Raw genomic sequence first — 72089 nt, 5'->3', positions numbered from 1 at the left:
AATCATGATGTTGCTGGTGAAAGTGGGGTCCTTGTGGTGTTGTGAAGAAAGAATTCCAGAAGACCCACAAAGGAAGAGATCTGGTGACAAGATTTATTTGTGGCACCAGATGCAAAATCAAAGAAATTCCACTTAGTTTTTAGTGTCACATCTCTGTCTCTCACCATGAAAAAGTCCAATCTCACCTTCCACAGGCCCAGAAATAAGGCCAGTGTCCAGAAATTTTGTGCCATGCCAAGGCTAATCCAGTCCATCCTTTTGCACCATCCAGCTAGCTTATCTTGTTTTACAGGCTGCATCTCAGCTGGGGCCCACATTCAGAGCTCTCAGGCCTCCAGGACCACAGGTGGTCACTAGTCCCACATGGTTGCTATGGAGAGAGAATGCAGAAATGAACAGGGTAAGTACCCCTTACCTGGTGAGAGAACAAAGGCTTTGTCTTTGTTAAGCTGATTGTATTATCTCAGACTTGGAAAGGACCAGGTGCACTTTTCAAACTAACCAATCAACTTCCCAAGCTTTTGCGGGCTTCTGCTAGGTCCACCCCCTAAACAATTCATTCTGTAGATCTTCTAAGGTTGTGTCTCTTATCCAATTTTATCTCTTCTCCAGGCTAGACTGACTGGCCTCTATGGTTGTCATTTTGGCTCCTACTGTACTTCTCCATACCTCCGCCTTTGTTGTTCTATCCCTTCCCTCAGTGATCTGGGGAACTGACGAGTGGTTTTCTGAGGGGTATGTGGAGCTGTAACTTCCTAGGGAAGCAACCAGGTTTATGCTCCCTAGTTGATTATGCTTAATACTATCTGATTTCCTTTGCTCTCTTCCTTTATTAATATCTAGCTATCTATGCTAACAATGTTATCCTCACAGTCAGCATGCATCACTCTCTCTGGTTTCATATAAACCATGGTTTCTCCTCTTAATACAAGTGAAATGAAGCAAAGATATTTAAACAAGACTTTGTAAAAGATTAACAAAAAAAATTTACAAAGTAGCTTAAAACTCTCCAATCTGAAATTTAAAGTATTACTTCTTCTCAGTCTTCAAGGCCTTGTTTCCACAGGAAGGGGCTCACTGTGGCTAGTCCTAAGAGAAAAAGATGAAGTGTGGAGACAGAAATTCCTCCTCCAACCGAAGACCAGCCTTCCTAGTCCCATTTTCCTGCCTAACCCTTTGTCTCTTCTTCAGGGATTGACACTAAGATCATTCACCCTCTTCAAAGGAGACTCCACCCTCTGAGCAGGGTGTGTGACATTAAGTACACTGTGTCTTCAGTAGGGTGTCCAGGTCAGAACAGAAGCAGGCTCAGGTAGGGTCAAATTCTGGGTTGAAATCTGCACTCTACCAAATACCAGCTAAGTGGTTTTGGAGAGGTTACTAAATTTCTCTGTGCTTCCATGCCCTACTTTATGGTATAGGGATACTAGGACTAACCTCATGGGTTCAATGTAGGGATGAAGTGAGATAACAGATGTCAAACACTGGCAACAACATATGGAACATAGCAAGGGCTCATAATGTAAACCAGCAGTAATGCATAGTTTGCCTACCACCCATACAAAGGACACACAGGTAATCAAGAGCAATGTGTTCTTGCAAGTATACTGACTATGGAAGACCTAAACAGAATACATTCAAGCCAAAGAGGAAAATGAAACCAGAGCATGGCAGAACTTTGACCACTGGATGAAACAGTCCCCTCACGGGCCTGCAAATGCTCCTTTAGGAACGATGATTTCCAGTTGCCTCATACCAAGTATCCTTACCTCATCCCCATTAAGAAGTCAAAGCCATTGACCTTCTCTCCTTTACCAGAATCCTTTGAAGTACAAATTTTACTGCAATCTTTACTGGAACTTCAGGGACTCAGTAATTCATCTGCTCCTTTCCTATGCCACAGTGTTTCTGATCAAACAGAATTTGAGAAGATAGAATTCTTCCTGTCAAATAGTAAACAAAGAACCTCTCATAATAGCCCAGTGTCTCACATGGCCTGGAGGCTTAGGTGTCCAGGAATGCCCTAGATCTGCAGAAAGGCACTCAACTGTCTTAAATACAGAAAAGGGACAATACAGTGAAAGGACAAGTTTGGCTGTTAAATATACCTTTGCCTTAAAAAGTCATGATTATACCGATTGTTAATTTTTTTAATGCCTAGTAGTATAGCCTGGTAGAGGGGTCAGCAAATTATTTGTCAAAGGCTAGAAATAAATATTTTAGGCTTTTTGGGCCATACCATCTCTGCTTCAACTACTCAACTCTGCCAGTGCAAGAGAAGGCAGACATAGGCAATAATAAACCATAAGATGTGGCTATGTTCCAAAAATATCTTATTTAGAAAAGCAGGTGGTAAGCTGGATTTAGTCCAAGGTCCATAATTTGCCAAAAACTGATTTAATATAATGTTTCTCAAACTTGAGTCATGTCCACACCACCTTTGTAGTTTTGTCTAAATCTATGCATGTCCATAATCAGGTTGATTACAAACTATTTTATTACAGTTTATTCATTTTGTAAAATTTTGTTTCCTTTTACATTTTAATTGAAATTATTGAGGTAACATTGGTAAATAAAATTATATAGGTTTCAGGCATACACTTCTGTAATAAAACATCCGTATGTAGTAATGTGTTCACTGCCCCAAGTCAAGTCTCCTTTCATCACCATTTACCCCTCCTCTACCCTCTTCTACCTACCCCCCCACTGCCCCTTTCCTCTTTAATCACCATACTGTTGTCTGTATCTATGGGTTTTTTCTTTGCTGAAATTCTTCACCTTTTGTACCCAAATCCAAACCCTATTCCTCTCTGACAGCTATGACTCTGTTCTCTGTACCCATGAACCTGTTTCTATTTTGTTAGTTTTTTTGTTCATTAGCTTCCACATATACGTGAAATTATATAGTACTTGTCTTTATCTGGCCTATTTCACTTAGCATAATACTTTCTAGGTCCATCTATGCTGTCGGAAAGAGTAAGATTTCCTTCTTTTTTACAGCTGAGTAGTATTCCACTGTATAAATGTACCACATCCTTTTTATCCACTGATATACTGATGGGAACTGTATTGCTTCCAAATCTTGGCTATTGTAAGTAATATTGTAATGAACATAGGGGGTGCACACATTCTTTCAAATTAGTGTTTTGGGTTTCTTTGGATATATTCCCAAAAGTGTATTTGCTGGAACCTGAGGCAGTTTCATTTTTAATAACTTGAGGTAACTTCATTCTGCTTTCTTCAGTGGCTGCACCAATCTGCATTCCCATCAACAATGCACAAGTGTTAACTTTTCTCCACATCCTCACCAACACTTGTTAATTTATTGGTGATAGCCATTCTGACAGGTGTGAGGTGATATCTCATGGTGGTTTTAATTTGTCTTTCTCTGATGATTAGTGACACTGACACCTTTTCATATGTCTATTGGCCATCTGTATGTCCTCTTTGAAGAAGTATCTATTCAGGTCCTTTGCCCTTGTTTAATTGGGTTGTTTGGTTTTTATGGTGTTGAGTTTTATAAGTTCCTTATAAATTTTGGATATTAGGCCATTCCCTTGTGTATCAGCAAATATGTTCTCCCACCCAGTGGGTTGTCTTTTCATTTTGTTGATGGTTTCCTTTCCTTTTTATTATGGTGAGGTATGTTCTCCATATTCTCACATTGCTGAGAGTTTTTTTCATAAATGGGTGCTGGATTTTGTCAAATGATTTTTCTGCATGTATTAATATGATCATGTGGTTTTTATCCTTCATCTTCTTTATGTGGTATATAAAATTATTGATTTGTGGACATTGTACTATCTTTGCATCCCTGAAATAAATTCCACTTGATCATAATGTATGATCTTTTAATGTATTGCTGGATCCAATTTGTTAATATTTGTTGAGGATTTTAGTATCTATTTTCATCAGGAATATTGGCCTATAATTTTCTTTCTTTGTAGTTTCTTTATCTGGTTTTGGTGTTAGGATAATTCTGGGCTTGTAAAATGAGCTCAGGAGACTTCCCTCCTATTGAACATTATGGAATAGTTTGAGAAGAAAAGGTGTTAGTTCTTTTTTGAATGTTTAGTTAAATTCACTTTTGAAACCATCTTTTCCAGAACATTTGTTTGTTGGGAGATTTTTTTTATGACTGCTTCAGTTTTCCTAGTTGTAATATGAATATTCAGATTCTCTGATTCTTCCTGATTCAGTTTGGAAGATTGTATGTTTCTAAGAATTTATCCATTTCTTCCAAATTGCCCAATTTGCTGGCATATTGTTGTTCATAACATATTCTTACAATTCTTTTTATTTCTGTGGTGTCAGTGGTTCTTCTGTTTTATTTCTGATTTTATTTATTTGGGTCCTCTCTCTTCTTATTGAGTCTGGTTAAAGGTTCATCAACACTGCGTATCTTTTCAAAGAACCAGCTCTTGTTTACATTGATCTTTTGTATTGTGTTTTTAGACTATTTCATTTATTTCTGCACTGATCTTTATTATTTTCTTCCCTCTACTCACTTCGGCTTTGTTTCTTGTTCTTTTTCCAGTTCCTGATAAAAACAGTTAATACACTTGATCTTAGCCAAAAGACCAAGAAGCAATCTTCTTCCAGTTCCTTTAAGTGTAAACTTAGAATTTTGTTTGAGATTTTTTCTCACCTCTTGAAATAGGCCTATAGTGCTATAAATTTCCTTCTTAGCACAGCTTTCACTGAGGGCTGATCCCCCACACAAACTGGCAAATAGCAATCAATAGTCAATTATAACAGGAGAACCCACATAACCCAGAAAGGACATTCCTGGAACACCCATATCAGAGATCAAGGAGATACATCACTGGGTCCCACAGGACATCTACTATATAATGCCACCCCACAAAGACTGAGAGTCACTGCAAATTTATCTAATACATAGAAACAAACACAAAGAGGAAGCCAAAATGGGGAGACAAAAAATAGTTCTCAAATGAAAGAACAGGAGAACCCTTCAGAAAAAGAGCTAATGAAATGGAGGCAAGTTATTTAACAGATACAGAGTTCAAAGTAATTGTTATAAAAATGTGCAAGGAACTTAATGAGAACCACAACAGCATAAAAAAAGACACAGATACCATAAAAAAAGAACCACACAGAAATAAAGAATACACCTGACCTCAAGAATACACTGAATAGAATAAACAGTAGGTTGGATGAGGCAGAGGATTGAATCAATGATTTGAAAGAGAATGCAGGAAAATAAACCACTTAATCAGAGCACAAAAAGAAAAAAAAAATAAGAAGGATGAGCATATACTATGCCTGGGTGGTTCACTCAGTTGAGAGTGTTGTCACTTATACCAAATGGCTGTGGGTTTGATCCCCAAACAGGGCACATACTTTGGTAGGTAGTGGTTTCAGTCTTTGGTTGGGGAGCATACAGAAGGCAACTGATCAATGTTTCTCATTCATGTCACTATTTCTCTCTCTCTCTCTCTCTCCCTCCCTCTGTTCCTCCCTTCCTCTCTCTATAAAACCAATTAAATGAAAAAATCCTTGTGTGAGAATTTAAAAAAAGAATGAGGATAGTTTAAGGGACATTTGGACAACATAGAGCATAATGATATTTGCATTATAGAGGTTCCAGAAGGAGAAGAGAGAGAGCAAGGTATGAAAGAAAATGTTTGAAGAATGAATGACCTAAATCTTTCCTAACCTGGTGAAGGAAAAAGACACACAAGTCCAAGAAGTAGAAAAGTCCCAAAAAGATGAATTCAAAGAGGCCAACGCCAAGACAAATCATAATTAAATGGAAAAGCTTAAAGACAAAGAGAAAATCTTAGAGCCACAAGAGAAAAACAATTAGTTACCTACAAGGGAGCTCCCATAAGACTATCAGCTAATTTTTCAACATAAACATTTTAGGCCAGAAGGGAATGGCATGAAATATTCAAAGTGATGTGAAGCATGGACCTACCACCAAGATTACTTTAACAAGCAAGGCTATCATTTAAAACTGAAGGAAAAAAGAAAGCTTCTCAGACCAGAAAAATATAAAAGAATTTGTTACCATCAAACCAGTTTTAAAAGAAATGTCAAAGGGACAAGAAGAAGGAGGAAGAGGAGGAGGATGGGGGGAGGAAGAGGAAGCAATGGGAGAGGAGAAAGAGAAAGGAAACAGAAGAACATAGTTAAAAGAAAAAATAGCATAAATATTTATCTATCAATAATCACTTTAACTGTGAATGGCTTAAATACTCCAATCAAAAGATATGGTGTATCTGAATAGATAAGAAAATAAGACCCATATATATGCTGTCTACAAGAGACCCAGAGAGAGATACACACACACTAAAAATAAAGGGATGAAAAAAAGATATTTCATCAAGTGGAAATTTAAAAAAAGCTATGGTAGCAATACTTATATCTGACAAAATAGACTGTAAAACAAAGGCTATAGTAGGAGACAAAGAAAGACACTGAATGAAAATAAAGGGAGCAATCCAATAAGAGACTATAGCCCTTATAAACTTTTATGCACCCAACATAAGAGTACCCAAATATGTAAAGCAAATCTTGGTGGATGTGAAGGGAGACTGACAGAAATACAGTTGGAGTAAAGGATTTTAAGATCCCGCTGACATCAATAGATAGGATCTTCCATACAGAAAATCAACTGGGAAATGGCAGCCCTACATAACACACTAAATCAGATGTATTTAATTGACATCTTCAAAGCATTTTATCCCAAAGCAACAGAATATACACATGCACATGAAACATTTTCTAGGATAGACCACATGTTAGGACACAAAACAAGTCTCAGCAAATTTAAACAGACTGAAATCATATCAAGTATCTTCTCAGATGATAATGGTATGAAATTAGAAATCAATCACAAGAGGACTTCCAGTCAAGATGAAGGTATAGGTAAACACACTGTGCCTCCTCACACAACCAAAAGGACAACAACAATTTAAAAACAAAAAACAACCAGAATTGACAGGAAATCGAACTGTATGGAAATCCAACAACCAAGGAGTTAAAGAAGAAACATTCATCCAGACCAGTAGAAGGGGCAGAGACGGGCAGCTGGGTGGAGAGGACTCACAGCAAAGCCGTAGTTGAGGACCGGGGTGGGCAAGGCAGCAGCTGGCAGACCCATCAAAGTGGTGGATTATGGATCTGGGCAAGCAAGGCTGCAGCTGGCCAGCAAGGCAGCAGCTGGTGGACCAGCAAGGTGGTGGTGGGTAGAGCGGGTGGTCCCACATTCACATGTGGATAAACTGGGAGGAATACCTGTGGAGCAAAACAGACCTCACAACCCTGGGTTGCAGCACAGGGAAATAAAGCTTCAAACCACCCATTGAAAACACCTGTGGAAAAAGAGGTGGCAGTGGGAGAAACTCCCAGCCTCACAGAACAGTTTGTTGGAAAGACCCACAGGGTCCTAGAATATACACAAGCCCACCCACCTGGGAATCAGCATCAGAAGGGCCCACTTTGCTTGTAGGTAGTGGGGGAAGTGAGTGAAATCCAGCAGAGAGCAGAGCAAGCGCCATTGTTCCCTCTTGGACCCCACCCCCACATACGGCATTACAATGCAGAAATGTTGGTTGCCCCGCCCTGGTGAACACCTAAGGCTCTGCCCCTAATACATACAGGCACACCAAGACAAAAAAATGGCCCAAATGAAAGAACAGATCAAAGCTCCAGAAAAAATACAACTGAGCGACAAAGAGATAACCAACCTATCAGATGCACAGTTCAAAACACTGGTAATCAGGATGCTCACAAGATTGGCTGAATTTGGTCGCAAATTAGATGAAAAAATGGAGGCTATGCTAAGTGAAATAAAGGAAAATATTCAGGCAACCAACAGTGATGGGAAGGAAAGTGGGACTCTAATCAATGGTGTGGACCAGAAGGAAGAAAGAAATATTCAACCAGAACAGAATGAAGAAACAAGAATTCAAAATAATGATGAAAGGCTTTGGAACCTCCAGATATCTTTAAACATTCCAACATCCGAATTATAGGGGTGCCAGAAGGAAAAGAGAAAGTGCAACAAATTAAAAAACTTATTTAAACAAATAATGGAGGAGAACTTCCCCAGACTGGCTAAGGAAATAGACTTCCAGGAAGTCCAGGAAGCTCAGAGAGTCCCAAAGAAGTTTGACCCAAGGAGGAACACACCAAGGCACCTGGCAATTACATTACCCAAGATTAAAGATAAGGAGAGAATCTTAGAAGCAGCAAGAGAAAAGAAGATTGTTACCTACAAAGAAGTTCCCATCAGACTTGTCAGCTGATTTTTCAAAAGAGACCTTACAGGCAAGAAGGGGCTGGAAAGAAGTACAGTCGTCCCTCACTATATTGCATTTCACTTATTGTGGCTTCACTGTATCTCAGGTTTCTTTTTTTAAATATGTGTAATTCTGTATCATGGAGTTTTCACTATATTGTGGGATTTTGTGGTATATAGGTATTTATATAATATTTATTATTTTAATTATTTTTGCCTAAAGAATTTAAAACAATATAAAAATATAAAAATGTTAATTCAAGCATATTAAAATAATATTAAATTAAAATAAAATACAGTATGTATTTCATCAGTGGATGAACACCTTACTGTACACAATGGAAATGCAGTATGCCACTACCGTTTGCTCAAGTTTGCCAACATGAGATTGTACATGGCACATTATTGGCTGATGGAATGGAAGGCGACCAACCACAGCACTGTGTTCAGTAACCTGGGTGCTGATTGGCTCAGTGACCATAGCATCAGTCTCCTTACTCTCCCATACTGTGCCCATTAGGCTCAGTATCTCTCCTTGGCCACTTCACATTAATGTCTGATCACTGCGTGTACTATTGATCTGCAGTGTGGTATTTTTGTGAAATGTTTGTAAAAGTTTGAATTTATTTCAAGCCCTATGATGCCACCCAAACGTTCTGTACCTTCTAAGGCTTCTGGCAGTGAACCCAAGTGCCAGAGGAATTTGCTTACCATCAAAGAAAAGGTGGAACTTCTCAACATGTTAAAGGAAGGCAAAAGCTACGCGGCTGTAGGCCGCCATTACAGGATCAACAAATCTACTATTCGTTACATAAAGAGAGACGAGAAGAATATTAGGTCTACGGCAACAATGACTTTTAACAAGACTGCAAAGAGGGTGGTCACTCCCCGCAATAAGGCCATTGTGAGGATGGAGTCTGCATTGGCCCTGTAGATAAATGACTGCAGGAAGAAGAATATTTCACTGGGTACCAGCACCATCCAGATGAAGGCCAAGAAACTTTATAATAGTTTTGCAGAAAGCACAGACGTTCACAATAGTGATGAGAATGAAGACAAGGATGACGACGCAGAAGCAGGACTGTTGAGTGCTTCTCCCACCAGACCAACCCCATTTAGTGACAGCAAGGGCTGGTCTGACAAATTTCAGAGATGCTTTGGACTCAAGAGCATTTCTCTGCATGGAGAGGCTGGCTCTGTGGATAAAAAGCAGCACCAGCAATTCCCCATAACTATGTTCATCAGTCGGATGAAGAGATCACTTACACGTTTGCCTTTAGCAGAAATAGACATTACGGCCCAGGGCAAAGATTCTGCACCACCTAATGAAGCACTTGATGAAGTGGTACCTTCAGAAGAGCTGTAATGCTCTCCTTGGCTGTGCAGTACATTCATCTCATCATCATCACCTTCATTGCCATCAGTACTGCACAGCTACATAATTCATGATCTTCTTCATTCAAGTTGTAGTATACTTCACTGGTGAGTACCCATATAGAACTTTGTATGTTGTTAAAATTATGTAGGTTTAAGAGAGTAGAAAGTACTTAAGAGCATATGAACTGTTTATAAGAGAATGGGAAAGGTTTATAGGAGTGTGAGAAGGGTTTATAAAGCCTTTAAATATATATAAATAATAAAATAAATATAACACCGCTACTTCGCAGATTCTCAACTGTGGCAGGGGTCTCTGGAATGTAACTCCTGGGATAGGTGAGGGATCACTGTATTCCAACTCATGAAAGGCAAGGACCTACATCCAAAATTGCTCTATCCAGCAAAGCTTTCATTTAAAATGGAAGGGCAGATAAAGTGCTTCTTAGATAAGGTCAAATTAAAGTTCATCATCACCAAACCCTTATGATAAGAAATGTTAAAAGGATTTATCCAAGAAAAAGCAGATAAAAATTATGAACAGTAAAGTGACAGCAAACACAGTTACTAACAACCACACCTAAAACAAAAACAAAAGCAAACTAAGCAAACAACTAGAACAGGAACAGAACCACAGAAATGGAGATCACATGGAGGGTTATCAGTGGGGGAGTAGGAAGGGGAGAGAGAGGGAAAAGGTACAGAGAATAAGTAGCATAGATGGTAGGTAGAAAATAGACAGGGGGACGTTAAGAATAGTATAGGAAAAGTAGAAGTCAAAGAACTTACATGTATGAGCCCTGGACATGAACTAAAGAGGGGGAATGTGGGAGGGAGGGGGTGTGCAGGACAGAGGGGAATAATGAGGGAGAATGGGACAACTGTAATACCATAGCCAATAAAATATATTTGAAAAAAAATCAATCACAAAAAAAAACTGAAACACACAAAGACACATTAACCAGCATATTACAGAACAATATATGGGTCAAAAATGAGATCACAGAAGAAATCAAAAGATACTTTGAAATGAATGAAAATAAGAACACAGCAACTCACAGTTCATTCATTTTTTAAATAAATTAATTGTAAAATAAAAATATTACTACTGTAATAGGAAAACTAGTATTACTTATACTAAATTGGTAACCTTAAAAAATAAATACAATTATAATATTGCAGTAAAAATGTTAATTGAAATATGGAGAAATAAAATTTACTGCTAAATGCAAATCTTCTTAATAATACTGGTCTGTGTTAGAGCTTGCTGGCTCCCACTGCTCTCTCCACCTTAGCCACAGTGCCCTTCTTTCAGTCCCTGTGCCTTGGTTGTCCCTGTTACCGAAGCACGTGTACACATCCTAGTCTGCTTGTCCCTTTCTCTTTACTGGTTAATGCCACCCATCATGGAAGACTTTCCACTGAATAAGTCAACCGTCCTGTTTTATTATAGCTGTTCGAAGACCAGCAGGCCATTCCTTGGTATGTATAAGTCACAAACGTCATTTTTGTTGTTAAAGATTTTATTTATTTGTTTTTGAGAGGGGACAAGGGAAGGAGAAAGACAGAGAATGAAACATCAATGTGTGGTTGCCTCTCGCGCCCTCGTACTGGGGACTTGGCCCACAACCCAGGCATGTGCCCCAGCTGGGAATCGAACCAGTGACCCTTTGATTCACAGGCCTGTGCTCAATCCACTGAGCTATATCAGCCAGGGCTACAAATGTCATTTTATATTGGCTGGGAAACTAATGGATTAGTTTCTCTGACTTGCCTGCTATCCCATCTTCTTGAAGTCAAGGGATCAAGATCTAACATGGTGCCTTAGCACAGCAACTTGCAATAGATAGTTACTGCACTAAATGAATAAATAAAAAACTAAGGTTTTAAAAAATATAGTTTAGTCAATATTTTTCCACAGTTTAAATCTGCATTTTATCCCTGAGACCTCATAAATTCATATTCTGATAACTAGTTCTGATAAATATTTCTTAAGGGAAATATTTAGCTTTTTCCAGAAAAGTCAGGGGTTGGGATTACTTTCTCAAGATGGGACATGAGTGAGTCTGGGTCCTTTTGTGGTTTAGCTTTCTCTGCATCTTTTCAGATACAACCATTCCAAATGTCAAGATCATCTTCTTTTGATCAGTGCTCTCACATCTCACAAGACCTAGTGAGAATATAAATTTAATGATTCAAAGCAAATATACAACTTTTAAAATAAAAAAATTGTTTATGCCTTTATCATCCAAAATGATCTTGCATTTTATAACTTTGCTATACATACTTGAGAACCATAGGAAGTTAAACAGTAAAATTTTTCATTGAAACCCACATGGATTTGAATCTTAGGTCTGGCAGGTACCAACGTTTGTAATCTGTGTTTCCTCATCTGTGACACAGTGATGTTACCAAACTGGTTCAGGTGCCCCATCCTTTGAGAAGCCAAAACTCAAAAACTCAGAGTTTGGAGTAAGGAAATGTTCACTGAAGGAGAAGGCAACAAACGAGAAAAAGAGAGACCAAGCAGTGCCTCGAGTCCATCTAGTTCTCTGGACCAGCTTGGGGTTTTTAGGGGGTTAGTGGGAACACAGTGCAGAAATGCTGATAGGGCACGTTTTAATAGGAGGACCTCGGACCTTGATCATTTATGATAAGGAGCGTCAGCACCCCATCTTCCTGGGCAGGTGACCCTTCGCTTCTGAAAGAGTGCTGGTGTTCCAATTCAGGTTATGTCTGTAGGGGAGGATTGGGGGAGGTGGGAAGGATTTGTTCCCAGGTGCAGCTGAAGGTCATGGTTCTCTTCTCTGAACATGCTTCCACTGTGTGACTTGAGGTTTTGGTCTTTTATCTCTGAAAAGCAACTCAGTATCCTGTTAAACAGGATGGGACCATTTTGAGCTGGTTCTGTGGTTGCAATAACAGGAACTCCCTCACAGGATTTTTTCTAAGGATTTTGTTAAGATAATAACATAAATACTAAGCCCAAGATCTGACTAATTTATGATAAGCACTGGATAACTATTCATTATTGCCATTAGTATTATTTGTAATATGTACTACCTTCTCTTATGAAGATGAAAAAAGTGCTATGCATATCAGGAAAATTTTCTCTAATCAAGATGAAAAAGGTTATCCAATATACCTTTCTTGATTTAAAACAGAGCATCGTTTCTTCAACATTTGCTTTTTACTTTCATTTAGTACAAAAATGAAAAAATTCAGAAAACAGTTATGTAGTAGTAAACTCAATTTAAGATTTAAGCATAACAAATGCAGCTAAAAACAGGAATGTAAAAACTGCAAACTCATTTTTCTATGGTTAATAACAGAAAAGGTTGGGTGCAGAGACATTTGTGATACTCTATTTTTTAAAAGTGTTGCTTTAATGAAAAGCATGTTATGGTTTTTGTTATTGTTAAATGAAAACTGCTTCACCAGTTTTAATCTTTACTCAAACATCACACCTCCGTGAGGCCTGCCCCACACCTCCTCCAGGGAAGTCCTGACATCCCTCCCTTATCCTACTTTATTTTTCCTATTTTCATAACACTTACTGCCTTCTAGCATTCTACTTCATTTATCTATTTAATATAGTTTGGTGTTTATCTCTCCATTAGAATCTCTACAAGTTTTGTCTCTTCGCAGATGCACTCCCACTGTCTAAAACAGCACCTGGCCCATATTGGAACTCAAAACTCAAAAAGTACACTGTGAATAAAAGAATTAACAATGACTTTGACTACCAAATGCCTTTTTATAGAAGAGTTATGTTCTACAAACACTTAATAAAATCCTGAGCAAAAGCAGAGGGAAATTACAGTGGATAAAAAATTATCTTAATATCATATACGAGCTCGTACTTGAGGCAATGAAAAAAGCTAAATGATGACACTAAGAAGTGAGCTGGGCTCAGGCAGCATAGGAATAACCCTGCAAAGGAATAAATCAGAATCTAATTCCAGTTCTCATCATGATTTGCATGTGTGGAGGACACATTGTTCCACTGTGTGACAGCTGTCCCTCGAGCTATACCCAAACCAGAAAAGAGATTGCTTTCCAAAAACCCCCTTAGAGACTATCTGACCATAATTAATGTTCATCTTGACTTATCAGCACCTGTCCCTTGCCTACCAATAGGTGCTGGTTCCTGGAACAGGCCATTGTCCTCACTGGTAAAACATGTGAACTAATCACGTACCCTGTAGCATTCATGTACTAATATCCATGACTACCCCTACCTCCTTCTACCCTATGTGATTCTTTGGCACCTGCAAACCATACACAGCATATCCACTTCATCTTGCAGCCACACAAGACAAGCCTTGGATATAAATTTTCCTTAATGAACTCTATTAATTGCCAGACTGGAGTGACCAGACTATTTCTTTGGTCTTTCTCTGCTCTCTATTTATGAAGGTAGATTTTCAGCCTCACAACTTTTCTGTTGGTCTGTGTGTTCTGAAAGTATGGAATTAGCAAGATACTTTTCCATTTATAATTTAAAAGTATCATCCAACAAGAGATGTTTAAGTAGAAATCACTCTGTTGTCTTCACAGTACACATGTTCAGAATTAAGCTTAAGCTGTATTTTTAACAGTTATTCAGTGTTATCAACCAACTTAATTAAACCAATGTAAAAATTAACAAGAAATGGAAATCTAATATGTAAGTAAAATTTTATATGATCTCCAGATGTATCTAGACACAGAAAACTATAATACATATAAGTTTTCACCTAGTGTACTTATGTAAAATCTTTTTAAGGAAGGGGTCACAGGTTCTCTTCCATATGTGAATACTTACTTCTTTTTAGAAATTTAACATAAACAGTTTGTCTTTATTTTATAAAATGAATTGTTTCAGGCGTGACATGTTTAAATTGATTTTTAGTCATTCCTATCACATTTTAAATGTTCAAGAAACTCATTATTCAAAGAAACCCTGGAGTGAAAAAAGAATTGACTTAAACAGCCAATTTTCTATTAATTTCAAACCTATTGGGAATATGATATCTATTTTTGTTCTCAGAGCAATAGAAATACCCTTTCATGATAGGATTCAAGCAGACAGTGGAAAGACAGCAAAGATCGTTGATGTGAATGAAAAAATGGGGAATGCCTTCAATTGACAACATTCACTTTTTTGTTTACACATAAGAAACTTTCCTTAACTACATACATATATATGTTTCCTCTTTCATTATGTGGTCTTTATAATTGTATTCCAAGTCAGTGCCTCTTTATTCTTATTCAGAAAGCCAAGCTATCTTTGTTGCTTATACCAAGGAACTAAGATACCAACTGGAGATACCTGGGAGCAAGGCTCAGGGATTGAAGAGCTGGTCTTCTGAGACCCTCCTTCTGTAAAGAGTTCTACAATCTGTGGTGGCTGCAAGAAAACTAGTGATTCCAAAAAGGCTATAAAATGCCTAGCTTTGTTAACTATAGTGAACTGTTCCACATGGTGTGGGGAATGTAGCCCAGCCCCTGCTCCAGAAAACTGACGGAGAGCGAGGTCAGCACACAGGACTCATGCCCACAGATAGGATCTCCCATGGAGAATCAGGCCTGTGTTGTACCTAGGTTGCTTTGAGTCTTGCTTTTGCTAAGCTCCCTCACCCTGAATTGAGGCAGCAAATGTTTACTGCATACCTTTAAAGTAACTTCCTAAAATCTATCCTAAACCTCCCAAGGACAAGCGTAACCAGTTCAAACACTTTTCCCTTTGCATTTGCAAATATCCTTCTTCATTGATGTAATAGCAACATCCTCTCCTTCATTTTCTGTAAAAGGTAACCACCTAAAGCAAACCTGTGCATAGTAAATGAAGACCATCCTTCATGTAATGTGCCCAGAAAAGCATTAAAAGTCCAGGCAAAGGTCGGGGAGCTCTTTCTCTCACTGAGAGAGTGGCCATGCCATCCCTTTTTCTCCACAGGACTTCTGTAGTCTGTGTGAATTTGTCACAGCCGTAACACATGGACCCTGCAGGCTGGGGTCCTTACCAGTTAACTGTATTCCTTTTAAGAATTCTGTTAAAACTATTATGTGTATGTGTACAGTATAAAAAAGAGCTCAATGAACCACTCACTTTCTTAGCAAATGTTGCAAGTTTCCACATTCATCAGGTTGATAAATTGCCCGGTTACAATTGGCTATTAATCATTTGTTGAAATAATACTAATTTACTGTGTTTAATTTGGTCATCAAAAATTCCAGTTATTATTTTTTAGAATAGAAAGGACGCTGATGTCAGACATTAAAAAAAAAAAAAAACACTAGGTTTTCCCCTCCAGCTCAACTACACATTTGATGTGCAATCTTGGACAGGTCATTTGCTCCCTTTTCATCTCAGTTTCTTCATCTATAAAATGAAGAAATTGTACTAGATTATCCTTTAGGGACTTTCTCACTATATAAATCTTCCAGATACTAGTTATTGATATCCTTTTTTTAATTCTGAAGAATTTTTATAAACAATTATTCTAGAAAGACTGTGGGTAACGTTAAAACAACATGCTGATTTGTGATATATAGGTACAGATTTATGTCTGAGCTGTGCAGATAGAAGTTTACTGATGGGGAGATAACTGGACAGGAGCCATGGATATCCAAGAGAAAAACTCCCAGGCTTAGGTTCAACAGTTCCTAAAGTGAACAGTCCGTCCCTATAGCTTTAAATGATATGAGCAGATCAAGAAACTATATGGAGTTTCTTAAAAATTTATGTTCCCAAGAGACTATTTTATCTATTGTATGGCATTAGTTTGTAGTTGTGTTTTTTAATTCTAAAGCCATAAGATGTTCTGTATGGAACATCTTCCCTTAAAATGTAACAGTACACAAAAGAAAATTGCGCCCCAGAAAACACAACACCATGAGTAAAGTTTACTTGGGTGATTATGATGTGTCAGTGTAGGTTCATCAGCTGTAACAAATGCACCACCACGTGGAGGATGTTAATAATGGAGAAGGCTGTGAGTGTGAGGGGTAAGGGGGTATGCAGGAAATCACTATACCTTTCCCTCAATTTTGATGGAACCTAAAACTGCTCTTTAAAAAGTCTTAGATTTTTAAAAAATGAAATTGCACATCAGAGTGTATTATTCCATTTTCATAAACTTTATAAAATTATATGTTTGTGTGCTTAAAAACTAACCCAGGAGAATTTATTTATTTATGTAGTTCTGCATTCTTACACTTTTTCATCATTTTGTATTCTTGTACTTAAAATTTTTTCTTAATGCTAAACTAAACTTATTTCAAGGTCACCTAAAAATCACCAAATTATAAATTGTTTTTATCATAGCATAAACTTCCTTATTTTGATATCTGTTCCACATTTCTACTAATCTGGCATTTAAACCATAGCACACAGCCGAAGGAGCTCATGAACCCAAACATTCACTGTATCTAAGTATTGTATGTATGAACTTCTTTTTATCTATAAAGTATACCAAGAACATTGAAAACAAGTAAGATCAGAATTGCAGAATATTAGTCTTTGGAAGGAACCAATAACACCCAACAAATATTGTTTCATATTTTTCATCTATTGCTCTAAGAGTTTATGAATTATACCACCTAACCTTATTGTTATCCCCATTATACAGCTAAAGAAATTGAGAAACAGATTTGAAGAATATAACCAAGGTCACAGCTAGTAAGTGGGTAGACCTAAGATTTTAACATACTATATGATTTTATTTACATACTGCATGATTTTATTTACTCTATTATTTCATTTACATAAAATTATAAAACAGAAAAGCAGGTCTATGATGATGAAAGTCAGAGTGTGATTACCTTTATTGGAAAGGATGGTGACTAAGGAAAAAAAACAGAGGCATTTCGTTGTGAAAATGATCTGGACTGCAGATTTGTGATCTGCAGACTTTCTCTATGCACACTACATAGAGAAATATAATATAATTATTATAAGAAGTAAAATGGGGAAAACAGCATAGTTATAATCCTGTACTGTGGCATTACCAACTAATAGAGTTGCAAGCTGGAGGTGACTCCAAGGAATCATTGAACATGACTCCACATATTTCTGATTAAGGAGGATATTTATTAATACCCTAATCTTATTCTATGTAACTTTTTAAGTAATTAATAAGTTTATCTGGTGGTCTTTCTAATTTTTTTTAAATTATTATCCTTATTTGTTTAATTACCTTCCTTTTGCAGCATAAACTAATCCTGCACAATTTGATAAATTGCAAACAAATTGTCTTTGAAGTTGGTTTTGTCCTGCTTAATTTTCTAATATTAGAGGTTTCGGTGGGAATTATAGGCTGTGATCTGCTCTGACTATGAAATGAAAAATTTAGTAGTTCAGATGTTTAACAAATTATCCAACTTATTTTTTTTAATCTCATTTCTCCAGGGAATATGTATTACTACATCTTCATTTGAGTTTTGTGAAAAAATTAAAGAGAAAATAAAAGGCCTCATAAGAGAGGAGCACTGGCCAACAAAGAAGGCAGTCCCTCTTTAACGCTACTCTTTAGAGCCCCCTCAGTGGTGTAAAAATGGACCACGGTTCACCTACTAGGAACCTACCTTGTGGAGTGTCTTACTGCTTTCAGACCACTAGAGGGACCAACTAATAAACTACCAAGTTAGAAATGATCTCTGAAGAGCAAATCTGCTATTATACTAAAGTACTTCTAAAGTACTTCTTAGAGACTGGAATGTAGCTGAGTGGATTCCCAATGTGGATGACATCCCCATCAACATTTAGAGAATGGGTGGCCACTTTTCTCACCCTCTGGGACCTCAGGTCTAGGGAAAGTGAGTAATCTTGCCCTATTAGAGTCAATAGAAACTGTCCAGGTCTCCCACTAATTTTAAAGTAAACGTCTTTATTTCTAAAGTGTGCAGGGTTTATCACATGGGAATAACAAGCTACAAGCAAATATGATTTGAGAAAATTATTTGCAATAATAAGGCAGAAGTTTTTAACAAATATTTTATTTCATTTTTTTAGAGAAAGGGGAAAGGAAGGAGGAAGAGAAGGAGAGAAATATCGATGTGAGAGAGAAACATGAATCAGTAGCCTCTCAAACACCCCCAGCTAGAGATATGGGCCACAACCCAGGTATGTGCCCTGGCTGGGAATTGAACTGGCAACCTTTCAATCTGCAGGCAAGCACTCAATCCACTAAGCCACACCAACCAGGGCAAAAGCAGAAGTGTTACATAAACTAAATGAGACATAACCCTAGTACATTATAAATTAGTTAATTATTTATTATTATTATTATTATTAATAGTTATTACCAGTACTACTACTACAAAGTGCTTCTGTGCTGGACACTGTTCTAAGTTCCTTCATGCATTTTCTCATGTAATCCTTATTACAGCTTCCTGACTTTACCAGTGAAGAAGGCTTAGAGATGAGTTAGCACTTACTCAGGCTCCTCAACTCAGAAGTATACATCCAGATCCTAAACCCACATTTGCCTGACTCTATAATCCATGCCAACTAGTTATGTGGCAATGACAAGAATTAAACATGCATTTCTCTCTTCTACACACTTTGCTCCATTTTGATATATGTCTTCATGTGATGGACTTCTAAATTGACATAACCACATCTTAACATGGGTACCATTAATTTGGATTAGAGTGGCCACTTTTCCAGCTGTGGTGAGTTATGGCTATCAAAGGGTATTTATTTTAGTTTGGACAGAGCCATCTGGTGACAGCATGCAGTGGAGGAGGGGAAGGAAGCTTCTGGGACACTTTAATGTCCTATGCCAAAAACAGAGCATTTTTACTCTTTAAATGTATTTTCTAATTTATTATCTATTATCTTATTTTGTCCACACCACAATCAAGCGTATTAGATAAGTATGTATTATCATCCTCTTGTTAGAAGAGAGATTGTTGCCATGAATTGTAAGTGGTTTGCCTGACGTTAGAGAGCACATTGATAGCAGCTCTCGGACTGGAACCGTTTGATTTCTTTTTTTGTTTTTTATTAAACTGCATATCAGTTTTCCTCTTAAAACCAGATTTGTTGAGTTGTACTTTATGTACAATAAAACTCTTCAATTTTAAATACACACTTCAATGCGAAATTGTTAAATGTGTACAACTGTGTAACCATCACTACAGTCAAAAAACAGCAGCTCCTTCTTGCCCTCTGCAGCCAACCCCTCTCCCTGCACGCCCCCACCACCTACCAGGCAACCACATATTTGCTTTCTATCACTGTGGTTAGGCCTTTGCTAGAATTTCATGTAAATGGAACCACACATTCTGTATTCTTTTGTGTCTGCCTTTCTTTGATTAGCATAATGTTTTCAATATTTATATGTTATTACATGTATCAGTAGTTAGTTCTTTCTTATTGCTGAGCAGTATTACATTGTATGGTTGTACTATAACTTATTTACCCATTCGTTAGTTATTGGGCATGTGGATTGTTTCCAATTTGGAATTAATGTGCTAAAACTAGTATGAACATTCCCAACAAGTCTTTGTAGGGACATACATTTTTATTTTTTCTTGGGTAAATAGGAGTAGAATGGCCGCATTGTATTGTAGATACATGTTTAACTTTATAAGGAAGTACCAGACAGTTTTCAAAGTGGCAAGCACGATTTTAAATTTCCACCTGCAGGGTGTGAGTTTCAATTACTCTGTTCTTTCACCACCACTTGTTATTTTAGTCACTTTAGTGAATGCATAGTGATATCTCATTGGGGTTTAAATTTCCATTTTGTAGTGGCTAAACTATTCAGGTTTTATTTTTTTCCACAACAAAGTATGATGAGGAAACAGAGGTTGGAAATAGGACATATATTATTCAGCATCATGGACAAGTCACTTAAACTCTCTGTCTGGGTTTCCTCATATTTAAATTGTGGTTGATAATAGTACAAACTTCAGAATAGTTGTAAGGTTTACATGAGTTGAATATAGGAAGTGTTTAGAACAGTGTCTGGGGCTTCATAAATGTTTAATGAATATTAGCTAGTTGTGTTGTTGCTGTCATCATTTTTGCTCAAAACGGAATTGAATATTTTGTTATGACATCACAAAGGTTACAAATAATCATTCTGGAGCTGTGAGATCTGTGACTACTGTTTTGTAACACAAGGGGAAAGATGGAAGTAAACATGGTTTGGAGGCATGTCCACTTCTTCCATCTCCACGGATGCCAGACACATTATCTACTGGCAGGAAGCAAGGGACTGGTTAACTGGATTTTCATACAGGGAACGAGGCAACTCGTTTAAGGGGCTACAGACAATGGCAGCACTGGGGTTAGAGTTAAAGGTAAAAGAGACAGAAACGTAGGAGAAAAGCAAGTCAGGGTAGATGCCTGCTGGATAGGAAGAAGGGTTAGGAAGTAAAGCAGGTGAGCAGGTAGGTATCTGAGGTGAAGGCTGGGGCAGGCTAAAGAGCATCATGGACAGCTCTGGGAATGACAGTTTGGATGAAGTCGGCAGACAGGATGGGGAAGATCAGAAGAGCAAGATCTATGCTCAACGAAGGTGAAGATTCAGTTGGTACTGGAGAATTAAATCAGGTTTGGGAAAAGGGAACCTGGTAGCTTCTGCAAGCTAAGACAGAATCTTTTCCAAAATGCACCAGTTTTTCCAAATTGAGAAAGTAAGCTCTATTACACCTGCACAAAAGCCAGCAAAATTACTACAAACAAAACAGCAGAGCATTCACAGTGGATGGACAAAACTACAACAATGACAGAAGAATGTGGGCCAAAGTCTTTTGCAGAAAACTTCCCACCCCTGCCCTTTACATTGTAGTAACTAAACTTCATAGTTTGGGTGACCTTGAGTCACATGCCTATGCATGCCAACCTCCTTACTTTGTCCCCTAAGCCAATCAAACCTTGTATTCATCATAGTTGTTGTTGTTGTTGTTGTTGTTGTTTAATCTTATGATGTTTTGACATCTTAAAAAAAAACTTTCTGTCTGTGGAGAAACTGCCCTTTCCAGGGCTAACCAATTCTTCTTGAGAGCCGAGGGCATGCTGTCTGACATCCAAACTAACCAATCCAGAGCCCTACCTTCTCTATCTGGCCTGTACACTCCAGGAGAAAATTTCCTTTGCTATAATCAGCCCAGGGCAGGTTCCAGGCAACTAGGTACCACTCCTAAAGCCCAAAGCCTGCCAAAATTATTCAAACTAGCCAGTCCTAAATGATACAGTTTACCCTGCCTTGCCTTTCCCACAGAAACTCAAATCAAGGCCATGGCTGAAGTCCTGGCCCACCCACACCCACCTCCACTCCTGCACCTGCTCTCTGACCAAAACCTGCTGTTCCTCAGGTGTCCGTGTGTGGTGAGCCATGCCTCTTGTTTCCCAGGAAACTGTGAGTAACATTGACTATTTCTTTCAATAGTATTGACTTCTGTGTGTCATCACTCAGTTCTCTTCATGAATTAAGGCCTGGACACAAAACAAACTTTTCCCTGCCACTATTTCTGACCAGTTTCTGACCACTTTTTCCTACTCCAATTACCTCCATCTCCATCACTTTGGTTCAGCCCCAAGGTCTATCCACCTGTCCCTTACCCTGACACTTGACCTTTGATCCCTACTTTCTTCCTGTCCCCACACTGCCCTTCCTCATTTCACCTCATTCTCTGATGCCTCTCAGTCTGAGGAAAGGCACAGGGCATAAGTTTAGTATTGCTGTCCCCTGAACTGCAGTATCATCACCGTGACAAACACACTGTGACCTTCCACACTGACACATCACCTGTGCTCGTCCTCGGACTTTGTTGAGCTGACAGGGATTAGCTGGACATCAAGCTCAGATCCTGTTTCTGTACACTCTAGCTCTCTCGGTCTCTCTTTCTCTGTGACTTTAAGCAAGTCAAATAAGTGTACCTCTCACTTGGAGGCAGATAAAAAATATCCCACTTCACATGGGAGATGTGAGGACTCATGAAAATCCCCCCAGGTGTTCTGAGAACCTTGCTGGTCTGGGCAGAGGAAGCAGCCTTGAGAACGTGTTCTCATCATAAACATGGCAGCTCAAAAGCTCTCTGACCACGCTTCAGAACTGAATTTCCTTGGGGGAGGAACTGAAATGAAACTGTGGCATGGTCAGCGTTCACTTCAGACACAGCCATAATGGAAGGAGCCATTAGCACTGCTCTGCTGCTTATGCCCAGAGTGCTTGAAATCTAAGCACAGCATTTTCTTCACTCTGACGTCCTCTTTCAGTGGCGTTCGTCTACGGTACCCCGTGACTAACACATGCCACAGGGTGTGTGAATGCCATGTAAAGAAAGAAAGCCATGAGAGAGGTTTCTCTTATGTTTTTCAAGTTTCTCATTATTTGGATGAAAGAAATCACTCACTAGCTTATATCAATAAATATATCCCTGAAGTGACAAAATTCTAGCTCATAATATAGTGTATACTCAAGAAGAGGATAAGGAACACTGAGGAAAACAGCTGATGCCACCCAGAAGACCCATCGGGGTGTCTTTTGATGTAACTATCCTAAGCAGGAGGAAAGGTTATATTTACTATGGCAATGAGCATGAGACACTGTTTTCAACTGGAATCAGAAAAGAGTCCAGGGGGGTTGCAGGCCTGTGGATGACAACACCCTTAGCCCAAATCTTCTTGAGAGCAGCAGGGTGGGCAAGAAGTTGAGGTTGGCAAGCCCCAAGATTAATCTTCTGTTTCTGTGTCTTTGTACTCCTTACCATGTTACTTCACAGTCTCAACGTAAATAAATAAAAATGGCAGAAATCAACTGCTATGGTTTGAGTGTTTGTGTTCTCTCCCTCCCCCCATCTCTACAATTTATGTTGAAATCCTAATTCCCATGGGTGATGGTGATTGTGTTAGTCGTAGGGATTTTGGGGGGGGTTCTTAGGTCAAGAGGGTGAAGCACTGATGAGTGGGATCAGTGTTCTTACTAAAGATGCTCCAGAGAGCTCCTGAGCCCTTTCCACCATGGGAAGACTCTGTGAAACAGGAAGAGGGCTCTCACCAGAATGCAGCCCTGCTGGTGCCTTGATCTTGGACATTCAGCTTCCAGAACTGTAAGTGATGTCTGTTGTTTATAAGCTATGCAGCCTGTGGGTATTTTGTTGTAGCTGCCCAAATGGCCTAAGACATCAACTAAGGTACCTTCTTTCTATAACCTTAAGCTGGATGTATAAGATAATTTGACAGGGAAAGATATGAGGGAGTGAATGTGGATTAAATCAAGCTAGATCCAGCTATAGTCATTTCCCTCATACAGAGCAGTCTCCTCCATTCATTCTCACCTAACAACATTCCCCAGAAGGAGTGAAAATAAACCCAGTACATTTGTTTGGGCCCCAGAAAAATACTTTGCCTCCATTCCATGAAAACCTTTTTAAAATATCTGTTTGGGTTGTGTGTATGTGTGTGTGTTTCTTTTTCTTTGTCCTGCTCAGTTTCCTAACATATAAGCCAGATTCAGGAGAGTCACAGCTGTTGCGTAACACAATTTCATATCACTAGAGATAACAGGTACTCATTTCTAGGATGCTCCAGGAGAAAGTGTTTTACCTGGGTATGCCAAGAGCTCACCTGTCCATCTGATCCCCTGTCCCAGATAAACAAAGATCTGTAGCCCTGGGCCCTGCTAAAGCACAGTGTCCCTCAAAGCCAGGTTGAGTGGAGGTCTGTGTCACTTGCACACAGACTGAGGTGTGTGCAGCTAGAAGGATGATCTGAGAAGCAGCCTTATATAAAGAAGCCAATCAATATGAGCAGACCACCAAAGCGAAGCATCTTTCTGAGGGGCTGGCCAGAGAGGGTAAACCCAGGCACAGCATTCACAGACACAACTGAAAGAGACCAGCTATGCAGGAAATTTAAAACAGAGTAGAAGAAAAGCCTGATTTGAGTGTTGGCTCTATAGGTGCTCTCTGAAAGATTTTGGCATGTCCCCTAGCCTATCTAAGCCTCAGTTTCCTCACACAGAGTGACAGCTTCTACCTCAGGGATTAGAAAAACAAGATGTGGTAATACATGCAAAACAAGCACACAACTTTTTGGTACAGAGTAGAGGCTCAGTATACTCTGGCTGTTAGAATTATTTTTTTAAAGATTTTATTTATTTATTTTTAGAGAGGGAAGGGAGAGAGATAGAAAGAAACATCAATGTGCGGTTGCTGGGGGTTATGGCCTGCAACCCAGGCATGTACCCTGGCTGGGAATCGAACCTGGGACACTTTGGTTCCCAGCCCACGCTCCATCCACTGAGCTACGCCAGCCAGGGCTTAGAATTATTATACTGTTACTGTTATTTGCTCTAAACAAAGGGGAAGATGGCTGCATCCATTTTCATAGGATGTTTATGTACTTGGTGTAGCAAGGAGAGTTTAAAGAAATTCTATTTGAACAAACACAAGATGCTGGCACAAGCTGACACTGTCATCCCATGTTAAAAATTATAAAACTGAGGCAAAAGATTAAGAAACTTGTCCAGGGTCACATAATAACTAAAAAGCAGAGTTAAATTTCAAGCTTAAGTAGTTTTCTCTATGTTGATAGCTGAACATTTCCAACATAACTCTTAGCTTCTTAGAGCCGCCACACTACTCACATTCCCCCTACTATGATATATTCCTTTTTAGTTTCCATCTAGAATGTCCTTTTCCCCCTCTTTTCAAACTAATAAACTCTTACTCAAGCTTCAGGTTGCAGCTCCAATGTTATCCCATTGGATCCTTGTGAGGCCTTTTTCTAAGGCCTCAGGAAAGTGGGCCTTCCACCATTGGGCTCATGTCTATCATTGTCATACCGTTGGATTGGGGGTTTGGTTGAAGATACTGTTCACTCATTTGTACCAGAGCTCTTGATATCCATGGGAGAGCTTCTGAGGGAGGCCTGTGAATCGGGCAGATGGATGTAAGTGTGAACACACGTGGAGAGAGAAGTGCACATGCACATAACCAGCAATGATTTTTCCAAATCGTATTGGTGCATACAATATTTTATGTCTACCATGGCTGCTCCTGCAGACACACACTGTGCACTCATCAGCTTGTCATGACCTATCAACACAGCTTTCCACTAGTAGAAACTTTCAAATATGTGCCCTGTCACTATAATGATGAGTGTCTCTTTGTTTACTTCAATATTGGCTTAAGTTATAAAATGTCAAGGAAAATAAAGAGAGATATCAAATGTCTGTTGGCTTTGCTTCCCAGCGTGTATGACAGAATATTGAAGAGCCAGTGCTTTTTGTATAATAACATTCTTGCCAATGGAAGGAACATGAAGCTAAAAGAGCTGATGTAATAGCTCATAATTTGTTGCAAATATATATTGTTGTAGAGTTTTTTTTTCCAAGAAAAGAAGGTTGGAGTTGAAAAGGCAAGACTTTACCAGAACTTGGTCTGCCTCATCTTAAAAAGCAACAGAATCGCTGTAAAAGCCGTGTGCCTCAAAAATGGTCAAGTTAGTGTGTGGTCTGGGTCAAAGGAGGTAGGTCATAGATGTGCCCCTAAAAATGAAATTTTTCTGTGATGGTTCACTTTAAAAAAATATTATTTTGAGGCATGAGATGGAGGAATTGGAAGCTTCTTTATGCAACCAGCTTATGCCTTCCGAATAGACTTCTACTTAAGAAGTCCTTTTTGAAATTTCAAATCCATCAACATCTTTGAAATGCTGAAAAGTTTTTCTACAAACAAAACTCCTTGGGCACCCTGTGAATGGACAGAACACCTGTGGGCTTGGAAACTCATCTTAGAGGAGGTATCTTCACACGGTAAGCTCCGAGACCTACAGTTTGCTTTCTATGGTCCTGCTTGTCTACAACAATGTGTTAACTTTGTTCATGCCAGGGCTTGACTCATTGACTTTTCATAATGTTTCCTCATAAAATGAAAGCAGAATATAAACTTCTCTTTTACAAATCTGTGATACTGACTTATGCTGAACTTGAAATTCCTCATAACTCTTAAAAGTACTTCTCTGCTCAGACAACTTGAAAATTGAAATGTTCCTTCCTTCTCCCTTTGCTGATATCAACACATTCTCCTCATTGAAGATGAAACACGGTGAAGTGAAGCCAGCAGAAATAAAAGGACATACCATAAATCTAATTCAGATAATCTTGGAATATCTTGGTGTTTCCTTGTCACAAGCCCACTGCACCATCTGTGAATGTGAAGCAATTCTGTTTGCTGCAACACACCGTGGTAAGCCCAGCTTTTCAGCGTGTTACCATCAGAACAAAAGTCTGCAGGAACATGCATGTGCTGCCAGACCAAAGACCCTCAGTAATTTCAGTTTCTCATTCAAGTCAAGATAGAGACATCTTCTCATTGACATTTATTTTTTTAGCAAAACCAAAGTTTATTGTTTTTTTTTGTATTTTTTAAATATATTTATTGATTTTAAAGAGAAAGGAAAGGAGGGAGAGAAAACATTCATTTGAGAGAGAAAAACATTGATTGGTTGCCTCCCATACGTGGCCCAACTGGGGATCAAACCTGCAATCTAGGTATGTGCCCTGACAGAGGACTGAAACCCCAACCTCCAGCTTTACACATGATGCTCCAACCAACTGAGCCACATTGGCAAGGGCCCAAAGTTGTTTTTTTTTTTTTAATTTTATTTGTACACTTTGGATTATTTTTCTTTTCTTCTCCCTATTTTTTAAAGAATACTGCCTGAAATTAATTTTAAGTATCAAAAAGGATGAGAAAAGCATAGTTCTTCATAAAAAGTACTTTGATCTAATGCAACAAAATAAGTTGTGTACATAATTCATTTCTACTCTTATATAAACCTCTGGGAAGAAAAGTTCTAGCTTTCACCGGATTTCTAAAGCCTTCATGGCACCAAAAAGGTTAAGAACAATAGCATGAAATTGTAATACATTGAGACAGGGCCATCTTTGTAACCTGCCACCTGCCCACAGCACCAAGAAGAATGACTGAGTGCATTCAATACCCAGGAATGTTGGTCATGCTAGTTATGACTTCTCCATGTCCTAAAGGATATTGACCAAAGAGGCAATATTATAAATTAACAGGTATACTCATCTATTTCAACTTTAAAACTGAGTGCAAATCTTCCCTCCTTATCAAGAGAGGGAAGAAATCTTCTTTATTAAATATCTTATAAATCAGAGAAGAAAGATCTGACTGGAAGGATGAAAAACAGAAATTTATTTCCTTTGGTTGATACCACACAATAGTGGGGTAGAACATGTTTCTTGGACTGCATCACTGTACTGGACTCATCAAAGTCTTTAACTATTTAAAATAAATATCATAAGGACTTTGATATCGTTATGGGCCAAGTTATATGCCCTCAAAATGTGAATGTCGAAGTCCTAACCTCAGTACTTCAGAATGTGACCTTATTTGGAGGCAAGGTCTTTATACAAGTAATTGAGTTAAAATGAGGTCATTAGGATGAGCCCTAATCCAGCATGACTCATGTACTTATGAGAAGAGAAAATTTGGATACAGATGGACTGATGGAAGACACAGGGAGAAGACAGCCATCTACAAGCCAAGGAGAGAGCCCTGGAACAGATCCTCCCCTCAGGCCCTCAAAAGACACCAAGCCTGCCTATACCTTGACCTCAGAATTCTAGCCTTCAGAATTGAGAGATAACAAAGTTCTGTTGTTAAGCCCCCAGTTGTGATCCTCTGTTATGGCAGCCCCAGGAAACTACCACGGATACACAGAATAAAATCCCAGGGAGCTCCAGGCAAAGACAGTAAATCTGGGCTCAGGGACCCTGGAGGAAATACTGACTAGGCTCAGAAGCCGACAGGATGACTAATCCTGTGGTCACTGCCTGGGGGAAAGAGAGAGCTCTCAGGACCTAACTAACATGGATTGGCAGCTCGCCAGTTCAAAGTTTTGAGTACTTTCATCATACATTAAATCTACTAGACAATGTGAGGCCTCGGGTATAGGTGTCAAGGTTTACAAGCTATGCAGTTATTTTATCATGAAGAGAAGTTTATCATGAAACATTTCAATATTAGGGGTAGAAGAGGAGGAGGGCATACAAGGGCCAACTCAAAAGGGAAAATCCTTGCCTAGCAGGCCACAGCTGCAATGGATTTGGCTGACCTGCTTTCCCTTTGGCCTCCTGCAGGCATTTGATCAGTTGCTTCTCTCTGCCTTCATCCCCACCCTTGGAGGATATCAGTGTTCCCTGGCTCACCACCCTTTACATGCTCTCCTGTGGTTTCACCCTCTTTCGTGGTTTCAAATATCATCTAAATGGGCTTGGGATCCTGTTGTCCTTCAGACTTAAGTTTCCATCCTGGCTCTGCTCATTGTTTCCCAGTGGGTTACTTTGGAAAAATTGCTTGGCCTCCCTGAGGTCTGAGTTTCTTTAGATAATAATATCTAAAGAAAAAATACCCAGGTGATAATAGCATCACTATCACAGGGAGTTATGGAGATTCAATGAGAAATAGCCTGTAAGTTCTTAGCATAGGCTGGGCCTTGAGAAGTATCCAATAAATGAGAGCTAAAATTAAAATAGCAACAATACAACAAGTCTACATATGGGGCTTTCTATGTGCCAAGAGCTGCTCTTAAATCCTTATACATACTGATGAGAAACTAAAGCACAAAGAAGTAGCATAATTTGCCCAAGTTCACACAGTTAGCAAATGATGGACCTAGAAATCAAATGTAGTTTGGCTCCAGAGCCCATCTTCTCAAACTGGTAGACATGCTATGTCTCTTTAAGTATTGTTTTTCATTATTAATGACACAATCTTACCTTTTCCCATGAGCCTCCAAATCATATAACTTTTTAAAAAATTAAAAACTGTGGATGCTTCACAGGTGCACCAGATACAACATACTCAAACAAGTCCCCCACACCTGACCTGTCCCCCATGTTCCTTTCCAGGAGTGGGTGACAGCACCCAAGAAACCCGGTGTTTCATTAGGTTGCTTAATTTCCCTTGACCCTCCTACATCCAAGCAATCTACTGACTTCTAATTCTCTCTCCTCCTCTTCATTTCTAATACCTCCCCAGTTCAAGACTTCGCTTCTGCTCCAGATAACAGCAACAGCCTTCTGACTTGGTTTTCGTGCCTTCATGCTCAGAAGTAATATCTCTTCAACTCATCTTCTCCACAGATTTAAAATACAAAACTGACTCTTTCAATCCTGCCTAAAGGATTCATTGTGAGTTCCTTAGCAAAGCCCAGAAGGTCCTTTACATCTGGCTGTACTTTTCCAGCCCTGCAATTTCTGCTTCCTACCAAGTCCCACTGCTCCCTCGCACGTCAGCAATCCACAGACACTCTCTCACAGCCCCTCTCTCTTCTTCTCTCTCACACACCACACTGTTTCACAACTAATATTTCCAGTCTACGTTTTAAAAAATCATTCAACTTATCTAGTAAGAATATGAATAATCCCAGGAAAGTTATGAACAATTAGTTTCTCACTGTTTCCTGCACTGCCAGCATACCTGCAAACTTAAATTTGTCACTTGAAAAAAGGTCACTTTTAAAACAGTTTCATAAGTAAGCAAAAATTTTAAAAGTAATTTCTCAAAGAACACAATCACAAACCAAAAACATTATTGATATATTGTCTTTAGCATCTTAATACCCCATTTTTAAAGTGAAATACAAACTGACTGATTTTTTTCTGATGACATAATGGGCCACCATGTGACTGGCTGTCATCTCTGTTTACAGAAATCAAACAGCTCCAAGGACAGAGACATTGTTGTTGGAGAAGCCCAGGCAATGGGCTTTGTCACCCTGTTGCTCCTGCTGCTGCAAGTGGACAGCTTAGCATTCATGTCACAAATGACGCCCCAGAAAGGTCAAGATGAGGCAGACTTTCAGTTTCCTTGAATGCCTTTGTCTCCTTAAACCCATAAAAGGTACACGTTAAAAATGTACATAAAAGTGAGTGCCCCCTGATCACCTGTGCCCTACATGTAGCACCCAGCAGAGCTCTCAGTAATTGGTAGACAACTATTGGCCAGATGCTGGTGTGGAGTAAAAAGAAGAAATCAAAACTAGTTCTTTTTTTCCACGTTTGATCTTTTTTTATTATATTTTATTATTTATGCTACAATAGTTGTCCCCATAATTTCTACCTTTGCCCTTCCCTCAGGCAATCCCCACATTGTTGTCTGTGTCCATGGGTTATGCATATATGTTCTTTTGCTAACCCCTTCACCTTCTTTCACCCAGCCCCCTCCTGCCCCCCCGACAACTGTCAGTCTCTTTCATGTATCTGTGCCTCTGTTTCTATTGTGTTCATTAGATTCCACATATAAGTGAGATCATATGGTGTTTGTCTGTCACTGACTGGCTTATTTCATTTAGCATAATAGTCACCAGGTCCACCCATGCTGTCCCAAAAGTTCATTTCCTTCTTTTACACTGCTGTGTAGTAGTCCACTGTGTAAATGCACCAAAGCTTTTTTATTCATTCATCTACTGATGGGTACTTAGGCTGTTTCCAGATCTTGCCTATTGTAAATAGTACTGCTGTGAACATAGGGTGCCTATATTCTTTCTGACTGATGTTTTGGCATTCTTAGAATATATTCACAGATGTAGAATTACTGGGTCAAAAGGCAGTTCCGTTTTTAATTTTTTGAGGAAACTTCATACTGTTTTCCCCAGTGGCTGCACCAGTCTGCATTCCCACCAATAGTGCACTAGGGTTCCCTTTTCTCCACATCCTTTCCAGCACTTGTTTTTTGTGGATTTATTGACAGTAGCCATTCTGACAGGTGTGAGGTGATATCTCATTGTGGCTTTAATTTGCATTTCTCTGATGATTAGTGACATTGAGCATCTTTTCATATGTCTATGGGCCATGTGTATGTCCTTGTTGTAGAAGTGTCTATTTAGATCCTTTGCCCATTTTTTAAATCAGATTGTTTGTCTTTCTGTTGTTGAGCTGTATAAGTTCTTTATATATTTTGGAAATTAAACTTAATCAGATATATGAGGGGGGATCAAAAAACCCTAGAATTTATTTATGAAAAAATATGTATTTATTCTTCCATGTTTAAACTTCTGTAACCTCTAAAATACTCTCCATTCGATACAATACACCTATGAAGATCTTTTTCCACTGCTGAAAACAGTTTTTGAACTTGTCAGTTTTGATGCCTTTTAATGCTTCTGCTGATTTTTTGTTTCATTTCTTCCACATCAGCAATACATTTCCCTTTGAGGACTTTTTTCATTCAGGGAAACAAACAAACAAACAAACAAAGACACTCAGGGCAAGACTGGGTACATAGGGACAATGGGGCATGGGGGTCACTCCCTTTTTGGTCAAAAACTGCTAAACACTCAGTGTAGTGTAGGCAGGTGTGCTCTAAATTACCCATCATGACATGGGCAAATGCATTGAAAGAGTCTTCAAAAAAATTCACTGTCCCAGGAATTAAATTCACCTTCCGCAGCCTGGTTGACACCCAGGCTGGGCTGGGCCAGTGTCTCTTCAAAAGGCTCACCCTCAAAGATGACTAGCTTTGTTTGGAGCCGAGAGGTCTTTGAAGGGCCCCTGTGCACCACCCAGATGTGTGGCTTCTGCCTTAGCCTCTCCCTGAGAGCACTAGGCATCCTTTTAACTACCTTGGTTGGAGCCCTCCCCTGTGCTGTGGACAAAAAAGAAACAACACAGCTTTATGCAGAAAAAAAAAAAAAACTACTGAAGAAAAATAAAATCATTCATAATGATTTGTTCCCTAAAAATTACATGTTTATATATTAACCCAAGCCCACCATTGTCCTTATATCTGTTATTTAGAATTAGCAAGTTGATGTGGAGGAAGTAACATATTGCAATAAAAAACTACTCTGGTTTGTTATCAAATATGCACTGTAATAAAATTATTGAAAATGAAAATAATAAAGTTGTATTAACACAATGCATTAAAATTATATAAGGTCTAATTATAGACGTAGCACGTCAGACATAAAAGATCACTAGAATTATTAATTTTTTCTAATAATATTTATGCCTCTGTATAATAGTACATAGTGCCAAAAGTAGATAATTTGTAGTATTTAGTAAAATTAAGCATATTTACTCCTTTTAAGTAAACAACAATTACAAATACATTTTACTTAATATATTATTTCTCAACATGAGATTTTAAAGCCAGTTTTATTTTTAAAATTTTATAATAGTTTATTTAAGCCACGGGAAGCAAACACAAGGCCTGCAAGCTGAACCCGGCCCTCCACCTTGTTTTATCCAGCCCAGCACCTCGTTTCTACCTGGTGGCAGCGTGTAGAGCTCCTTGTCCCTACTTAAGGAATAGTTACATTTATCCAGCCCTAAAATTACATTTGGCCCTTTGAAGGTATCAGCGAGGCTGATGTGGCCCCCAGTGAAACTGAGTTCAACACCCCTGATTTAAGCCAAACTGATGACATATGCCAGAGAGCAAGATCACAAATGCTCCCTTAAAGCCACATGAAACTCTAAATCATATAATAGAGGGAAAACTCTGGAAAGTAGTAAAGACTTCAAATAAATAATGATCATTGTTAAGTGCCTACCATTTTTTAAGACAAGCACTATGCTAGGTGATTTTGTTTATTTTCTCTAGTCTGCTCAACAGTTGGCCTTGCACAGTTGAAGAAACAGCCTCAGAGAGGTGAGCAGCCCCAAGTCCACAACTTGTAAATGGCTACACTGGAGTGGCTTGTTCTTTCCCTACATCCTATACTACCAAGAATTAGGCTTCTCATGAAAAACTACTAGAATTTTATTTAAAATATACTTCTTATAATAATAGAGCTATTTGCCAAAACTTTATGAGTCTTTATAGCTGTATGAAAACAATAAGATCCACCCTGGCTGGAGTAGCTCAGTGGATTGAGCACAGGCTGAGAAACAAAGCATCGCAGGTTCGATTCCCAGTCAGAGCACATGCCTGGGTTGCAGGCTACGGCCCCCAGCAACCGCACATTGATATTTCTCTCTCTCTCTCTTTCTCCCTCCCTTCCCTCTCTAAAAATAAATAAATAAAATCTTTTAAAAAAGAAAACAATAAGTTCCAGTGGAAAGATGTATCTCCTAGTGGTTGATATACTTTAAAAATGCAATAATTATAATGAAAGTTGAATGCCATATAAGAAATACATAAGCAAAAGAAACAAAATATTATTTTTAAACTAAGTCTTTTGTTTCCTGTTCCATATTAAAATACTATTTATATTTGCAAAGATATATCTTATTTTTAGAACTATCAACAATCTCCTAAAAATAGAATTTGAGTACAAATTAGAAACAAAACAACATTTACTCTTTTAAAAAATTCTTGGCAAGAAAAAAAGGATATCCTCAACAAACTGTGATAAAAGGTCAACTTTACTATTCAAGAGCCAAGTTCTCCAAATGAAATACAACTTCTACCCATGGATAAACAATAATTACTGAATTTGATAAAGCTCAGTGTTGGTAAAGAAAACTTTACATTCACTATTGGTGAAATCGTTCATTGAAGCAAACTTTTTAGAGGATAATTTTGCAATGTCTATTCAAACTGAAATATTTATATCCTTTGAGTTAGCAATGTCATTGCATTCTGACAAAAGATATATATGTGCCCAGGCGCTAACTACATTATAGATAGAAGAGGAAAAAACTCCAAAAAAGAAAATATGTATTAATAAGAAATTTCTTAAAAATGTTGTCATATAGTAGTATAGTGGAGTACAATGTAGTCACTACAAAATACGTTGATATGAACAGACATCCAAAATACACTCTGTGGAAAGAGCATGTTACAGACAGTTATGGCTACCACAGCCCAATCTGTGTTAAATATACCATTAAACAAAGTGGCTATTAGACTGATGTGGTGCTGATGCCATGGCAGCCTATGTGAGCAAACCAGAATCTCAGCCTCAGAGTTCAAAATCCAAACACGAAGGTCAACCCATCACAAACAGGTAAGTAAGCTTTAATATGGTCAATCCAATAATTTCCTTTCTTTCCTCACTTTATATAAGTCCAACTGCTGTTGGTAGAGTGCTTCTAACCACTTCTGGCTTAGTGCTGCCCAGTTTTAATCAATTTTTGCTCAAATACACTTAAAATTTTGAATATACCTCAGTTTATCTTTTACCAATATGCATACATGTTTGTTTATTCATTCCTAGGACATTTCTGAAATTAAATACAAGAAATTATAGCCAGAAGTTATCACTACAACAGGGAGGACAGAAGATACCTGTAGTTTCCCACTGTGTAATTGTGTTATTTTACCATGAGTAGCAATGACTTTATAAGAATACAGTTTAGATGTAAAGAAACACATTCTGTAACAGGTAAAACATTTTCCTTATTCCTCACAGGAAACTGAATGCCTCAAAATTTTTACTTTAAGATGTTAGTGACTGTAACTGTGCCACCATCACCTATGAGTGCAGAGCAGACTGAGGATTGGATACACCCAAAACAGCACCACCACTTTGTGGCTTCATAGTCTGGATTCTAGAAAGAAGTCGGAGGCAATGGGAAAAGAAGGAGTAGGGGAAAACTAGGAGTAGGTTGACCTAGGGGCCAGCCCAGTAACAAGAAAAAAAATTCTGAGATGTTCTAAATTAAAACTGCAATGACCAAAAAGTAAGAGAAAGAGACAGAACAGTTAGCCCGTTAATAGCTATGGATCAACTCTGACAAACAAACAAACAAACACCCTGCTTACATTCCTTTGTATCTGATGAAATTTAGGGATTAAATTCCAGGTAGCTATTTCCATGATTACCCCAAAGAGGAAATAGCCAGGTACTATAGAACCCTCAGAGTCTCTGCTTCTTATTTATACATAACTCTTCCAACCTGCTGCCCACAGCAAATCCACAGAGCAGACATTTCTTCCTTATGACCCTGCTTTGCCTATCCCAGAACTGGCCCACTTCACCTTCTCGCACCCTGTTTGTCTATAGCTAATTGAAATCCTTTCAGAATGGTTTAGACTCCCCCTCCAATCTTGATGTAGTAAAAAAAAAATGCTTGCATATCTCTCGGAACATGTTTTTTCAACTTAGCCATGCTGCTGGTGGTCTAGACTCCAAACCCCAAACCGTGTTTGTTTGTTTGTTTGTTTGTTTGTTTTTTGTTAGCAACTGTCTAATAAACCCTTTCTTTTAAAAAGACTCTCAGGCCCTGGCTGGGTGGCTCAGTTTGTAGGAGTGTTGCCCCGCTATGCTAAGGTTGTGGGTTCGATCCCTAGTCAAGTACATACAAGAATACATAAATAAGTGGAACAACAAATTGATGTTTCTCTCTCTCAAATCAGTAAATTTAAAAGAAAATTGAAAAGACTTTCACCTCTAGAATTTAAAATGTTTGTTTAACATCAGGTAGGTCATTCAAGTACTAACACTGTAAAGCAAGGGTGTCCAACCTTTTGGCATCTCTGGGCCACACTGGAAGAAGAAGAGTTGTCTTGGGCCACAATTTAAATACAAAAACACTAATGAAAACTGATGAGCCAAAGAAAAAGGTTTTAAGTAAATTTATGATTTTGTGTTGGGCTGTCTTCATAACCATCCTGGGCCATAAAACCTTAGTAAGTGTTTGCAGGGAGCTGAAGGCTGATTGTATCTGCATCAGGTGTTCTTTTTCAGTCCTATGCTAATCAGAAGCCTCAACTGAATCAAAGAAATTAATGAATTATAGGTCTTTTCCTCATCTCTTTCCTCTTTTTGTTTTCTTCTCTCCCAACCACTCCCCCTTTCCTTCCCTCCCCCTGTGATTGCAAGCAGAGAAGAGAGAAATGCTGTTTTTTAAATTTAATGGATGAATTTTCTCACAGGTTCTTTACATTCTTACATTCATTATTTACCACTCCATGTCAAATTTGTGTCATCAACATGTCAGTATCTTGTGCAGAATGATTGTGTAGAAACAGTCCTGGCAGTTTTGCAAGTGAAATGGATGATGAGTCGCAGTCTTCTCAGCTGGGTGACACTGGGAGGCAAGCTGCTGTGTTTCAAAGCAAGAATTCTGAACCTAGGGCTGAGATTGTCAAATTCAAAGGAAACTGCCACTTACTAGGTACAGTTATTCAAAAAGATCTTTCCAAAAATGACCCTTCAATGAGAGATTCTCTTTTCAGAGTTAGTCTAAAAAGTACACTTCAGCTAACATGTTGAGCTCTGAATTCACTACAGAGGTACTCATGGTGAAAAATAGAATATTAACAAAGGGAAAAGCTTTTCTGCTTCCCCATTTGTTTTGTAATGGAGTTTTAATTATAAAGGACTCTGAGTAATGATCAGGAGAGCCACATGAGGAACACCAGGTTTCAGACAGAAAGCAGAAGCAGAAGGGTGGGGAGAGCATACACCCACAGCTCTTACTGGAGTATTTTGGGGAAAGGCAAGGCAAGGCAGGTTGAACAGTTTAGGACTGGCTAATCTGAGTAATTTTAGCTGGCTTTGGGCTGTGGGCAGGGGGAGAAAAAGTTTTATTCCACCTTCTTTGGGTTCCTAGCTGGGTATGAAAATTAAACTGATAAAGACAGATTAAGAGGAGTAAAAGCACACAAATTGAATGCTTTATGAGACATGAGAGCCTTCATAAGGAGATGGAGGTGCAAATGAACAGTTAGACCTGTGTATTTTCATGCTAGGTTTGGTTTGATGAAGAGTAGGAAGCCCTTCTTTAGCAGTTTGTGTGAATAAATTGAATGAACTTGTGTTCTTAGAGCTCTTTAATTTTTACACTTTATGTATACATCACATGCTATGGACAACTTCAGTTTATATGTCCATTATCTCCATCATTATACAAGCTCCTGAAGAGCTGTGCTACTCTATCACCCTCTTTGTGCCTGAGATATAAGCATGATCCCCAACAAAAATATTTGATCTGAATGGAAATACAACTTTGCTTCTGCAAACATAATCTAATACAGAGTTATCTATGTGTATTACATAAATGATTCCTACTGATTCTCTTTTACTATTTTGTGGCTTCTTCTCTTACTGGGATCCTGGTCAAGTCTACATGGCAGAAGTCTCCTGTTTTGACCTTCCATCTCACAGCAGCATCATGAACACCTTTCCATATCCAATAAAAATGCATCCATCCCTTCTCCTACAGACACTTATTTCTAAGACCATTATTTCTAAGGCCAATTGCTTTCCATGTATTACACTATTCATCCCTCTTAAGAACCCTAAAAGGTATGTATTATTGCCATTTTGTTAGGATGGAAGCTGAGCCGGGTTAGCTAACTCTTTCAAGCTTGTATAGCTAGAAATGTTGCAAACATGGATTTGCTTTTATAACTATCCAATTCCAAAATTCATGCTCTTTCCAATTTACCTTGTTGCCTCCATTTGTTCTAAATCCTGATCATCATCATCATGGGACAGCCATTAATGTATTCTAAGTAAACTGGTCCATATAACATGTCATTTGCAGATTATTATCAATTGCCTCTTTTCATAGCTTTCTTTTTAAAAAATATTTTATTTATTTACTTTTAGAGGGTACGGGAGGGAGATAGAAAGGGAAAGAAACATCAATGTGCAAGAGAAACATCAATCAGTAGCCTCTTACACACCCCCAACTGAGAATCTGGCCTGCAACCCAGGCATGTGCCCTGACTGGGAATCAAACTGGTGACCCTTCAGTTTACAGACAATGCTCAACCCCCTTGAGCCACACCAATCAGGGCTTTCATGGTTTCTTTAATGAAAGGTGGCTTTCATGGTATAATTATAATTGGAGTGGAGGGTGAAGGAGAGGGCTAAGGAAAAGGGCAGCACTGGTCCAAGAGGACTTAGATTATGGAAAGTGGTCATGACAACTGCCACACTTAAAAGCCTTTGGTGGCTCCTCATTGGCTTTTATTTGTTCAGCAAGTATTTGGTGGGTACCTGCTAAGTCCCAGATACTGCTGATCACACTGTGGCTACAGCAGTGTGTAAAACAGACCAAGTATCCGTCCTCATGATGCTTACATTATGGAGAGGTGACAGGGAGTAAAATCATGTTGTAGTGCATGGAAAAAAATGCAGCAGGTCAAGAGGTTTGAGAGTGCCTTTATTTTAAAGTCATCGTGTGGCCATCACCTACTGTACATCACTCTAAAAACCACATTGCATGTTCCATCCTTCTGAAGTTCCTTTTGCCCCGTGTCTCCACATTACCTAGCTGTTACTCAATTTTCAAAACCATAGACACATTATCTCTTTTGTGACACCCTAGAAATTCTTCTGACACCTTTGTTTTCATGCCATGCTATTTGTTTGCACAAAAAATACTGCGATTATTATTATTATTATTAATAGTATTATTAAAAATGATATAAAGAGCACTAAATTTGAATACAGTGGGTCCTCTTTTTCATTCAAGACAGTATTTAAACAAACACCTGCAGCAGCGCACACATTGATAGTATGAGTATCTGTTATAACAACTTCCTTCTGACAGTCGTCGTTGGCATAACAGCTGCAATGAAAATGTTCGGCAAAGTTTTTCAGGTCTTCATTTGAGGGTTCCCCTTTTATTTTAAATGTTCCATCTGCACTAGTTTCAATAGCAAAATTCAATGGGTTCAGGTGAAGATAGTTATTTGAGTCCCAGATTTTCCTTGTGCAAATTCCTTTGTCTTGACAAAACACTTGGCTACATATTTTGGATGCCAGGGTGATGTTGATTAAGTAAGGGTTCAGTGTAGTCGCCAAGTAATTGTGTAGTTTTACGCAGGTGTCCTGTAAAATTATAAGGTCAGCATATCAATATCCAAGTTATTTCACATGTGAATTAATTCACTGCAATCGGAAATTGCTAAGGAAATACCAAAAAAGTGGACCCAGCAAAAGTAAGAAAATATTTTATGATTTTTACCTTAATAAGAAAAATTATTCCATTTTTTTTGTAACATTTGCAAGTTTCACATGCTATTCCATGCCACTGAAATAATTTACTGACTGAGGCTTAGCATACCTTAGCCTTGGCCTTCCTCAATAATTCATAAACTAATGGACAGTGGGGGGGACAGCATGGGCTCTGGGGTCTATCTGACCTGATTGGATTGGAGTCCCAGTTCCATTAATAACTAATTGTGCGAACTTGGGAATCTTTCAAGTTTTCTAAGCCTTAGCTTCCTAATTCTTGGCTTCCTATTTGGGTGACCTTGAGCAAATTAATTAACCTGGCTGTGCTTTAACTTCATCATTTGTTAAAAAAGGATAATTATAGCATCTATTCCATGTGGTTGTTGTGAAGATAAAAAGATAGTAGGTATATAAAAGTGTTTATCCAGGGTCCAGCATCTCATTAGTTAGCCCTCAAGAAATTATAAATACATGTAATAAGTATCACCCATTTTTCTGATAAGTTTAAAGAACATTGGGGAGGGAAAAGTGGTTTCTAAATTCCTGGCTCAAAACAACTAAACAGGTTCACCTGAGTATACTTTATATTAAATCATACATATAGTTCAGGTTACAGGTGAATTATAACAGCTCTTTCCCAAATATATTTATTGGGCAGAGAATGAGTGGTAACTAAAATGGTTCATCTCGAGACTAGTGTATTCTATAACTGAGACACTGTCTCTTTGAAACCGTAGAAGATAGTCACTTTGTTTCATGAACAGCAGACAGTACCATTGAGTAAGCAGGCTGTGCTAGTCCTTCAGCACAGCAGACCAGAGGAACTGGTGGTAGGTCAGTAAGCAAGTCAAGGACCCATGGCAGCTTCCACTTGAATCTGTTTCTTGTTACCTTCCTTGGGATGATGCCCCTTCAGTGGTATGCAGAATAAGGGTCTTCCAAGGATATCCATGCCCCAATCTCCTGGAGCCTGTGACCATGTTGCCTCACATGGCAAAAGAGACTTGACATTTGTGTTTAGGGCTATGGACCTTGAGATGGGGAGATTATCCTAAATTGTCTGGATGAGCTCAGTCTAATCACAATTCCTTAAAAATGTAGAAACTTCTCCAGCTGGCATAAAAAAAAAAGAAGGAGGAGGGAAAATTCAAAGGTAAAAAATGACTCAATCTAGCATCACTGGCTTTGAAGGCAGAGGAGAGTGCCCAGGGCTCAAAAATATAATGACCTCTAAAAGCAGATTTCTAGCCACAGCCAGCCAGAAAATAGAGATCTCATTGCTACAACCAAGAGGAAATTAACTCTCCCAACGACCCAAATGAGCAAGTGAGGATCCTCCCCTAGAAATGAAGGTAACCCTGATGGCACCTTGACTTTGGCTTCTTGAGACCCATGTTGGACTTCTGATCTACAGATAAGAAGATCTATAAGACAATCAATTTGTTGTTTAAAACACCAAGTCTTTTTGTAATTTTTATGGCAGTAATAGAAAACCTCTTTTTAACCCTCCCATAGCTGTGCACGGTCTTCTGAATAAAATTCAACTTCCCTGGACTTGTATATAGACTGATGTGGTATGACCCTTCCTTCCTCTTACACAGCCACTGTGCCACCCTTAGCTGCACTGGCTGCTTCACAAGCATGACAGTTCCTTTCGAACTGCACTTCCCATTTTCTCTGCTGGGAATGCTCCTTTTTTCTAATTTCTAACATGGGTGCCTCTATCTTGTTCTTCAGATTGCAGCTTTAATTAGACAATGCCCTTCTCAGGCACCTTTTTTGTCTACTTTCTAACATCTGTTTTAATTTTCACATTTCGCATAGTACATATCACATTAATTTTTTTCTCATGTGCATAGTTTCTCTATCTCCAACTTGAACAAGAGTTCCATGAGTGCAGAGACTTTGTCAATATTCTTTAACACTGTATCCCCAGTGCCAAGGATATGTGAAAATTTATACCAAGTTCAAATGACATTACAGTTGTCCACAGAGACAAGAGCTAGGCAAAAAGAGGCGTGAAGGCATGAAAATGGTTTGAGAATCATTAGCCTACACAAAGTGAAGTCTTTGGAAAGATCTAAATCTGGCTTTTTAAAAGATAAGTTCTGGTTTATAGCACTTGTCATTGCCGGTGGTGTACATACTCCTACCATGGCAAAATTGAACCTACCAACCTGACATCACAGAATGCAGAACTGAAAATGGAGTATCCCACCATTACGCATTGTGGAACCGTGCTGTGCAGTAGTACATCATCACGTAATGTTTTCACTTACAGATACAATAGATGTGAATAACCTCAAGACACGAAGTGACTGATACATGATATGCATGTATTACTTTAATATAATTTATTGTATTCTAAGTTTTTATAATTTAATTTTTTAAAAATGGCTGTGTTGAACAACGATTTCACAAAATTTATGAATATTTAGCAATCATGTCTCATGAATTCAGACCAATAGCAGTTGGCTTTATCATACCAATGGATCTAATAAAATACAGTGGAAAGCAATGGTTTGCTTACATTTGATAACAACTGTTTTAGGTTCATTCTAGTCATTAAAACTAAATTTGCAATTACCAGTGTCTCAAGTGATTAGTGGACCCCAGGAAACATGACAAATAATCCATGACTATTGATTACAAATGACATAGAAAAAGAGAGAAAGTAGTAGAACTAGAATTCAGAATAATCATACAATGGGAAATATAGCAGAAGTACATAGAACAGAGTCCACAGGGGCAATTAAAAAGGAATACAATTAAATAGAAGATAGTTACATTAAGGTTGAAGGATTGTCCCTGTACAAATAATACTGACGACGGTCTGGGCATCTTGATAGAAGAATGTGAGCCTAAGATGAAAGCGAAAGTAAAAGAAAACTGTGACAATTACATAATATGTCACATCATTCTACTGATAGGGAATGCCTGATTCATTCCCCATCAGAGTAAGGTGGAGTCCTCAGTTTTAAAAAAAAAAGAGAAAGTAGTACAAAGAATTTATAAGTGATCCATCGTAACCTAACATAGAGCCTTTGAGAAAGGCACTTATAGATCTGGGAAAATAACTAATGAAAATTAGAAATATATGTAGGTGAATTATAATTTTAAATAATTCCCTGACATATGAAAGATTTTGCAAATGGAACATATACACCTTTCTCTGAACTTATATTTTATGTTATTTCTCTTTATTGATGACCAAACTAGAGACAATAGAATTCTACCAAGCAGGCAAAACAGTTCAGATCACCCTGAAAGTATTTCCCAAAGGTGACTTCTGTTAAGTGCTTTTATAAGTGAAGTAAAAATATGGCTACTCTTAGAGTACAGTCTCTTCTCTCTGAGCCCTAGGATAAGACCTCTGGGCCATGAACTTTATTAGATGTTCTCCATAGCACCTGCATCACTATTTCCACATCCCTCAGAGAAGAAAAAGTTCAGCTCCAACTCAGTAGTACCCCTGTGACAGCTTTCCTCTTGCTTTGAGATAAGAGTATTAAAGAGGTGGGAGATAAGGCACTGATGAGGAGAATTAAACAAGGCTGAAAATAAAGAGAGGAAATGATTAGGCGGTGATAATTAAAAGCTTTTGGAGCTAAACAAAATGCATTAGGAGAAAAGGAATAAAACAGACCCAGACAGACCTTTTTTTCTCATAAAAGAGTATTACTTAAAATGACACTACTAAATATAACCTGTGGAAAACAAAGAAGGGTTCCTTTTTCTCTCCCTTAGGGAATCTTTGAATAATTTACTAACATGTTCAAAAAGTAATTCCCAGTTGCCCACATACACCTATCCCACTTTCTTCCCTGCCCGGCCCTCACCAAATCACTCCTAAAGTCTTTCCCATCTCAGAAATAACGCCTGCAAGCCAAAAGCCTAGGAATCATTTTAACATTTTAACTACTTCTCTTATCTATCTTACTTGCCAAACCCTCAGCCAATCCTCTCAGTTCTACTATTGGATTATGTTCAAAATCCAAACACCTGCCTGCACAAAGGGTCCAAACCACTGACAGCCTCTCTGTGCTCCCACTCTAGCCCCTCTAAAATCTATTTTCAACCAGCTAAGTCATTCTTCTGTAATGTTTATCGGAAATTCTCACTCTTCTGCTCAACCTTGTAGTGGCTCTCCATCTCAGAGTGAAAGTCCATCATGATCTCTGAAGCCCTACAGCTGACCCTCTGCTATCTCACTGACCACACCCTGTGCCTGTCTCTTCCCCTATCACAGCACTCCAGTCACTTGGAACTCCTTAGTCTTTTGAAAAGCACGTCACAACCTCAAAAGCTCTTGCACTTAAGACTTGGTCCCTTTGCCCTGGCTGGTGTGGTTCAGTGGATTGAGTGCTGGCCTGTGAACTAAAGGGTCGCTAGTTCAATTCCCAGTCAGGGCACATGCCTGGGTAGGGGGTCAGATTCCCAGTAGGGGGCACACGAGAGGCAAACACACATTGATTTTTCTCTTCCTCTCTTTCTCCCTTCCTTACCCTGTCTCTAAAAATAAATAAATAAAATATTTTTTTTTAAAAAAAGGCTTGGTCTCTTATTTTTATTAGGTCTCTGATCCAACAGTACTTCAACAGAGAGGCCTTCTATGGCTGCTCAACTTTAAATAACACTATCACCTTTCCTTCTGCCTATACTGCTTCATTGCTCTTCATTGCAGTTGTTTCTCAGTTACCTGACATATTATATCTGTATCGTTATATTTCCACTTATGAGAATGTAGGTCCATGGTGAAAAGCCTTTGCTCTGTTCACTTCTACATCTCTAGCATGTAAAGAATTACCTAGAACTTAATTAATAAACCAAGGGGTCAAGAATGTTTTCTGTAAAGGGGAAGACAGTAAATATTTTTGGATTTTCAGTAATAAAGTCTCAGTTATTCCTTTGAGGTGCAAAAGTAGCCGCAGATACCAGCAGAGGTCCTTAACTATGTTGCAATGAAATTTTACTGATAGACACTGATATTTACATTTTACATAATTTTCACATATTATGAAATACTATATTTTTATTTTTAAAATACACTTAAAAATATGAAAATCATTCTTAGTTCATGATCTGTACAGAAAGAAGCAAGCAGTAGCCCAGATTTGGCCCATCAACATTGCTTGCTGACTCTTGCAGTACACTGTCGCTGAATGGCTAAAATTACTAAATGGATAAATAAGTGCTTAATTAACAGTAATTGAATTAATTAAAAAGAATAAATGAATGCCTATTGACTAGTTGGAACTCTCTTCAAAAGAGACACAGCATGGTATAATAGAAAAAAACATAAACACTGTGTCAGAAAACTAAGATTGTAGTTGTGTGGCTAGCAAGTCTTACTTAGTAAAGTGACTTAGTAAGTAAGGCTAAGAGAACTTAGTCTTACTAAGTCTAAGCCTACAGCACAGAGCCTAGAGAACTTCAATTAATCTCACCAAATTTCTGTTTTCCCACTGAACAACAGGTACAACATTTTCTGCTCCCCAAAATACCACACAAGTGAAAGATGGTTTGATTCAGCCAGTATTAACTGAGCACCACCTACTATGTGCCAACTACAGAATTATTCAATACCACAATAGTCCTCAAGAACATTAAAATAGAAGTGTTTTCATCTGTGTCTTATCAATTCAACTTACCACACTTTGGCTTAAATTGAAGCTTCCCCACATTATAACTCCAGAGGCACCTAGAGAAATAGTTTCACCAAGTGTGCTCACAAGGTCTTCCTGGAAAATATGACAAAAAAGTTAACAGATAAAAATAAAATTGAAGTGCTATACATAGTCTGTAACACCAAAGCTAAGAATGCTGTCCTAACTAATAATTTAAATTTTACATAATTTTCATGTTTTATGAAATATTCTTCTTCTTTTGTTTCCCCCATGATTTATTTTCATCTTTCACACCACCCTTGTACTACCATAACAAAAATACAGGTATTTATATAATTTGTATTTCTCCTAATGACAGGAGAGCAGACTCAAGAAAGAAAAAAAAAGAACTAAGTTAATACGTTGCCCATACTATTTAATTTTCTATGGTTGCTAAGAAATGATTACATTAAAATGAAACATATTCTTATTTTACATTCATAAAATAATGTAGAACTACCAGTGTACATATTTCTAAAGGATATCAAAAGCTAAATTTCATTCCCTTCAAAAATGATGGATCTTGACAGAGTATTTGACATCTTGCCCCAGCATATGTTATCAGTTTAGCTCAAATAAACTCTCCTAAAAATTTTTTAAATGATATTAAATTCCCACAAACACTATTTGTGGAACTATTGCATAGCCCTCATACCTTGATCTACTTACCTGAGCAAGGTATTGAGAAGATACATCAGTAAAAACTGGACGAGTATATATAAAAATTGGAAGTGGACTTCGAACATTTGGTACTTTAGAAACCCGAATGGCTTCCTGAACACGATTACGGACAAAGAGTGGAGCTCGTGGATTAGACTTTAGGAAGGTATTCAAATAGATGGATGGAAAAAGGGCAGTGCTTTCATTCCACAGCCAGTTGAGCTCATCATTTCTTCTCTTTTCCAATTCAAAGCAACTCCCATTATATTGAGGTTTAGTATAATGATGATTGTAACAGTCAGGAAAAAGGTAATAACCCCATAAGTGTTTTGGCCGAAGTGATTTTACCAATTCTAAAGTCTTTTGCATGTATTTTCTTCCTGCTGTTTCATATTGTTGTTTGGCTAGATTTGTGGCATTTGCGAGACTAAGTTGTGGATTTTGTTGCTGAACCAACTCAACAGACCGATTTCTGTAAATATCTTTAGGTTTCCAGTTTCTTGCCCAGACAGGCCTCCATTCTTCCCAGTCAATAATGGCCAAGCCCTTGTCGTCTTTTGGCATGTAATGGTCAATGTCTGTCTGAACTTTAGCCAAATGTGCTTGTAAGGAGCCCAACTGGGGTATTCCTCCATGCTGATTCCTGCCATTCTTATCTATATGAGGATATAAGCCAAGTCTATCAAAATAAAATAATGTAACGGGCTGTCCTATGGCATCTTTTTGGGGGTTTCCTATTAAAGAGAAGAGACTCAAATCTATGGACACATTAAACCTCTTAGAACAAGGTTCAGTTGGGGCATTCCAAGCCCAGAGGAAAGGAATATCTGGGATAAAAGGGGGTGCTCTGAAATCCTTAGTCAAGCAACAGGGTATCAGAAGGAAGGCGAACACAACCTGGGATGCTCCGCTGGACCCAACAAAGCTCCTAAAGAAGATATGTTTGAACTTCAGCACTCCCATTGCAAAGAGTAAGACTATGAAAATCACTTATTTTTTCCTACACCCTTTGGTTTATCCAATGTTTGACCTAAGATTTAAGCACAGAAGAGAGAACCATGAAACGAAGCCACTTTGATGGATAAAGAGGTATAATGATATTACTTTTAAATATTATTCTTCCTGCTTCATGTTTCAGGAAGGTTTTGCAAGTTGCTTTATCTATAACTGAAAAACAAAGAAAGAAAGAATGTATTGTTATACTACATTTCTGTATTGTAATGTAAGCTTTCTGATTGTAAGCTTTACCAAGTTCTCAATTTTAAGTTTGGAGAGTTTAGCTCAATTTTTGAAGATAGAAAGCTCTTGCGTTTGAATAAATAAAATTATTCCCTCTTATTTATGATACCAATCCTATAAGAGTTAACATTTGTCTCACTTTCCAAAATCATCACTGCACCTGCAGAGAGGTGCGCAGCCATTTCCCTTTTGCCTCCCCCATAGTGCAGCATGCTGGACCAAGCAAGGCCTTAGCAAGAGCCTATTAAATAAAAATAAATTCCAAGTCGACCCTCGCATTCTTGTTTATTTCTTGAAAGACCAGTACCTATTGGTCTGCCAAAAACTGAAAACAACCTCTCATAGAATTGTGAGATCTTTTTTTTTTTTTTTTTTTGAAGGAGGGCAGGTAAAGGAGAAGGCGAAATTCACTTCTGAGGTAATAAATCAAAATTTGCTTGAAACTATTGAATCAACCAGAATCTCCTGTTGAGGGATAAATTGAAGAGCTATTTGGAACAGTGCTTTGTCATAAATTTCTCATACACACATAAATACATTTCTCAAAATAATGTATTCTCACGTTTAAGGTTAACAAAACATTTTACGACTTTATATCTCCCACTAAAAAGAGTAATTCTGGCCTAACTTAGTAAAAGCAATATATATGAGTGTTGGCCTTTCATAGTCTTAAGTGAGATATCTTGTCATTCTGATTGCACAATGTGAGATGTTCTGGCACTCTTTGTGGTACAATAAAGTGGACTGAGCCAAGAATAAGAAATTAAGCTAAGTATTATTTAATATTTTTTATTTGCAATAATTACATACAATAAGACACATTTCAATGTTCTGTGAACATTAGAAGGAAACGAAACCCTTTAAATTAAACCCTTTAAATTAATACCCTGTATTAAATTAGATTAGTAGTATACTGCTATATGAAATTACAATGAGAATTATACCATTTTACCTAAGAACATGTTTCCATACCATACAAATTATCCATTCATCCCATTGCTGAAAAACTAATTAGCCTGAAGAGAACACAATAGACAGAATAAAATCAAACCTTAAGAATTATTATAGCCTTGTCCTTTGAAGATAATGGATTTCCTCTCTATGTTTAGAACATGTAATGGAACTAAAATTTGTCATAGTTTAAGCCCTTATAAATCTCCTTACTTGGGACCTAGAAAATCTTCACCTGAAGTAATGTTGGGGGAAAAATCAAATTTCTTTCAACTACCAACTACTGATACCAATGCCTGTATGACAGGGAGTGGGAAAAGTAAATGGACTAAAGAAAGGATTAGATGTACCTGGTATCTCAGGGAAGGAGTAGTTTAAGTTTATTACAATAATTAACACTCAAATTTATTTTCCACATCATTATTTTACATTAGAAAAACAGGGGGCAGAATTTGCTATTAGGAAAGTCTCCACCCACAGAAATCTCCAAAAAAAAAAAAAAAGACACTTGTATTCTTGAAAATCATACATTTAAATTTTAAAATGTAAAAAGAAATAAGGCTGCTGACATTTTAAGTATATTAAGATGAAATTGCTCTAAACTTACGGTGGGCCCTAACTCCAATGGCCGGTTTCCATATCAGAGGAGAGGACATGCAGACACAGAGATACAGGGGAAGGGCATGTGACTCTGGAGGCAGAGATCAAAGCAATGTAAGGTACAAGCCAGGAATGCCGAGGACTGCCAAGAGCCACCAGAAGCTAGGAAGAGGCAAGGAAAGATTCTTTTCTGAAGTCTTGGGAGGAAGTCCTGTCGACACCTCGATTTAGAATTCCTAGACTTTAGAACTGTAAAAAGATAAGCTTCTGATGTTTTAAGCCACCAAGTTTATGGCAATTTGTCAGCAGCCCTAGGAAATTCATGTTCATCATGGGTTACAAAAAGATTGTAATTTCTACAGGTCTCTTTTTTTTTTCTCAAATCTGTATTTCAAAAGACAGACTATTTTTATGTATAATAATGTAACTCTTTTACCTAAACTGACCTGAAAACATTAAACCGGTGTCAGGCAGAACCAGAACCCACGTGGTCCAGGTCCATTACATGGCAGAAAGCCTTCCTGAAGAGTTTAGAGTTTAAGGAGAAAAGGCAATTTCCCTTACCCCACAGGGCCACCTGATACTTGTCAACATAGCTTCTTCAAAATCCCTCTTTCACTCAAAGCGAGACAGTTGGTATCTGTGTGAGCCAGTTCAAAAGCATAAGGCCAAGAAGATTCACTTAAACTTGAAAATGAATGAAGGTATGAGTCCCAGGGGTAAGGGTTCTAGAGGAATTTAATTTCTCTAGGCAAACAGACCAGTCAAAAGATTGATAAGTAAGTATTAATATACAAGTGATAGGGGAAAAGGAAAAGAAAAGAGGCAGAGAAAAACATTCTCAGGTCTAAAATACAAAGGCAAGATTCAGAAATCACAGATCATAGGTTTGTGACTGAAATCAAAGAATTAAAGTGAATTCCATTTAGACTGTTAGCAAAACCTTTGGGGCTCTCAACATTCCCTTCTGAGACCCAGTTAGAGTAGTTAACATAAGCCCAGAGTTTCCCAAGTAACAAAGAGTATATTTGGACTGGCTGTGATCTTAATTGTCCTGAGCACTACTCAATCCATTTGGGGTCTTAGTGCCTAAAGATAATTAAACCAGCCAATCATTCATCTAATCTACCCTGAACCCCTATAGTATACAAAGTACTGTGGCAAGCATTGATAGTGTTTAGAAAATAAAAGAAAAAAAGAAGACATATACTTGCTGAGAGGTGTAAGAAGTGCAGAATTTAATGACCAGATGTGAAAAGCACAAGAACAGTGTTTTAGGATGTGTTCCAAGATACCTGGGTAGATGAAATGTGGTTGCAGGCAGAGAATGATGCTAAAGTTGGACAAACCCAGGTAAGAATTAAGGCTGGAAATGGAAGCAGGGGTTAGACACAGAGGCATAGTCTTTGCCGTGGTATATTCAACAATCCAGTATAGGAGAAGTGGGAAGAGCTGAGAAAGGGAAGATTATGCTGGCAATGAGGAGGCTCAGATGCCATACCAAAGAATCCTGATTGCAGCCCTCAGGCAGGTAACACAATAAGTAAAAGAGGCAAGATGTGTGAACCATAGCCAAGGTCATATCTTGTCCTAAGAGAAGATCAGCTATTTGGCCCAAGTTATTTTGAATGATGTCAAATGTTCCAATTTTTAATGTCTTTTCTAGAAATTGGGAGTATTCAGACATTGGTGGTAGAGGGGATGTCAGCTAACAGAACTGGGACATCAGCTCAAGGGCCTTCAGCTCAAAATAATCAATATCCCAAAGTGGCATATTTTAGTGTGACATGTTCTCATCTACATATATTCAAACATGCAAAGAAATTGAACAAAATGTCAGCTAACAGAGCTGAACCTAAAGGATTCCTGGTCCCAAAGAGCATTTGGTAGGGTAGCGACATGATCATTATAATTACCACTCTCTACAAGATACAATTGGAGAGGAACAAATTGAAGTAGTGTAAATAAGTAGGAAAGCACAACAGTGACAGAGATGGAAAGAGGACAAGATTTGACAGCCAGTGGTCACCAAATGTATCTGAAGAGTATGGAAGGTGATAATTTATGTTTCCTTGGTTTCTGGCTTGAACAGTTAGATGGAACCAGACTAAATCAAATAAGTGATCCCTCAACCTCTTTCTTTATATCCATAATCCTTCATCTGTAAGGAAATTAGTAAGAAAGTTGATAAAGATAATGGAAGTAATTTTTTTAAGAATAATTAAAATATCATAGATGCCTGAAATAAATATATTTTTTAAAACTTTACAAAAATATCATTACATGTGCTCTTAGATTTACTTCAAAATAATTTGGGAGAGGGGGATTAGGTGTGAAGGGGAAGATTTGCATTTAAATGAAAAAGACGGGCTGTGAGTTAATAAATAGTAAAACTGGACGTTGAGTACATGTAGGTCATTTTGTTCAATTTCTTTGCATGTTTGAATATATGTAGATGAGAACATGTCACACTAAAATATGCCACTTTGGGATATTGATTATTTTGAGCTGAAGGCCCTTGAGAAATAGCAGATGCAGGAAGGAGTCTCTGATCTCCCCTTTTTATCTAAAACCAGGACATAGAGTTTTCTGTGAAAAGATGCCCTCCCTGTACCAGGAAGAGAGCATTCTTTATCACTGGAGATGGGGAACTAATGCAGAGATAAAATAATCCTTTTTTGAGCTTCCCCCATTGATTTCCCACAGTGGGCAACTCCTTGCTCAGATCCCTTCCCCTTTTCTTTGTCACACTTCCACAATGTATCATTCTTTGTTGAAATGGCATATAAGCTCTCAGGCCTATCCTGTGTTTGTTCATGTCTTTTCTAGAAATGTTCTTATGACATGTGAAAATATTAACGCCAAATAAAAATGTTTATGCTTGTCTGCTGTTAATCTGTCTTTGGTCAGTTTAATTCTCAAGCCCAGTGACAGAATCAGAGAGGGTAGAGGAAAAAGTCTCACCTCCCCTGTAGCATTTTATGTGGTAAAGTTTGTTCTTCATGTCCCACTCAATGTGAGAAAAGTTTCTTTTCTCAATAACTACTATTTTGATGATGTGGCTTCAACAAAATTCCACTAAACAAGAAGTCCTTTTACAGCACATGTGTTCACAAATGCCCAACATTTAGCAATCAAAAGTTGTTACTTTAGTATATATTTATGGAACTCAGATTTCTAACTCCAAAGGCTACACTCTCAACTGAGAACCTATGGTCTCTAAATTTTTCGAGACTGCCTGATAAAGCATATTCATCATAAATATATACAACTGTCTAATCAAAAGTATATTAACCATCAATAAAGTTTACAGAAGACATTAAATCAAACTTAAAGCATTGGTACCACTTTCTTTAATACATTAGCGATGAATTTAAATAATATAACAGGGACAGTTTAAAAAAATCAAAGAAAATAGTAAGGCTTGTGTCTTGTATGAGCAAAAGTTTTTGAAAATAAAAATGATGGCAAAGTCACAGAATCCTCCTGTTTTTAAGATATCTACCAGTGAAATATCACAAGATAAACAGCCTCTTGAGGAAATCAAAAGAATGACAAATTGTGTTTACTTATCAAAGTCTTGCAGATATGATCCTTGAATTAGACTTCTGGAATATAGAACTTAAGGCCTCTTCCATATCTAAAAATCTAAATTTGGGGACTTAGTTTCTCAATCATTTCAACTATTTTATTATTGGACATATTTCTCCAATTCAATTTATAACTCCTAACTAGAACCCAATTGATGTTAAATAATTATAGTAAAATGAATTTTTTCTGACTACTTACCTTTGCAAGTATATTAAGATATGTTTTAATTTTCTAAATGATTTATTAATGAAAATAATAAATATACAAAGGAAACTAAATCTAAAACATTTTTAATTCTATTCAACAATTATTGATGCAGAATAGCAAAGTACCAAAGAACATCAGTGAGATAAAAGAATCATGACTATATTACATATAATTTATGTTTTATTGAATTTGCTAAGAAAAGTTGAATCATTAAGTAAAAGATTTATTTACTTATTTACTTATAAAATTCATATACATGTACAAAAACACATTTTTTAATAAAGCAAAGTATCTCTTCTATAGTGTACATCTTTGAACAAGCCCATAGGGCAAAAACTTTTTGACACATATTGACAAACTGCCCACAATTGAAATTGTAAATAAAGTCCTAATCTGGAAATAATTTTGAAGTATTCTAAAGGGACCCCTAAAACACCTCAAAAGATTTCTTTCTTTTTTTAAATATTTGTATTCTTTCATGTACCATAGTACATTTAAGCTGGACTTTGTTCAACTGTCACTTCATATGGGTTATCAACAGGTTTCCATTGTTGCATGTATGTTTTCTGGACGGTCTGACGCTTTCCCCTGCTGCGAGACTGCTGCCTTCACAGGGACAAAGAAACTGTTAGGAAATGTGTTTCCCACTCGGAGTACACCTTCCATAATGTCTAGTGATTGAGGCTCCCTCTTCACTGAGCAAATTTATACAAGATTTGACGGACAACCCTGCAAACTTCTTGGAGTTATCACTGGCTCAGTTATCAGGCAAAGTCAAGAAAACTAATGGAAAAACTGGATCCAAGCACAGCAAATCTTAACTGCATGAGATAGAATGAACTGATGAGAATGGTTACAATTTTTATGGTATTTCTGGTTATCTTTTTGTTTTCCAAGTCTAAGGGAAAAAAATTGCAAAAACTAGCTATATGGCTTTTTCCTCCCTACCTGATCCCACTAGAATTTGTCTTGTTATGCCGCAATGCAATTAGGAAGTAATATATTTAACATGGTGGAAAACCACAGTCTAATTAAACATGAATTTTGGACATTTAATCCTTTAACAAGTTAAATTGATATGTTGTAAAAGATATTGTAAGACAAAAAAACCACAGGCCCAAAATGGTATCACCCATGCCCATTATACTAAACCTAGACTTACTACCTGATCTAACTGCAGTTTTAACCTCTCTCAGAAGCAATCTTAGCCAACCAGTCTGAAATATTCTTGCCAAACGCCATTGAGGCCAGCTCACGTGAGACCTCTCCTTTCCTCCACAGAAAGAAGATGCGACCTGCATGATGAAAACCCTTCCTGATTTCCCCCCTAAAGAAAAGGTGACCTGGCCTAAAAGCATGCCTTCCTTTTCTTTGCTGATAGCTCCCTTGCCCCACGTTGCTTCCTGCAATGTCTTCCTGATAAGACTCACTCACTGCTCCTAAGGGAAGGTGTCCTTGCCTGAAATAATTCTCTCTTAATTTCTCAGTTCAACCCTTTTTTCCTTATAAATACTTTTCACTTTGTACATCTCCTCTGAGTGCCTTTTATACTTCCAGTTACTAGAGGGGATGCTGCCTGATTCATGAATCAATTAAAACCAGTTGGATATTCAAAATTTACTCAGTTGAGTTTTGTTTAACAATATTAATATTTCAGCCTTGGAAAGAGTATGATAGGTCAAAACTAAGATTGTTTTATTGAAAATAAGAAAGCAGTCTATTTTATTCTTGAAAATTCTTTTGGAAAGAATGTGAATGTACCTATAACATTCTATATCCAAAATATCTTTGTAGACCCCAGAGGCCTTATTAAAGAATGTATACATTCTTTAATAATATACATTTAATTGCAGGATTAGACTATTGTTCAGTTTATGAGTCACCTACTTGACACTCAATAGATATATGCTAAATGTGTTAATTAAATGAATAAACTGGATATACTTTGAATTTCAGTAAATTTAAAAACATGGCCAATGATGACACTTTAAAGATATTCAAAGAAAAACAAAACATATCCAGAAGCCAAAGAGCTGTCAAACAAAAAAAAAAAGCTGGACAGTAGTTACAGCATTAAAAATAAATGTTATGAAGGAAAATTATTGCAACACGGGAAAAGAGAACTGTAGAGAGCCAGACTCAATTCCAAATACAACGAGGGAAAGTGGGAATTTGTAGCAAATGCTCAGAGTGGGGGGTCAGTGGTTAGAAAATTACTAAGAGGACACATCAGGAGTAAGGAGGAATTCTGGTTAAACCAACCTAACAAGATGCTTGCTGAAGACAAGCCAGGGTGATCAGAAGTCACGTGAGAGATACTAGAAAATTAGGAAGCTGATTAACTATCCAAGATGATCCTATATGGAGGATGAGGTCTTCTTGCTACACCAACTTAGCAGGATTTCAGCTAGAACTAGACTCTACAACAAAGGTCACAGAAGCTCAGGGTTTGAGCCCAGCCAAAAAAGTGAATTCACTGAGTCTGATTAGTACAGTCAAGTAGGGACTACTTTGTCAGTCCCCCTTGTTCTATATGTTAAGTGGTGTGCTTTAAACTTTAGTAAACTTAATATCATGGCTCATGGGGATACTTTAAAATAAAGATGTTCAACAATAAATGAAGCATTCCATCCAGAAGCCACAGACTTGAAACACTACTGAAAAGACAAATATGTCTTCTATAGTTAAGCATGAGGCACTGAAACATCAAAATATGATGGAAACTGAGTAATCAAATAACTTAATAAAGACTTGAAGAGTCTCTAAATTCTAGAAGCTAATTAAAAACACAATAGCTTTGCTGGGGATGCTCTCCGAGATGCCACTTATTAAACTCAGTGACGCCTGACCTGTAATCAACCCAAGGTCCATCCAACACAAAATGAGACCAATCCTAGTTCATCTGTGACTACAGTGACTCAGCTGCCTAGCGTGAACAGGTAAAGGGCTTAGTTAATACCAATCAAGTCAAAGTTTAAGAAGAACAATGAACCTTCCTATTACTCCCAATGTCTTGTACAATGAAGTTCAAAGAAGTATAGTAGTTACAACATGATCTATGAGTTTGCAACCGTTCAATTAGCAATAACCAAAATTTCTCATCTCTTGACCAGATGACTTCCATTTTTGATTCCTTAAAATTATCAACATTATATAGTTACTTCTTTTACATATGGAATTATATCAAGGATCCAAATGGCCACTTATAGACTAACCCAAAGAGAAAACACCTACCTGTTCATAAATTACTTTTATTCAAAAGTGATAGGTACAGCCCTGGCTGGCGTAGCTCAGTGGATTGAGCACGGATTGCGAACCAAAGTGTCGCAGGTTCAATTCCCAGTCAGGGTATATTCCCGGGTTGCAGGCCACAGCCCCTAGCAACTGCACATTGATGTTTCTCTCTCTCTCTCTATCTCCCTCCCTTCCCTCTCTAAAAGTAAATAAATAAAATCTTAAAAAAAAGTGATAGGTACACAACTATACCATTTATAACTAAGCACATTGAATAATTCTGAAGATAAATTCCATCAAAGACAAAGATATGAGTTCAGCTTCACAAGATAATAAAATGGCTATTTTTTGCTCTTATCTATTTAAGATATCTGGGTCCTATAGAGATACCAGACTTCTTAATGAGCACCTAGGATGTAGACTAATTTTTTTCCTTTAAGATAGAGAACTGGTTCAAAAATCTGGTCAGAGTTATAAGTGATTTAATATTTCTCTTCCCACAATGACTTGTTCTGCAGTCTACCTTGAGAATGCACGTTCTGTGAAAGCACAACTCTGGCTGAAGTCTTATGCAACCATATACTTTCCCAGCATATTTATCTCTGTCTTCACTTCTGAAGAACATATGGCAACCCAGTCTAGGCCAGGTTTTCAGCTAGGATCTAAAGAAAAATAAAACCCAAATATTTTATTATCCCTTTCAAAATTCCTGTTTCTTTGAAGAAGAAGGGTTTTGTATGCACAGGTTCTTGTGGACTTAAAGAATGAGTATCTCACTCCATGGATATCTCACTTGTCTTGCACCTCTGGTGTAAACCTCTTTGCCTTATGCAGTTTTTAGGCCCTATTCTGAGCTCAGAGATAATCCCTCAGTGACTGCTCCCACCACGCAGCCTTTCCAAGTGGACCTGACTGCTGAGGTATGAACCTCTGACTGCCGCCAAGGCTACCTCAAATACATCAAAGCTTTCATAAAAATTGTACTTATTTCTTCGCACCACTCACAGTTGGTGTTTACATTTGAAATATGTCTGCCTCCTTTATGAGACTGGAATGACACTGTTGTGTCCTCAATTCCCAGTACTGTGCCTGGTACATAAGTACTTAATTGAACTGGTGAGTGAGTGAATCTATTACACAACTAATCCTGTCACCAAATATTTATTTTCCTTTTCTCCAGTTTCACCAAATTACTTTTAATCTTCTACAATTTTCTCAAAGCACAAATTCATCTACTGGATAAAATCCAATTTACACATTAACAAGATAAAGAGTTGCAGAGGTGACAATTATCCACCTTAAGTGACAATAGCTGCTTTTAACCTTACACTGTGATATGGAAAAGAAGATGTATTTTAGAGGTTACAAATTAGCAGACTATAAAGATAACCTATTTTAATCTTACCTAATCTTATTTTCTCAGAACTGCCCTCAACTGCCATTATTTTTTAGCTAATGGTGTAATATAGAATGTAATTAGAATACAAGAGCCACATAGCACGAGAAATATTCATGGTTGTCTCCCTTTACAATGTCTTTTTTTCCCCTCTTCTTAGATTCACTTTTAACCTTTTTCTTGCTATCTTAACTGACTCCTGCATCTCATGGCTCCAACTCATGGCTACAGGGAATAAGGGCCTAAATGCAGAAAAGGGTTGAAGCTTTACTTCCACCTTTAGCTCTATTATGTGCCAGCTGGAAGATTAAAATTGTTTAATCCTCAGGTGTCACATAACTCCAAAAATATTGGTAATTCCTAAATCAGTCTAACTCCTAGGGGCCCTGGGATGATGTGTGAAATGCTGTCTATGAAGCTCTGTAAATCCGAAATGCAGTATTATTTTCCCCAGACTACCTATTTTATTAAATCTTGCTTAATATGGTTCATTTGCATTTACTCCAAAGTATAAGGCAGCTATCATAAGGTGTGGGGAGAATTTTCTTTAACCTATAGAAGCCAATATATGTAATTAGACTAAAGATATCTAGAAAAAATAGGGATTGTGAAATCCTAGTCCAAGAACACCAAAGAAAGATTTGCCATGGACACTAATATTCTTACATAATACAGAGAAATTTGTGTGTAATAGCAGTGATCTAAGTCTCCTTTAAGGAATGTGGTCAATGAAAAAGGGGGGTAGGAAGAAGAGTCATACCTAGAAAATTCACTTCAAATTGTAGGAATTCAGTAGCTATATTTACATTTAAACTGCCCCTTTAGCATAGACAAGGAGGCTTCAAGGCAAATCAGGTGCTTCTAGTTGAAGGAAACAAGACCTTTAAGTCGAGCCTTCCGCAGGAGACCTCAGTTGCCCGTCCACCCCAACATCGTTTCTGGCGCAAATCTAATTACAAAGAGCATTCCAGAACAAAAACAGTATCACCTAAGTAGTCCTATGTTTTAGGCAAAAAGAGAGGATAATTGTAAACACAATTATCCAAGAAAGTAATGTAGACCATAAAATTCATTTATTTGGTTGTAATGAGCATTTTTAAAATGATAAGTAAAATAGACTGTAATAGAGAATAAAATAGGATAGGATAGGAAGCTCCAGAATGCCATCACATGTAGTAAGAGAAAGTATTATTTTATGAATCTTTTCTGTCAGTTATGTATTTATATATGTGTCCACTAGGTCACAATGTAACCTTTATTTTTTACTGTGGAATGGATCAAACTACTTTGACACACAAAAGCTTTGGAGCCTGACACACCTGGGTAGTGGCTTTTTAAAAAATTTTTATTTTATTTATTTTTTTTGTATCCTAAGAGGATTGCTTTTCTAATTAAGTGGTCTTAGGCAAGTCATTAAATCCCTTTCATCTCTCCAGGAACCAGAATAGAATTCTTATCTGTCTCAGAACTCTTTAAAGTAATGTTTCTAAATGACTAAAGTACTTGGCTAGCCAGTTTAGTGTTCTAGATGAAGCTCAGCAGATCTGGAATCTGGCTTCTTAACTTAGTAAAAATGTGACCTTGCCCAAACTAACTTCACTGCACTTTAGTTTTTCTTTTTTAATTAAAAATATGAATAATAGTAGCAACTATCTCATATGACTGTTGTGAAAATTTAATAAAATAATGTACACTTAGCACAATGCCTGTGAAGAGTTTCAGAACCTGCCGCGACAAAATATCCACTTTGGCTTATTGGTTATTTTGAGCTGAAGCGGAATGACTGAGCAAACAGCAGCAAGTGCCAATCGGCTTTCTAAGTTCCCCCATTTCTTCCCAAAGCAGGATATAAGCTTTCTTATGTGAAAGGTGCACTCCCTGTACCAGGAAAACGACATCTTAGAGGACTCACTAAGATATGGATCTATATCAAGCAAACCTACTAAGATAACCTCTATTTTCTACTAGTTTTCTTCACATATTTCCAATTGATTTCCCATACCTCATTGTCCATAGAAGACAAAACCCTTTTTCCTTTGTCTTCTCACTTCTTCACAATTTATCATTCTTGGTTAAAACGATACATAAACTATATAAGCTCTTGGTCCTAATCACTTCTTCGGGTGTTCACTTTCCCTATGAAGGTTCTCTTGTGTATGTGAAAATATTAAAGTTTCCTCCAGTTAATCTGTCTTTGGTCTGTTCAATTCATAGGCTACAGCTGCAGAACCTAAGAAAGTGAAGGAAAGTTCTTTTTCCTCCTGTACACCCAGCACATAGTATATACCAAATAAATGTAAGTTGTTCCTGTGTCATTACTATTAATGTTAATCCCTTGCCTCCACCCTCTCCTATAGGAAAACATGAAAAAAGAAGGCAAAGTCCAAGATCATTTAATGATTCATAGACCTGTTCTCATCAAAGCTTTTCCAGGAAATAAAAACATATTTTAAATCTAAATATGTAACTTATTAAGAAGTTGTTCTAGTGGAAATGAAATACTCAGCAAATTCACACAGCGGTGGAGTCAGATCTGATGATGGTGCTATGCCTTGGGAACGGCATTCCTCACCACGCAGTATGCTCTGCGTGGGAACCTATACAGGAAAGTCTTCATGGATCATGAAACTACCTTGGACCTTAATGTGCATTGCTTTATTTGGCTTCCTCTAAGAAAATCACCTATTCAAGTTTAGACTTTAAACTGTCTTCCTTCAGCCCAGTTGAAATATTTTCATGATTTGACAAATGTGATTTATCTGGACAGTTTTCAGTCTTTTAAATTGGGTCAGTGGAATAAGTAAGTGGCATATAAGTTAATGACATTGAAAACAAATAAAGCAAAACAAATGATTGGTATAGAATCCAGATTTTTTGGTGTTTATATATTAGTTTGATCAAATAAACTGGTTCTTCCACTAATTCACGAAAGAGGAGGAAGAGCAGTTACCAATAATCAAAGAAGCCACGTTTATTACATCTATAAGATATGAGTAACCATTAGTAGCTATAATTGTCACTAAAATAAACAGTACATCTAGAACATCAAATATATCAAAGCACGTGACCAATGCTATCCAAAGAGAAAAGTTAACTACATCAACCTTTTAATGCCATTATAAAAGATGCATTAATATTCATAGTCATCTCTGCCCCTCCATTCCATAAAAACCTGAGCACATTTACCCTTGTAGAGAAGAGCAGACAGTTGTGTTTGTCTCCTGAGAGCAGAAGAAAGCAGAAGTGCCCTGGGATTCTCATCAGAGACAGGAGGAGCAGAAACTCAGTTGCCAGAGTGACTGAGGATCTGGCTATTAGAGATAGGATGGGAGTGTCCTGAAGGCTCACTGACTCAATGAAAGGCACAAAAAGGAAGGAATTCTGAGTGAATGGGGAAATCAGCTGTGAAAATATCCAGGAACGTTCATTAGGATGAGGGCTGTTCTGCTTCAGAATTTTTGAAGAGTATGACTGAATATAAGGTTAGGAGATAGACCAAGTGTAACGTTCAGTGTTGGGGACAAGATCTTTATAAAACCTATTCTTCTGCTAAAATTTAAAAATTAAAAAATAAACTTCAAAAGCACATAGTCACTTATCAACGTAATTACAAGGTAGTGAGTCTCCTAAGGCTGCATCTAATGTACTTAATAAATGTGTACAGTTTTGACAAAAAAAATATTGTTTTATTCAACTGTGTAAGACTCATTTGCTTTTAATTCTTAACATGCAAGAGCTACAGTTTAAAAATCCAAAATAGGGTACTATTTATTAATGGCTTAAACTGCTTTAATGAAATGTGCAATATTTGTTATATTTTAAATGTTACAAGGGTACAGCAAACATTTCATTAAAATGTTATTAAGAGACAGTGTTTATAGAAAATTAATTTCAAACAAATCTCTAAAATCAGACAATCAACAGCTGATTATGAAGTCATCTAAGAATTTTCAGTAAACAATTAATTATGACATTTAAAGTTCTCAGTAACACACTGGGATAAAAATTATCCTTATTTTCCAAATGAAGAAATAAGCACTAGAAATAATTGAATCAGTTGCTCACCATACTAAACCTACCTAATTCTGATGCTCTTGCTCTTTACAAAAACTGTAGTGTACAAGTCACTCTCATTATAAAGATAAAAATGTGAAACACAAATGACATTTTCTGAGAAGGGAGACTGGATATTTTAATTGTCTAGTAGAGTATATATAGATGGACATCTTTTTGCTTGTGTAATTAACCATTGTACTTCACTTTAGAATCAAACACACTTGAAAAATAAGAATTAAAGCTACACTAAGTATCTTCAAAGGTATGCAAGGCTCTTATCTGTACACCATCTGTCTATTTTTGATTTAGATAACTTAAACAGACTGGTAACACCTTTTATTATTTTTCATTCAACTTTTATGTGTTGTATATTTACTCCAAATCATTAATGTGTTAGTAAGGCAATAGTTTACAAAGTTTTGATTTGAAAAATGAAAATACTATACTCATATTTACAACCTTTCCAATGTTTAGAAACATTGGTTACATTGCCAAGGCTTTGTCTGGAATATCAAGTTTGAGAGACATAAGCATAGACTCAGATGTGACCAAACAGCTTCAAGGAACTAAGACTGACTTTATGGATGCCAATAGAGTGCCCTTGGAAAAAAATCAGCCTGGTACAAGGCTTATATTTTTCCCGAGCAGGCTTACCAGGCCAGTGAGGAAGGTCACTCCACGACATGTGCCAGAACCTCAGGATATTTTGGGGACTTTAAGGGGAGAGGAATTAACCCAAATCTAAAAGTATAACAGGAAATGTCTTGTGGCAAATACTTGGCTTGGCTTCTTAGTACCAACAGGCTGTTAAAAGTCCCACCTGGATATTCCTCATAAAAGTTTCAACAAAAAGGATTTAAAAGAGCCTATATGACCAACTGCTATTCTTGCTACATTGCTATAATCAGTTTTGGAAATTACATTTTTCTTACAAATAAATTACTTTTAATGTTGCTATTTTTGATAAAAATTAGGGCAATGATGAGAAAAAGAAAATTATGTTCTAGAGAAACTATAATACATACTTGTGGATTAAATTCTAGTTGTGTTCATTGTCTTTGAGGTTTCATTTTCCACCTATAAGCTGGACTGGACATGGAATTCTCCTACTGTCCTCTAATATTTGGCTACAACTATGCCACTAATGTTTCCCTTTCTTCTCCTACTTTTGACTTGGAGCCATTGAGAACTAAAGCTACCCTTTTCCTGAAGCCCTACAAACTGAAGCTGAACCACCTGATTTAAACTTAGAGATCACCACAGTGACCCAGGTTTAGACAGTCTTCAGGCCTACTGCTGTGTAAGCTGTTCTGAAAGTTTACCTGAACACCCAATGGCACCACGGGAGACATTTCAAACCACAAAAGATGCTTCGGCTCTAATATCTAGGAAACTTCTAGTCTGGCTACCACCAAGGCCCGGGAGCTAGTTTATACTTAGCTCCAACCACTGACCTTTGTTTGTCTTTCGTTTCCATAGAAATGCCTCATTAAATACATGGTGGCTTTCTTATATAATAAAGGCCCTACTGGAACCCTGCCTACATCACCACCTCCTGAAATGAACTTAATTGGACCAACCCGTTGTCAGGACTAACTGATTCAGTGAGATAGGACAGCCTACAAATTCAGCTTCTGGACTGTTAAACTTCCAGAAGGTTCAAAGGTGGAACTGTAAGGGGGCAAGATCTGCCATCCCAAAACGTGTCTCTTTGGCATGAGGATTAATTTAGGCTGATAATTTTTAAGAAACAGAAGACTTGGAAAATTTATCTTGTTACCTGCTCCTTAAAGGCCTAAAAGAATTTAGATAAAGGGTCTGTTTTGGGAAAAGAGCTTTCACCAGAGATATCTACAAAGAATCTGGGTCAGGTGTGGTAGGGGAGACTCCTCAGTGTCTAGAGATTGGAATCTTCTCTCTGTCCCATTGTTTCTGCGTGACCCAGTGAACATTCGTCTTCCAAACCTTTGCATCTCAACCTTCATGGAGATTACCCTCCTCCAGTTTCAAACCCCAAACTACTACCCCCTTCTCCTTAGCTCAAAATGCTTATAAACCTCACCTGCCTGGTTTGTCATTGGGCCCCAGATTCTTATGGAACCCCTGTATGTACCTACATACTTAAATTTGGTCATTTTTTTTCTGTTAACCTGTCTCATGTCAATTTAATTCTTAGACCAGACAGAAGGCCCTAAAAAGGGAGCATACAATTTCTTCCTCCCTGATACCTTCTGACTTTACCAACAGTGATTAATTGAAGGACAGTCTTGTTAATAACTTTCTTAGAAAATACAGTAGGAGATGATGTGTAGTCTGGACCCAAAATTACTAAACTCACATATTTTGGTGATATATGAAGGTCTGTCAGGAAAAAGTCCAGTCATTGTTAATATAACAAGAGCAGTTTGCGTGCCATCGATGTGACCTAGCAGCCAAGGAGAGTGGACTGGATTGCACATGTGTGAACAATGACAACTTCACTTTACTAGTCAGTGGGGATGGTAGATACCATTGAATGAGCCATGAGCCACATGCTCACTCAATGTAGCCATCAGATTCAAAATGACTGAGCAAGTACAGCAATGAATCTGCATCAAATTTTGCATTAAGTTGAACATTCCTCTGCAGAAACTATTCAGATGACTCAGAAGGCTGCAGCTAGGGGTAGCTGGTGATTGGCAGTTTCATCACAACAACATGCCTACTCATGCATCACAGTCTTATGCACAGTTTTTTGGATGAAACATCACATTACCTAGTGACTCAGTCCCCTATAGCCCAGATTTGGGCTCCGTGACTTCTAGCTTTTCCCAAAACTACAATCACCATTGAAGGGAAAGAGATTTCAGACCATTGATGAGATTCAGGAAAATATGATGGAGCAGCTGATGACAATTGGGAGAACTGTGTGAGGTGCCAAGGTGCTGACTTTGAAGGGGCCTGAGGCGTCATTGTCCTATGTACAAGGTTTCGTGTATCTTGTATCTTCTTCAATAAATGTCTCTATTTTTTATATTCATGGCTGGACACCTTCTGGACAGATCTTGTAGATACACTGGGGAAACAGAGGACAAAGGGCACCAGCATGAGTCTAGCCTTAGTCCCAAATCTCAGATGAGAGTTGAATAGTGATTAACATTTTAATGTTTCCTTTCTTTCCTTCCCTCTCCCTTCTCTCTTCCCTTTCTCAGCACTTTACATGACATAAGAATACATTCAATCCTAATAATGACAAATATGATTCCTATTTTACAGATGCCACTAAACTTTTTTTACTTTAGGTCAACCAAACTTTAGTTGAATCCTTTAGGGCTCACAAATTAGAACTGCATGTACGCCATGGACAAAGTTCTGGAGGGCCTTAGTTCAGCAGTTCAGGTGAGGAAAATAAACCCGTTTTAGTGAGGCTATGTGGGTTTTTCAGCTCAAGAGATTAGTTTCATTAAAACGCTGGCTTGAGTGATGTGTGGGATATTTCTGGCTGTCTTCAAAGATTTAGAATAAGCCCTGGCTGGTGTGGCTCAGTGGATTGAGCACCAGCCAGGGCACATGCCTGGGTTATAGGCCAGGTCCCCAGTAGGGGGCACGCAAGAGGCAAACACACATTGATGCTTCCTCTCTTTCTCCCTCCCTTCCCTCTCTCTAAAAATAAATTTTAAAATATTTAGAGTAAAATTTAAAAATCTGTGAGAGAGAACTTTAAACAAGTACCCAAAGAAGTGTGGTTGGAACCAAGGTCTCAAACCAGAGCTCCAGAAACCCTCAGTAGCTGGGTGCCTGCAGTTAAGCTCTGTAAGCAAGTGAACTCAACCCCACCCCCTTCCATATTCCTACTAGTGGCAAAACTGGGGACTCTCCATTATTGGTCATATTCCTGCCAGATAGGCTGGCACCACAAATATTTCCCTCTTTACCCAGAAATAATGTTATGTATTCCCCAACATTCCTTTGCACCTACAGCTCTAGGGCTCGATGGTCTCTCCAAACTCATAACTTGTTATTTTCCAGTTGTTCAGTATGTTCTCATTGGTGCCTTCAGTTTTCCTCCATACCCTGCTTTTCTCTTCTCTGCTTAAAGCATTCTGATAGACACAGTAGTACTCTGCCCACTTTGGTTTTGATTCTCCTTTGTTCTCTGTGCCCAAAGATTCTCTTGGCTATAATCTCAATAACCCAGTAAGTCCCCTCACACTACCACCGAGGTCTGCATCTACTTATGTGCAATTAATTAAAACTACTTAGTGATTCTGATCTTTTTTTTAAGATTATTTATTTATTTATTTATTTATTTTTAGAGAGGGAAGGGAAGGGGAAAGAGAGAAAGAGAGGAACATCAATGTGCGGTTGCTGGGGGCCATGGCCTGCAACCCAGGCATGTGCCCTGACTAGGAATCGAACCTGCGATGCTTTGGTTCACAGCCCACGCTCAATCCACTGAGCTAGGCCAGCCAGGGGTGATTCTGATCTTAATGAGCCCACAATCTCTGTTAAAATTTATTTCTGTCTTCAGTTCCTTGGCTATTTTACTTCTATTTAGATTTAAATGATAAAGTCATGTAGTGGATTCCCACAGTACCTTCAGTGATTGCCTAATTGAGCATTGCAGACACTGCAAAAGAATATTGAAGCGATGCTCTAGAGTCACTGGGGCACCTCAAACCTTACAGCAGATTCCAGCTACTTCATTTATTGATTCAACCATTTAAAATGGAGTATTTGTTACCTGCCAACTGGAGGATACCAGAGAGCCCAGGCTCTACTCTTTTGGAGCCTGCATTCTAGTAGGAGAAAACAGAAAATAAGCAAATAAGTAAATAATTCCAGGGTAAAAAACTATCTTCATCTACTTGGGCTGCTATGACAAAGACCACAGGCTGGGTGACTTAGAAACAGCAGGTGAAGGCCCTCTCCTGAGTCACAGCCTTCTTGTGTTATCTCGACACTGTGGCAGGGCCTAGGGTTCCCTGGGGCATCTTTAGAAAGGTACTCATTCCATTCATTAGTGTCACACAGACAAGCCAGTCACCTCCCAATGGCCCCACCTCCTAATACCATCACACTAGGTATTGGAATTTTAATATAGGAATTTTGAGGGGATGAAAACATTCATGCAATAGCAAACACTATTACAGAATTTAAAAAGAAGAAAGAAAGAGAGCAGTTAGTGTTGAAAAATCAAGTCCTTTCCATTAAGTGTAATATACAATCCTAACTCTTAAAGAGAATGCATCAGTTAACTCTTCCTCCAGAAATTGAGTCTTATTTCCCCATACCGAAGCTAATACTGTATTATTGTACTTTGTTAAGTAATATAAAAATACTATCTCATTGTCATTTAAGTAATAATTTCTTTTGAGAAATTGAGCCATTCATATTTTCTTTACAGTGATTTTAATGTTCATGTCCTATTGTTACAGGGTGCAGCCAAGAGGGGGGGGGCCCAAATAGGCATTTGAAATGCAGTCCAGAACTTAAGGTGTCAAGGAGATTTTAAGATGTCTCCATCCCCCACCCCAGGGTGTGGGTTGGGGGAAGGGACAAATGGAGCAGGGCCATTGAGAGCTGTTTAGCATAGCAACAGCCTTGCAGCTAAGCTCTGGCCTGGTCTTTTGGCATATCTATAACCTTTGACTGGTTGCATAGATAAGTTAAGTAGCTGTGATCAGCTCTAAACCAGGGGAATGGAAATAACTTTCCCACCCAGATGTAACTGGGGGGGGTGTGGGGGGCGGGTCCCCTGAGTTATAGCGCCTGCGTGGGAGCTCAGAAAGGATTGGCTCCAGGACATGGGGCCACTCCTGCCCATACTCATTATGGCAGCCCAGTAAAGCTGGAAGGATACGAGTTCTGGCATGTGAAGCCGAGTGTGGGAGGAGTCGGAAATGAGGCTGCAGAGGAAGATTGGCCACGGGGATTTAAAACCCCAACTTGGTGGCCATTGAGAGGAGGAAGGAGAACCATGCTGCTTTAGGAGGGAGAGCCATGCACAGCCCTGAGAGGGAGAGCCATGTGCAGCCCTGAGAAGGATAAGCACGCGGACTTGACGGAGTGTAGACTCCTGCAGCCCTGAGAGAAGGAGACGCACGCAGACTTGATGGAGTGTAGACTCCTGCAGCCCTGAGAGAAGAAGAACCACGCGGACGGGACGGAGTGGAGACTCCCACATCCCAGAGAGAGGGAACCACGCAGCAGCCCTGAGAAGAGAACCACGCGGCCTGGCAGAGTGGGGCCCCCTCAGCTTTAGAAGGGAGAACCACCACCTGGTTTTAGCAGAGATCCCGGTGACTCAGCTGAGGGTGCTGGGAACCCAGGGAGGTCTCCCAGTCAAGATGGAGGACTAACTGGGAAGAACCAGAGGACTGCCTGAGCCATGGACTTCTATTTCCTTTCCTGAGATACGGTACTCTGGACTGGGCAAAGGGGGAAGGAAGGAAGGACTGTGTCTGTTTGTGGGTGTTTTAAGGGACTTTGGGATTTTGGTAAAGTCATTAGGTCACTACTTTAAGTTAGTATAGCATTAAATAAACATTTCCTTTCCTTTTCACGAATCTCTGGCATTGAGAGACGTCTTTCCTCTGGCGGCGGACATAACGGACCCGGGGCCTTCTTTCAGTAATAGTATATCGTCCCAGGCCCCCCTTGTTGTGTTCTGTAACAGTTTTCCCATGTTAGGTTTGGGTCCCTTGGAATTGACTTGCTCAAGAGCTCTGTACATATTAAGTAAATTAGCCCTTTGTTGTAAGTTCCAATTATCTTTTTCTAACCTGTATTTTGGCTTGCCCAAGGTGTTGTTTCCATGTAAAAGACAGGCCCCTCTTTTATGTTGTGTCTAAATATTTGGAGACTAGATGGTACTTAGGTCAAGTTCCCCAGCTGCAGACCCTAACATGAGGTTTCAAGTGCAAGTGATTTATTAAGGAAGTTTCCTCAGGAAAAACTCTTAAGACAAAGAAAGAAGGGGAAGACAAGAAAGGTTGCAACTTCACATCAAGTCCTGCAGAGGGCAGCGTTTGCCTGATCATACGTGGGATCCAATGAATGTTGCTGGAAGCAAAACCCGTCTAAATTATTGGGTGCGGGGGCGGTTGCGGGGGACGCACACCAAATCTGGGAGAAGGTGTGTACAAATGATAATAAAAAGGACCTTGGGGGATCAGTGTGGGCCAGTGGCTGTTAACGATGTATTGGTCAAGGATCAATGAAAGGGAAGAATAGAAAAGTTCAAAGCCAGCATTTGACCCAATCACTCATGTATGTTTTCTCCTGATGGTGCCAAGTTATTGGGAAAGTCGATTTTCAAACATTTGAAGGCTCAGTAAGTATCTGTATATGTATATCTTCGGAGTCTATGGAAAGAGGTAAAGCCTTGAAAAGGGGACGCTTAGTTTTGGTTAAGGAACACAGAATGTGGTTTTTCATCCTTATTAATAAAGAGCATCCTTGTTATATTTCTGGCATAGCTGGGATATAACCCCTGAAAGTGACCCTCACTAGCATCTCAGACTATTTTTTTGGAGGGTGCTTAAGCTCCACTAAGGAAATATCTTTCACAATCCTCTGTGAAATAAATTTTTTATTGTTAACACTATCACAGGTGCCCCCATTCCTCCTTTACCCACCTTTACCCAGACCCCTTGCCCCCAGCCTTCATCAGTCTGTTGTCTGTCCATGGGCTATGCATACATGCATACGTGTTCTTTGGCTAATCCCTTTTCCTTCTTTTGTCCTTCTTTTTACCTCCTCCCCTCTGAGATTCAGATACCTGTTAGTCTGTTCCATGTATCTATGCCCCAGGATCTATTTTGGTTGTCAGTTTTTAATCATTAGATTAAAATGATTAAACACACATATGAGTGTGATCTTCTGGTATTTGTCTTTCTCTGACTGGCTTATTTCACTTAGCATAATGTTCTCCAGGTCCATCCATGCTGTGGGGAAGTGTAGGAGCTCCTTCTTTTTCATAGTTGCATAGTATTTCATTGTGTAAATGTACCACTGCTTTTTTATCCACTCATCTACTGATGGGCACTTGGGCTGTTTCCAGATCTTGGCTATTGTAATGCTGCTATGACATAGGGGTGTATATATTCTTTCTGATTGGTGTTTCAGGATTTTTAGGCTATATTCCTAGACGTGGAATCACTGGGTCCAACTGAAGTTCCATTTTTAGTTTTTGAGGAAACTCCATGCTGTTTTCTGCAATGGCTGCACCAGTCTGCATTCCCACCAACAGTGCAATAAATAAAATTAATCCTATAAGGTAAGTATTTACCTCAAATGCATAGAGCATTTGAAAGAACCTTATGACTCTTTTGATGGCAAATACTTCCCTAGCCAGAGCATTACTGAATTTAGGGCTGATGTCTCCCAATTGTCAGCCCAGGCATGCCCATATGTTTCCCTAGGGTGGAGGGGAGATCAAATAGTGAGACTGACAATCCTTAGTCTCTTATTCTTTGTAGAGCGGAGTCTTGGACCATCTGCCTCCCGAAGGCAAAATAAATTAATGATTTTAATAGGGAATAATGGCATATTTCTCAAGTCCAAAGAGAAATACAGATGGTAAGAATACACACAAAATAAAATCAGTATATGTTCCTCAGTGAAAGAGTAGATCACCCTGTTACTTCTCAGTGCACAAACACAATGCAACAGGTTTTACATTGGAAGTGCATTTACTATACATTTTGCCTTGACAAAGGAATTGTAAGTTACTTTGGGGTAGCCATGAATTTTATTGCAGAAAATTACTTTTCTCAGCATCTTAACAATGAGTGGTCTTAATGACAACCTAAGACTTTTACTTTCCAGATGTAGTGAACAGAGTACCTTGCTCTAGTTCCCACAATTGAAGTGAAAAATTGATGGTTCCTGGTCCCACAGAGAAAAACAAAGTGTCGAGTTCATAAATGAATGTTCAGTAGTAACATTAAAAATATTTCAAGTTCTTAAGATTAGCAGTAAAAACAAAGGAGGCAGTAAGTGTATATATTTAATTCTCTGGTACAAACAAAAAACATACCACCAACATTCACTCTGACAGTTTATTTATTTTTCCTATTGTTTTATTCTTTGATTTTAAATTATAATAACATTACAGAGCTGCTGCTCAAGGCTTAGAATAAGACATAAAAAATTGCTAGCACTACACATGTGTATTACTTCACATGTGATGTGCATGGCTTAGCAGTGGCTTCCTGTGGCTCCCTTTCCTTGATGACATTATCATTTGCTTGAACTTAGTTGGTCGATCACTTCCAGCATTTGTATCCCTTAGAGTTCCATACCTGGTAGATGCTTAGGGAACTTTAGATTCATTTGGCCATCTCTAGGAAATCATTCTGAAATGTGATTAGAAATACTTTTTCCAATGTATAGGATCATGAGTTTTCTTCAACATGACTAGATAAAAGTCATAATGACATCTAAACAAAATCAGTGTATTTTAGATGTCTTTTGACATCAACCTATAGATAACTTCCTCATTCCTTTATAAAACTGTTATCTCCTTGTACAAATGTACTGTAATTCATTTAACAAGACCCACATTGATATACATACAGGTTCTTTCCCCATTATTTTAAAATTATTTGCTCCTGGCTGGCATAGCTCAGTGATTGAGCACAGGCTGTGAACCAAAGTGTCACAGGTTCGATTCCCAGTCAGGGCACATGCCTGGTTTGCAGGCCATGGCCCCCAGCAACCGCACATTGATGTTTCTCTCTCTTTCTCTTTCTCCCTCCCTTCCCTTTCTAAAAATAAATAAATAAAATCTTAAAAAAAATTATTTGCTGACAAAACCAACATATTTGTCCTGTAGTTTCCTAGGATCTGGGGTTTCATCATTACATCTTTGATGTGTTGTTTTGTGATTTTTTATCCTCACCTGAGGATGTATTCGCTGATTTTTACAGACAGAAAAGGGAAAGAGAGAGAAACATCTATTGGTAGCCTCCCATACCCACCTTGACTGGGATTGAGCCAGTCACCTAGGTTTGTGCCCTGGCTGGGGATCAACCCACAACCTTTTTTGGTGTACAGGATGATGTTCCAACCTACTGAGCCCCTGGCCAGGGCATTGTTTTGCATTTTTATTTGTTTTTTATGTTTCCTATGGATTGGTAGAGACTGATCAGATTTTGAGTTGATTTTTATAAGGGTTATAATCTTGTAAGGATTAACATACTTCAGTTAGGTGGTATGCAATGTCCGGTTTTATTTTTTTTTCCAGATTTTTAGTTTTTTTTTAAATATATTTGATTGATTATGCTATTACAGTTGTCCCATTTCATCCCCTTCACACCCTCTCCCACCCACATTCCCCACCTTTAGTTCATGTCCATGTGTCATAAATTCTTTAGCTTCTACATTTCCCATACTATTCTTGCCTTCCCCCTGTTTATTTTCTACCTACCATCTATGCTACTTATTCTCTGTACCTTTTCCTCCTCTCTCCTCCTCCTACTCCCCTGTTGCTAACCCTCCCTGTGATCTCCATTTCTGTGGTTCTGTTCCTGTTCTAGTTGTTTGCTTAGTTTGTTTTGTTTGTTTTAGGTGTGGTTGTTAATAATTCTGAGTTTGCTGTCATTTTACTATACATGTTTTTTATCTTCTTTTTGTTAGATAAGTCCCTTTAACCTTGCATAAAATAAGGGCTTGATGATGATGAACTCCTTTAACTTGACCTTATCTGAGAAGCACTTTGTTGGGAACTGCCCTGCCTGGTATCAGAAGCTGTAACCCCCACCAAGGCTAAGGCTGAGGGAGTGGCCTTGGACCATAAGCCAGCAAGGAGACAAAAGCTTATCTCCCTGGCAGGAGGGCTGCTTCTGCTGCTTCATTCATAACTGAACCCCAATGCTTGGTCAGTTAGCCAATGACGGGTAAGATTCCCCAAGTGGGGGATGACCTAAGACAGGCACAATCACTTGAGAGGCCCCCAAGAAAGGACATCAGGGCTACAGCAAAAGGGGGTGATGGACCAGTCGCTCCTCGGCTGTGATATAG

At 38.2% G+C, this 72089-nt stretch overlaps 1 protein-coding gene and 1 long non-coding RNA gene across 2 annotated transcripts; one reads left to right on the top strand and one right to left on the bottom strand.

Moving 5' to 3' along the window:
- Nucleotides 1-38664: 38664 nt before the first annotated feature.
- Nucleotides 38665-62566, bottom strand: SPAM1 (sperm adhesion molecule 1). The gene is made up of 4 exons (XM_028525131.2): nt 62405-62566; nt 45818-46975; nt 45134-45223; nt 38665-39356 (listed from the first exon to the last, which is right to left on the bottom strand). Exons 2-4 carry the CDS (start codon nt 46769-46771, stop codon nt 38874-38876), a joined length of 1527 nt encoding a protein of 508 aa, XP_028380932.1. The 5' UTR covers nt 46772-46975; nt 62405-62566; the 3' UTR covers nt 38665-38873.
- LOC118497169 lies at nt 52443-56870 on the top strand. Its single transcript, XR_004899708.1, has 2 exons — nt 52443-55664; nt 55869-56870. It is a non-coding gene; the product is annotated as an uncharacterized LOC118497169 (long non-coding RNA).
- Nucleotides 62567-72089: the final 9523 nt, after the last annotated feature.

The sequence above is a fragment of the Phyllostomus discolor genome, chromosome 10 (assembly GCF_004126475.2).
Source record: "Phyllostomus discolor isolate MPI-MPIP mPhyDis1 chromosome 10, mPhyDis1.pri.v3, whole genome shotgun sequence".
Taxonomy (NCBI): domain Eukaryota; kingdom Metazoa; phylum Chordata; class Mammalia; order Chiroptera; family Phyllostomidae; genus Phyllostomus; species Phyllostomus discolor.
The sequence above is the reverse complement of the archived record's forward strand: the minus strand, read 5'-3'. Positions and strand labels throughout refer to the sequence as shown.

Excerpts from the sequence above, each read along its gene's own strand:
- SPAM1 (XM_028525131.2), bottom strand. The coding sequence starts at position 46,771 with ATGGGAGTGCTGAAGTTCAAACATATCTTCTTTAGGAGCTTTGTTGGG. Across the intron at positions 45,224-45,817 it reads CTTCTCAATACCTTGCTCAG|GAAGACCTTGTGAGCACACT; the intron begins GTAAGTAGATCA and ends CATATTTTCCAG. Across the intron at positions 39,357-45,133 it reads TCAATTTAAGCCAAAGTGTG|GACACCTGCGTAAAACTACA; the intron begins GTAAGTTGAATT and ends ATAATTTTACAG.